This window comes from Danio aesculapii, chromosome 1 (genome assembly GCF_903798145.1).
Source record: "Danio aesculapii chromosome 1, fDanAes4.1, whole genome shotgun sequence".
NCBI lineage: Eukaryota > Metazoa > Chordata > Actinopteri > Cypriniformes > Danionidae > Danio > Danio aesculapii.
This window is the reverse complement of record NC_079435.1, coordinates 28,586,075-28,658,163: the sequence shown is the minus strand read 5'-3', so window position 1 is coordinate 28,658,163 and position 72,089 is coordinate 28,586,075. Positions and strand designations below refer to the sequence as shown.

General features: G+C 35.1%; 1 protein-coding gene across 1 annotated transcript; it reads left to right on the top strand.

Moving 5' to 3' along the window:
* Positions 1-37,826: 37,826 nt before the first annotated feature.
* On the top strand, positions 37,827-67,251 carry sts (steroid sulfatase (microsomal), isozyme S). The gene is made up of 10 exons (XM_056458314.1): positions 37,827-37,919; positions 39,043-39,199; positions 39,547-39,668; positions 42,827-42,949; positions 51,993-52,407; positions 56,508-56,644; positions 59,482-59,619; positions 61,948-62,107; positions 62,379-62,500; positions 66,706-67,251. Exons 2-10 carry the CDS (start codon positions 39,051-39,053, stop codon positions 67,092-67,094), a joined length of 1,755 nt encoding a protein of 584 aa, XP_056314289.1. The 5' UTR covers positions 37,827-37,919; positions 39,043-39,050; the 3' UTR covers positions 67,095-67,251.
* Positions 67,252-72,089: the final 4,838 nt, after the last annotated feature.

Below are 72,089 nucleotides of genomic sequence, written 5' to 3'. Positions count from 1 at the left end.
GGCTACGTTTTCAGAATGATTCTATGTTAGATTATTAAATTATCAAAATATCAGAAATAGCAAGACTTACATAAGATTTACATAATTCTTTTGATTTAGTGGTTTCCCAGAAAGACTTTTGTAGATATCCTTGCATTCTCGGAGACTGTTTTTATCCAAGGTTGACTGACTTATTTGGTGTTTTATTTAATCCAATCTCTTTATATCAATTTAAAAATCCCTCTTGATGTGTTTCATAACCAGTTTGTGCGAAATCTGTACTCAAGTCAATCCCCAAATTGCTCGGTGCAGAGGAAGAGCTTTTATATAGCTTTTTTTGTTTGAAAACAGCTGATTTGATTATTCATTATTTACTATATTTTATGCTTTAAATCTCTGGGACCCACAAAAAGAAGAAGAAAAAGAAGAAGAAGAAATGAACGACAGCTATTTCTCAGAGCAAAAGCTATTTTGCACACTGAACTGAAATTAAGGTTTATGGATTAATGGAGTGATTTCCCTCAAGGGTATTGAAAATGTGCCGTTCTTCAGCGTTTAAACCCCGAACATGTGAAAATGTTGCTGCACATCACCACAGATGAAACGGAATTGCATTCAGGTTTGAACGTTTGATGTTTTGTTTATTTGATTTCATTTTGGCTGCATTTCAAAATGCAATTTTTTTAAAAAGATACAAAGTGTTCTTCCAAATGTCACAATGTAGTCTTTGCTGCCTCGGAAGATTACAGGCCTGCAGGTGAGTGCTGTCAGAAGAAATCATTATTAAAATATAGGCTTCAAAGAATAATACTCCCTTGTATTCTCTGTATTTGAAATGAAAATGAGCCTTCTGCTTTCAGTATGCTTTTTTTGTAATGACAGGAACTTTAAATAGGACCTTTAAATAAGATTTCATACAAATTGCTTGAACGATAATGAATTCAAAGTAATGCGATTGTCCAGTCTAATCTAATAGGATGTGCTCTGGATTGTAAAATGGGTCTCGCTGTACTCTAGGGAGAGACCTTTTGGCTATTACTGCACAATGTTGTTGTTATCCTGCAGTTGGGAGCATTAAGCAATGGGACACAGACAAATGAGAAGACATCTTAGGAAGTGTGCGTATCCCCTACATGGATTTACTGTATTGTGTGCATATGTTTGCTATGGCAAGCCTCCATTTAGATGTGTGTGCTCACAAGTGCATGTGTTTTGCGTCCACAAGAATAGCGAGCAGATGTGCAGTTATTACTCTGAGTTTTATGGCACATGGCTGATGCAGTTTTCTCCCATCAGCACCCAGTACTGGGAGCCATTACTTTAGCACTGTACATCTGATACGATCCCATATCAGTCACAGAGGATTTTATTATGAAGAAATGTTCGCTCCATTAAATCAGATCCTACAAAGAAAAAAATAAAGGAGGGGGGGGGGGGGGGATGTGGCGACATTACAGGCGATGTTTAAGGGAAGCCTCCTGAGATAAAGAGATTAAAGTCCCATATGGACATCTGGAGGCCTTGATTTCTTCTTTTCCATGCGGATTAGTGTTTTGAAACTTTGTTTTTGTGGAGCACAACACTGCATTGCGGCTGCTTTTGTTTGTTAGGTTCCTTTGAGGCTATTTCCCCCCCCCCCCCCCCCCACCCACCCATCCAAATCCTGTTTAATATGGATTATGCATGTCGTCTGCACTGGGATTACTGGGGATGAGTTCCATAACAAAACAGAAACAAAACAGGATATTTTTGTCCCCTGCATTTCAGGCGCCGCATGAAGTCTGTCAGTTGAATAGCTGATTTGTGATATTAAAAATGTGTCTGACTGGACTAGTGCTAGTAGATCTGACAGCAAAACAGAGCGCTGTATAATTTTTTTAACAATGCACTTTCTACCCTTTTGAGGGCCTGCGGCAGAAATTCAGCTGACTGGGTGATTTTGTTCACTCATTTAAGAGATCTACTATGACAAAGTACCAGATTACCACTTGTGTTTTTCTACATCTCTTAGAGGATTATCTCATCACAGCAAATTAACTGGAATGTTTTCATTCAGGTTTTGAATTATTTATGTTCCCAAGACAGTTTCCATAGCAACATCTTGTTGTATTACACCAGTGAAACATTAATCACCAACCCGGGCTCATTGGAAAAACCATGCCTGTGGCGACGTTTCTCCAAAATGATAACACTTTGCTTTATATGCGCATCTCAAGACACTTTTAAATTTAAGTGTCCAGTAAATGGCTCTAAAAGTTTGTTCAGTTAATCGTAAACAGATGAACATGAATCTGCCAATGTTATATTATGTTAAGGGTGGCCCACACTATAAGATTTTAAAACATGAGAGACCATAAACATGATGATAAAGCGTCATAGATTTAATAGCATTGTTGCTATGGTGCATGAAGTGCTGTTACAGCACCCCATATACAGAATTTACACGCACACACACACACGCATGCACGCATGCACACACACACACACAAAAATTGTTGAATTGGGGATATTACTGGGGCCACCATTAGAAAATCGTGAAACAAACTATACATATTATATGTGTCTTTCATAACCACATTACAGCTCTGACTTCCATTGATTTTTCTGTCAGAGTTGTGCAACAGTCAGGCTCTGTTTGTGGAAGCCATACTCTCTATTGTACTTTAAATTGTACTTTTATCTATTTGGTCACACTTTATATTAAGGTATTATTCTTGCTGTTAATAAACCAGCAATTATCAACTCAACAAACTCCTAATTTGGTGCTTATCAATAGTTTTTAAGGGTGTAGTTGGATTAAGGTATTGAGCAGGATCAGGGATGCGAAGGTAATTCTTAAGCAAAACAAATATATATATTTTGTATGTTAACTGTTGTGTGTTTGTGTGTGCACTTGGATGGGTTAAATGTTGCCTCCTTACCTTATTGAATTATGATCAGTTTCTTGTACAAGTTGCTGGCTGCGATTTACCTAATGGCCACAGGTGCTGCTAATAATAAGAATTTCCAAATTCCACATAGTCATCTATTGTAAATTATCTGTACAGCATTTGACTAAAGCCAATGTGGTAAAAAGTCAGTGTAGTAAAATCAAATATTTCTATTATTTTATACAATATTTTGGAGACTTTATTGAGAATGCATAAGAGCGAGTAAAGCCATTGTTCCTGTATTGACCCAATACTTCCAGTCTTATTCACCCTCATTGACTTTTTAACAACAAAAACAGCCCATTGTGCTGTTTGATGCTGCAAATGACATTTTCTTATAATATTATTTCAGCATTTATATACTGTATGGTCATAAACCCACTTGGTTGTAGAGCAATTTATTGCTGTTTGATATTCTTAGACACTTCAACTACTGGCAAATTAATCAGATGTCCTACAACAATCACAGACTATTGCTCACCTCAACATTGCAGAATAAAGTTTACAAAAATGTACGCCATTTGTGTGAGTGCAGTGATGTAAGGGGAGGTTTCAAGTAACTTTACACTATCAGAATCACCATTTACAGTATATGGAACTGGTTACCCAACTAGTAAAGAATTCTGGCCCAGATTTGGCATAAAGCTGGCACAGGAGGCAATTATCCATCACTGGCATACAGCATGCGGGCCAAACATGACTCGAGTTTGGCAGAGGTGGCACCATCTTTAAGGCGTCACGCAAGATTTGGGCCAGATGTAAAATGTAGTATTTAGCCCAGAATTAAAAAATGATATGTGGGCCACGTAAGTTTGGCCTGTCTTGACATTTATAATATATTAAAATAATTTTTGAGAAAAAAAAAAATTCTACCAATCAGGTCGCTTTGAGAAAAAGCCCACCTATCGTGTGCTTAAAGTGCAATGCTTCATGGGATTACCAATTTCATTGCAATTGTGGCACACCAACCAATTTGGACCAGTTCAGGCACAGTTTTGAGTTATTAACTTTGAGACTTAGCCCAGATATGGTCCATGTTTGGCCCTTCTGAAGGCCAGACTAGGTCTAGTCATGTATCGTAATTCACTGCAGCATGTGGGCCAAGCAAAACCTGATTGTGTGGGCCAGAGCTGGTCAGAGAAATTTTTGCTATGTGGGGACTTAATGCATATGTCAAAATGCATCAGTTTACAACTAATGCACTATGATAAATGTGTCTTCATCAATTGCGCATAGAACATGCAAATAAATGTTTTTATAACCATCATTTGTGTATAGCATGCAGTGCATAGTTGTTTTAGTAAGTTTTTGGAGTTTTGCAAATTAGTTTTTTCCAGTGAGCTTTGCGACTCACAGCTGATGCTACTAACATGATTTGTGGTATTTTTGTTGACAGTATGACAGTAACCACAGAAGAATACAAGCGACCTCAGTGTTATATTATTGAGTCATTCGAACCAAGATGACAGCGTCATGTTCCTAGATGAGTCTCGGTTCTGTGCCAGACATCCATGTCGACAGCAATCAACTCTTTCGGTACGGCCTCGACTCTTTATCCAGACTTTTGCGAATGATTGCCGACCTCGCTCACGGCCAAGCTGGAGATATATTCCCTCTGTGGGCATATCAGTGTATGTGTGTGAGCTTGTTTGCGTGTGTGGGTGTTGCTGACAGCCGGAGAGATGGCTGTTCTGATAGTGCTGATGAGGCACACATCGGCGCTTAATCAAAAGCAGAGGCACTGGAATCACACTCCGGAGATGGGAGTCATAAATTTACAGTGAAATGTAGAGTGCAGCTTACAGAGCAACTCACGGCGCTGAAAGCACAGCCAAGGGCCCTTTATGACACCATTCGGAGTGCATTGTGCTCTTGAGTGAGGAGTGCACTTACCACTTAACTGATGAAATTAATAATCATCTCAAAATAATGCACTGTACATCAGCAGACACTAAAAGTCAAATTTTTTATACCTTGTTGGCAAGCAACTGTTTACAAATACAGAAGCTTAAAGCATGCCAAGTGCAATATTCAGAGCTTTGAAACCATGGTTCAAGATCTTCAACACCCCACATGGTATTTTACATAATAATGCAAATGATCCGCACACTGGTTTCATAAACAGACATCTGCACTCCGTGTGAGCAAGCGCCATCACATTCCTGAATTCCAAGGCTAAAAATGCATTTAAATCATACAAATAACGTTTAATGTGACCCAGATCCAGGATCATGTTGTCAAAGGCTGCTAAAGAGATTGAAGTAGGCTTTGAAGCGCTATTGATGGCCATGAACCACAACTGTGATTGACAATCGAGATGAGTCCCATTAAAAAGAGCTTGATGTCTGCTGAAAAAAAATAAAAAAATCAATATTTAATCAAGGATTCTTTCCACAGACTCATATCTGATGTGTCTTAAAAGAAGCTCAGTCAATCAGTCGTTTAATGTGTAATAATAAACAATTAACCTTTAATGGTTTTTAGCTGGTAAATATGCAGTGCCCTGTTTTTATTGCTCAGAGTTTTAATACTGCATTATAAAGGCACACTGATATGGGCTGTATGAATGAACGTGTGAAGTGTGAGAGTTATGTCAGCTGATGGAACGGGGAGTTTGGACTAACCTTGAAAGTATTGATCCATAGGGCAATTTATTTTACAACCAACAAACAAGGCTGCAAATCAATTTTCAAACCAAATGATATGAAGATGAGTATTGATCGGTGGAGGTGTTGGCAGACACAAAGAACTGTATGAGGCAGCACTATGTCTGTGTGTGTGTGTGTGTGTGTGTGTGTGTGTGTGTGTGTGTGTGTTTCCATAGAAATGGACAAGCTGATGGATATGAGGAGCTGGAGTAAGTTATTTTGCTCTGATCTTGAAAAATAAACCCAGGTGCCTGTTATCATTATGTCTTTGCCAGTGTCATGAACATATTTCAATGTTCTGAAATCATTTAGTCAAGTTTGATGTTTTAATGAAAAAAGTCAAGTGGAAGAAACAATTTCAAGATTATTTCATGTACAATATTTTATAGCTTTGGTTTTGTTTTCTTCTTTTCTTTTCATTTCAACATCTGTTCAACATTTCTTGACTAATTTACACCACACCATACAATTTTACACCAATAAAGGTTTTGAAGGAAATTCTAAATGAAATGCATATTTAAGCGAATCATATACAGTATGTCAGTCTTGGGTTTGTCATTGTATTGTTATGGTTACTTCTTGGCTAATTGTCTCCATCAGTATATTAAACCCTTGCGTTTCTGTCTGTGTCAGTTGTTATAGGTATTTTCATGGATGTGTATGTGTTTCTGACACATTTTTCATTTTTGTCATTGTGGGTTGTGGAATAAATATGTGGATTCTCTTTTTGCCTCTTGCCATGTAATAATTTCTGTGTAAACTGACTCTTGTCCATTTAATTAAAAAAGCGGTAACACTTTACCAGAGGCAGATTTAGTGATTTGGGGGCCCTAAACAATTCCAGCCAAGGGGCCCAAAAGTTCTAAATTGCACCTTTTGTACTTATTTGTACTATTTTGCGTTTTTTTATTTCATTCAATCTCATTTTCTACATTTTATCTTAATGCAAAATAATAATAAAGTGTAAAACACCTTGTAAAACTTTTAAAATGATTTGTTTTCTTAAGATGAATACACAACTAAACATAATAAATGAACTATTTAGTTTTAAAAAAATCTTTACTGATTTGACTGCTGGACCGGTCCATAATTAAAGGTAGGGGACACATTTACGCAGATTTAATAATTCCAATAAAAAAATTTTTAGACTTTCACTTTACAAAATATGATAAAAAAACACTGTTATATATAATTTATAGAATTATATATATTTCTAGAAATTTATTTGGGGGCCCTCAGATTTCCTGGGGCCCTAAGTGGCTGCTTACCTTCCTTATTGGTTAATCCACCCCTGTGCTTTACAATAACATTACATGAATAATGATGTGTTAATATGTAAACTAAACATTACTTTATTATGAACTAAAGATGAGTTTACACTGAATAACAATGGAAAATTGTTCTATAAACATGAACAGATTAAACGCAGGAGTTTATGAGTAGTTAAGCATGAGTTAATGGTGATGTGCCCCTTCAATTAAAGTCACGACATAATTATACATTAACAGCTCATGTTGGTTACATTAAGCTTAAACTTAAATGTTAATTAATACATTAATTAACAACATGTGCTAACAAGTAATTAAGGTAGCCCTTATTTACTCATGAACTCTTGTAAATCATGTTGTAGTTAAAGTTAGTTCATGGTTCACGCACACCTGAAGTCATCAGTAATAATAGTAATGTTTAGTTTCCATATTAATACATCATTAATCATGTACTGGTATTGCAAAGTGTTACCAAAAAAAGCATTTTGAGTGATGAGTAAAGTATTAAATATGAGCAATATATGAGTGACAACAGCTATACATGCTAACATAAACAAACCAAAAAAATAAGTGCTATATTTACATTAATAAGTGCCATTTTAAGTGCTAGATAGCACCTGTAGCTTTAAAGACGGTGCTATCTATCTTAACCCCCTCAAAGAACAACTAAAGAACCAATATTGACACGACAGCACTTAAATTTGTTCCCCTATGATTAGTAACTAAATAAACTATTGTAAAGAAACGCTAAGAACCTATTTGTGTGAGTGTGTGTAATTAACTTTTCCAGAAAACTATTTTCCAATAAAGGCGTCACGGTGGCGCAATGGGGAGAATGATCGCCTCACAGCAAGAAGGTTACTGGTTCGAGCCCCGGCTGGGTCAGTTGGCATTTCTGTGTGTAATTTGCATGTTCTCCTCATGTTGGCATGGGTTTCCTCCAGGTGCTCCGGTTTCGCCCCACAGTCCAAAGACATAAGCTATAGAATGTGAATTGAAAAACTAAATTGGCCATATGTACGTGTGTGAAAGAGAGTGTGCATGGGTGTTGAGAGCTGAAAATGCATTCCCTGCGTAAAACATATGCTAAATAAGTTGCCGGTTCATTCCGCTGTGGTGACCTGTGAAAAATAAAGAGATTAAGCCCAAAAGAAAATGAATGAATTAATGAATTTTCTAATAAAACAATTACAAGGGCAATCTGTGTCATTTATGTCAAATATTCATATTTTTGCATTTATTTATTTATAATTTAATCAGAACATCATATAGGTCACACTTTATTTTAAGGCAAAATGTATAGCTTTTGCCTCTATAAACTCCTAATTTAATGCTTATTAATAGATAATAAAGATTAGGTAATATGTAGCTTTAGGAATATGCAGAATATGTACCTTTTAAGAACTAATAAAGAGCCAATATCTTAAAAATAGGCAGGCAATCAATAAACCACAACCTAATAGTGAGAACTGACACTTAAATGTGTTATCAATAAACAGCAAAAACTGCATATAAATTGAACAAAAAAAAATTGCAGGGCTGTAATATTATATCAAAAATCTTTAATGTAAATTGTAATAATGATTGTTGTAATGTTTATTATGTTGATCAGTAGAATACAGTAGTATTGTAATTGCGGAAACTCCAAAATGTAAATCTTACTTATTTGTGTGTTGTTTGTGAATTTGCAAGATCACATACTGTTATAATTCTGTCACCCAATGACCCCTGTGATCATAAGCTTCATTTATGTGACCAGCTTGATTAATTTCAGTCCCAATACTATATAATCTGTTACTAACAAATCAACAAACTGTATTTAGAATGATTATTATATTTTTATTTATTTATTTTTTATTTTTTTTTTGAATATTCAAGAATGCAGAATTCATGTGATTGGTCTAATAAAGTCTAATAAACATTTAAACATAAAGATGTCTTGGCTAAAACAAGGCTAAATTTGTATACATCAAAGAATAGCCCAAAACTAGACTAGTCATCAAATACACATATTAGATGGCTATATAACATGTGCAATCATTCATTCTTGTGTATTTAGTCTAGTTTTGGGCTGTTCTTAGACGCCTATTAGATCGTCACTGACATCCTAATTTTAGCCTTGTCTATGTTTAGGCATCTATTAGATTAATTGCTTGGTGCTATAGGTTGTCATCGGCCAATAGTCATTTTCTATTGCAAGAACCTTTGCAATACACAATTGTTTGCAAGTTGTTTGTTCAAAAGGAGTGAAGAGAATGGTCCTATGAAGAAATGTTCTTAAGAGACAGCACACACCAATTTTCTGCTGATCTTTTGCAGCCCCCTAATGCTGTAACTCTACTCCCCCCTCCCCCCTCAACATACATCCCACTTTGAAAAACCACAATTTGATATAATTTTAGACTGTTATTCAGCTATACTCCAGGTACGGTGGTTTTCCACATGCACACAGAGATAGACCATCTGACACTCGATCCATCTCCCCCATGATGCTCTGGATTTTATCAGGAACACTACGGCAGATGGGCTGCGAACAAGAACTGAGCGATACGTGTTAAAGCGCATACGCACACATTTCATGAATATTGCGTGCTTTGACTCATCGGAGACCACTGGCTTCTTTGAAATAAGTCTCTAGCTTTGGCAGTGGTGTAGATAGTCATGCAGACTTCATGGCAAACCTAGTGAAAGCCTCCTCTGGGGAGCAGCAGCTCCAGACTCTAAAGGAGAAACTTTGCACTCAGATACTCCCATTGCACATCTGCCCCCAAAGCCCCGGAAAATCAACAGCGCTAAAGCTAGCTTATGAGCTCCATTTCACAACCGCAACTGACATTGACACAGTGTTGGAAGGCTGACATCATTATGTTTTACGTTTATTTTTAGCAAGCGTGGAAAGTGTGTTGCACTTTGCTTTAAAATATTCCAAAAATGACATTTCGCAAGGTTGACCGCATAATGAGAGATAAGATTTATTGGCAAATACCACCTGTGTGAGTTATTTCTCCACCAAAATATCTTACAAGGTTTTTAGTACTAAAACTTTAGGGGCATATAAAACTGTGAATGATTAAAACAAAAATAATAATTCCATTAATAGAAATTCAAGACATGTTCCCAAAACTGCAAGAAATATTGTAAGACAAAAAGTTTCAGTTGTTCCCATGTTGTTGCAAGGAGGGATACAGCTGCGGCTGGAAGTTAACAAGAATTATTTTTATTTTTATCTAATAATTGAATTTTATTAATGTCCCAATCCAACCCTAAACCCATTTAAATACATTTAATTTTATTAAAGGGCACCTATTTTACTCCTTTTACAAGATGTAAGATAAGCCTCTGGTCTGACCAGAATGTGTCTGCAAAGTTACAGTTCAAAACACCCATTAGATTGTTTATTATAGCCTCCAGAATATGCACATTTTGGTGTCTGAATACATTGTAGCTGTTTTTGTAGCCTGTGGCTTTAAATGCAAATGATCTGCTGAGCCCCACATACCGTTCCCACATGCGTGTCTGCTTCTCATCATGCATTAAGTCAGATAAACAACACAGTGACAGAGACAGACTCGAATGAAGCTGAAATATAGCTTATTGGTCAAAAATACCAAGTAAATTTATTTATTGTATTTGTGGTGCAGTCTATTCAAGCCTTTCTGAAATGATGAGTCTCACACAAATGCCATTTGCAGTACATATAGTGGTTAAGAATTACATAGCGATTATACTCTCTTTATTACAAACATGATCCGTTCTAGTTTATTTACAAAAAAAAAATGTTCTGTGGACATGTGTATACATGTTATTCAGGAGCGGACTGGGACAAAAAATCAGCCCTGGCACTGTAGCCACACCAGCCCGATTACCACACCGACACAGCCCCACCCACAGACAGGCACATTCACTACTTATATTGGTGTACAGATGGAGAAATAATATAAGCACTACCATATGTAATAGATATTTAAACATTTAATGTATGTGACTGGAACAAAAACAATCCATTTATAACAAATTTATACATATATATATTTCATTCATTCATTTTCTTTTCGACTTAGTCCCTTTATTAATATGGGGTCGCCACAGCCGAACGAACCACCAACTTATCCAGCATATGTTTTGCACAGCAGATGCCCTCCCAGCTGCAACCCATGCCTGGGAAACACCCATACACACACATACACTACGAACAATTTAGCTTACCCAATTCCCCTATAGTGCATGTATTTGGACTTTTGGGGGAAACCAGAGCACCCGGAGGAAACCCACGGCAACATGGGGAGAACATGAAAACTCCACACAGAAACACCAACTGACCCAGCTGAGGCTCGAACCAGTGACTTTCTTGCTGTGAGGTGACAGCGCTACCCACTGCGCCACCATGTTGCCCCCTTCCGAGACTATTTCAGTTAATTTTATGCATTTGGCAGCGTCTGATTTTAGAGCCCATTTGCTTTCTCTGAGCTTTTCGGCACTCTTTCCTTTCTTACAGTCTATCTCTGACAATTAGCTTGTGTTACACTTACTGTTTGTTTGACATTCTTGCCAGATTTTGATTACGTCCACGTAACCTCTGATTGGGTCTGCCCATCTCGAAACCAGCCAGCCATTGATGATGGGGCCAAATGCTTAATATTTATTATTATTATTACTTTTATCATCATTATCATCATCATCATATTCACATCTTGCAAGAGATAAAAGTTGCCTGCATGTAAAAACAATATATGAAGTTAATATTAAACTAATTTTGAGAGGAGCACGTGCTCATGATTGACCCAACTGGTCCACATTAGCTAATCACGATCCTCCAATCAAAGGATCCCAAGTCCCTATGTATATATATATATATATATATATATATATATATATATATATATATATATATGTGTGTGTGTGTGTGTGTGTGTGTGTGTGTATATATACACAGTTGAAGTCAGAATTATTAGCCCCACTGAATTATTAGAACCCCTGTTGTTTTTTCCCCATTTTCTGTTTAATGGAAAGAACATTTTTTCGAAACACAATTCTAAACATAATAGTTTTAATAACTCATCTCTAATAACTGATTATTTTATATTTGCCATGATGACAGTAAATAATATTTTACTAGGTAATTTTCAAGACTCTTCTATATAGCTTAAAGTGACATTTAAAGGCTAGTTTATATTAGGTTAACTAGGCAGGTTAGGGTAATTATACGATGGTTTGCTCTGTAGACTATCAAAAAAATATATAGCTTAAAGGAGCTAATAATATTGACCTTAAAATGGTTCATAAAAAAATAAAAACTCCTTTTATTCTTGCGGAAATAAAACAAATAAGATTTTCTCCTGAAGAAAAAATATTATCCGACATACTGTGAAAATTTCCTTGTTCTGTTAAAAATCATTTGGGAAATATAAAAAAAATTCAACGAGGGGCAAATAATTCTGACTTCAACTGTGTATATATATATATTCCACTTTTATCCAGAATGGGTGGCATGGTAGCCCAGTGACACAGCCTCACAGCAAGAATACCATTGGTGTTGAGTCCTCGCCGGGCCATCTGGTATTTCTGTGTGGAGTTTGCATGTTCTCCCCGTGTCCGCGTGGGGTTCCCCGGTTTCCTCCCACCGTCCAAATATGCTCTGTATTATAGATGAAAATAAGCCTAAATCTTTTTTTCTAATGTCTTACTCTCAGAAAGTTCACCTTAGCCTCAGCAGCGGGGGAGTTTTGAGATCGACCTGAGCTCAATCTCCCCTTGCCCTGCAAAAGGGTGGAAGCCCTGGGACTGAGGATCCCTTGAGCTCAGGGCTCTCTCCAGGGACAGCATGTCAAACAAGCTATGTATAAATCATGAGCTAAGTGTGAATTCCTGAAATATAAGAAAAAACTGACAGGCACAAATTTAAAAAATGGTCTGGCCCTTCTGGCATTTGCCAGTATTGCCAGATTGCCAATCCGCACCTGATGTATTTATAGAAACATAGTTCCTGTCAATCAATTTGGTGGGCAGGGAAAACCACACTCCTACATCACGTTGCAGTGGGCCTCTAAATCACTGGGATTTGGGTCCTATTTTAACATCAGGAAATTTTAAAAAAAGAGGGTTGGGTTTATATCACTCCAATATGACAGTGGACACAGTATACATGCACACAGTTGTCTCCAAACAGCTTACAAAAGTTAATTTTCATCATAGGTGCCCTTTAATGTCTACCCCAACCCAACATTATCATAAAAATAGTAATCAATGTTGTACAAGGTCACAAACATTATGCTATATTGGCATGTATATCCACAGCTGTATCCCTTCTAGACTTTTTAATGTGTCAAACCTTTAGCAGCATCACCAATTACGTTCACCTGACTTCTTATTACCATCACCTGTGCACTCCCCAATCAGCTTCACTACAAAAGACACTAACCTCCACAGTATCTGGTCTATCATATGACTTTAATTTACCTGACTCAATCCTCGCTCCTGTGTTGTATCCAAAATACCCCTATACCTAAAATAGCCCCATACCTTCCCTATGTTAGTCTACTAATATACTGGTAGTGAATGAAATCAAGTGAGTGAATTCTCTTCGCACGGGAAGGGAAGTCATTTTGTTTGTGTTTTACTAATTGATAAATCCCTCACAGATGAGATTTTCTTCACTTCTTGAACAGATGCTGTTATTTAAAATGTTGTGAGTTGTCTGAGACAAAGTATTTTGAATTCTATCATGTATACAATTTTTTATTTAATTTAAAAATATTTAATTTTGATACACTGATGCAATTCCTCAGTGGATGCTATCTTGTGGTCTTCTAGCTATTGAGTGTACATCAGTAGCACACTTGTTATCACTGTGCATTGTGGGATTCAATAAGTGCACTTCAGAACGTCCTCCATGGTTTTGTTCACCATTAGAAATGGCTGCCCCCTCCAATAGTGCATCATTTAAGTATACAGGATGCAATTTAGGATACAGCCCTGATTCCTGTTCTCAATGTTTTTTTCCATGCCTTTGCCTGATGTTCACAGTGACTGCAGTGTTTCATATCTCATTACAAAAACCTCCACTTCAGTTGTTGCAGTAATTTTTCAGAAACAAACTTTTGTCAGCAGTCATAGGAAGTAAAAACCTCAAGATAAGCAAAGATATTCAATACAATATCTCTAGCTGCACATCATATCCATTTTTGTCTATAAACATCCTGGTTTATAGTACTACCTGTCTCTATTGTCCCTTTTTAGTGACACTGTGGTAGGAACAAACAGGAAATAATAATGACAAAAAAATATTCTCAGTGTAACTCAGAATTCTTAGAGGTAAAAGTCAGAATTGAAGAAAGTAAACTCAGGACACTGGAAAACCATAAAAGAATGTGAATGTTCAAACACATATTAACACTTATCATTATCTAATCATTATCTGTTAAAATTACACAAAAGCATTTATTTATTCCCTCTACTGTATATCGTTGATTGAGTCTTGATTTTATTAGAGAGATGCCAAAATGGTGAGAAGAAATGCTGATGAAAACGTCAGAATTGAGAGACAATAAAAAAAGCCTCAACATTGGTAGAAAAAGTAAGAATTGAGTGATGTATCACTAGTAGAGTAAATTCCTTCAGCTTAATCTCTTATTTAACAGGCATCAACACAGCGGGTGCCTTTCCAGCCGCAACCCAGTACTGGGAAACACCCATACACTCTCACATTCACACACACACTCATACACTACGGCCAATTTAGTTCATCCAATTTACCTATAGTGCATGTCTTTGGATTGTGGTGGAAACCGGATCATCTGGAGGAAACCCATGTGAACATGAGGAAAACATGTAAACTCCACACAGAAATGCTATCCAGCACAGCCGGGACTGGAACCAGTGACCTTCTTGCTGGGAGGTGACTGAGCCACCATACCGCCTGAGTAGAGTACATTTGTAAATGTATGCATGTACTGTATATGAATCTTTTTAATGGCAACCAAGCTTCCATACAAAACACATTACTTACATTTAACCGTTTGTCAGTCCAGCCTAATTTAAATTTTTGCTTTGGTGACTGTAGCATCATCTATCTCCTCAGAGCCTGGAAGGCTGTCAAAATATTGACGTTGTGTAGCAAACAAATCATAGTTCACAAGTGTGACATATGCAGACGGTGATGAGAAAAGGGATCAAATTTATCTTGGCTCATCATCAATCATTCTAAACTGCTGCCGCCGTCAGACACTTTATGATTAATGATTCCTTGATTCTGCTCTTTATTTCTCTTTCCTGTATGTTAATGATGTGGTTTACTGTTCCCCTCCTATTCAAAGACTTTCTTTCTTGACATCCATCCAAGTTGACCTGATTTCTTTTATCCTGAACTCAAAACGCCGGTTAAACGGGTTAATGTTGGCACTCCAACCTAGTTGAAGATTTCTGCTTTTCCTTGGTTGACCTACATTGATCATGGCCAAATGATTTATTTTGTACTAGTCAACACACTCATTGCTCAAAAGAATATATTAACTTCTTCTTTTTAAATAAAAATATTCAAGCAAACAATGAATACTACATATGAGAGGCATGTTTTTAATTACTGGATTAAAATTATTTTAGGAATTTCTGGACAGGAAATAAATAAATAAATAAATAAATAAAGACAAACAACAACAAACAAAAAAAAAAATTACATACTCTATAAACTCTCCAGATATTATAATGCAGAAAAATCTCATTAAAGTAATGAAATACTATAAAAGACCTTATTATATTTTGAAAATGTCAACAAACTATTTATTCTTTTTTTTTTCACCAAATCAAAGCCATGGTGTACATGAAAACATAAAAAGAAAAGAAAATATTAAAAAACAATATAAAAAATTCCAGGAGACCCTCAAAAGTGCATGTTAAGGTCAACAAGTTTTCTAAAATATCAGATAATTGTAGATTTTATGACAAAGCTTTTAGTTGAAAAAAAAAAAAAAAAACTCCTCCGAAATATGACAATTATTGTTTTCTTACGATATGTTTTTAAAACATTTTAAGTAAATAGTCTTACTATAAAAAACTATTTAACCCTCTACTGCACACATTATGATAGGTCTATAAACAAAACTATTTGACTGTTTTTCTTTTCTTAGAATGGCTTAACTTGAAGTGCTGTACAAAAGGGGATTTTTAAGATACTTTATTTCAACAACATCCAATAGTGAAATAAGCTCAGAAATTTCTAATTTAGAATGTTCCTTATAATGAATGATTTTGTTGTTTGAATGTTGTTTGTTTTGATTTAATTGGTGTTGCAGTATTATTAGCTTTACCACAGAACTTATAAATGACACAAATAAGTATTATTATATGCAAGACTACCAGACTCATTAATAGCTTTTTTCCTCAAGCTATCAGACTGCTCAACTCACTCATGATAACTGGATTATAAAATCACAGCCCACAGCCCACACACACACAAATCTGTGAAACTGTGAGAAAGGCAAACTCAATGTTTTTATGTTAATATCCCTTGCACGTGTAACATGTTTACAAAATTCACGTACCTCTATGCTGCTACTTTGCACTTTTGCCATACTGCACCCAATTGCACTACAATAAATACCTCAACTTGGTCATATTCTGGAACAATAGGATATATGGTAATTGTTCATAGTTTATTATTGTCTATTTATTCAATTTATCTTGTACTATATTAGTTAAATGTTTAGTTTATGTCTAGTGTGTGTCATGTTTTGTTTTTAAATTGCACATTGGAGTATGGGAGAACGCAATTTCAGTCTGCTGTGTAATGTACTGTTGCATGGTTTGATTGACAATAAAGTTGACTTGACTTGATTATTTCCTGATAAATGGGCACCCCAGATATATAAAGAGTATGAATCTATACAACATACAGTAGGTATAAATACTTCCTCCATATATTGATATACATGTATATACAAATATTATAACCAATAAATACTAAGTCTAATATATCCAGATGCATCAGAATAATGTAGCTACTAGCTAACAATATTTATATATTTTACTATTTACTACGCCTGCCTTATCTGCCTCTGAGCTAACTTACCTGAACTAGCTCCATCACTGCTCTTATCAAATGTCCAATCTGCATCATTCTCATGGTCACGAAAACACATCTCATCCTCACTTTCATCTACAGGAAGAGCCAGTATTTCTTAAGAAGTTCTTCTTTCACTTACCATAGAACATGGTGGTCTTCACTAATACACTGTTCTACTGTATTTATTTCTAATAAAAAATATTGGCATTTGCATTCCGCATCTACTCAGAATAAATGCCAGTCTGTCAAGTTGCGCCAGAGAAAAACACTGCACGTCATGTGACCAAAACACATCATTGGCTAAACTAAAGGCTTCTCTTTTCAACAAAAAATGTTTAACATTGGTCTTAAAGAAACAATGGCAGAGAAATTAACATATATAGAGGATTAAATGTTTTGCAAGACTATATTTGTAAGCGTGAACATAAAGGTTACATTTACACTTAACCAACTTGTGCTTAAAATTATATTATGAATATATTTTTCCTTTGTGTGTGTGTGTGTGAACATTCTTTTTTGTCTGTGACCCCAAAATAATCCCCTAATGATGACGCATTATCACACTGTATAAAGGTTACTAAGAACAGACCTGATGAATGAGGATCTTACAAAACCTTGATTAATGTGTTTTTACTATGGGAAGAGGTCAGTAGCATATGTCAGTACTAACACTAAGTCAAAAGGTGTTTGCTAGTCCAATTTATGGAGAATTATATGAAGAGGACATATAAAAACAACGCTTGCCCTGAAACAGTCAAACTTTGAAGACTGTAAGATGTTAAGATGCTTCTCCAGGGTGTGGTTTCTATTTGAAATCCTCAGAAAACAGCAGTCTGACGGTGATGATAGTACTGGGATTACTCAGAATCAACATTAAAATGAAAACAAGTCAAAGCTGCTGCCAAAGCTAGCCTCACAACAAATAACAGAGCAGCTTCAACGGAGGAAGACATCAAAGCAAATACTGTACACCTGATAGAATTGATGACATCTGCAAGGTTTTTGGATGGCGAAGGGCACCTGGTCCTCGCCACACCTGTACGATTGTTTACAGAATCGCGAAACCTGCCAGACAGACATTTGAGGTGATGAAAACATAATGCTAGCACGTCAACATGTGCCAGTCATCCCTCAAAACTGGCATTTTCTGTATACTGTCCCAGTTAGCATTGCTGAAGGCAAAAATGTGGTTGAAATGAAAACCAAGAATTCACAACTACTTCTCAGGAGAGTATATATGCCACCTTTAGGGAATGAATCCAGCTAGGCTTAAACCTATCAAAGTAGAACGGCAGAGTCGAGATATAAATAAGACAATGTAGCGTCAACATTATGGCATCATTGCGGAAATGTATTCATTTCGCTTTACCCGTAAATTACAGTCTTCAAAGCTTTATGGTTTTGTGATGTAATTTGGAGTGAAATCATATTTGGCCTGTTAATCCCTCTAGACAGCATGTCACTACTTTTCTGAAATGAAGTTTTCTCTCTGCTTCAGAAAAAAAGATATATAAATAAATAAATAAAAATACACCTGACATTTTTCACACCTCGAGCAAAGCACACTGACAGTTAGAGAGCATTAATGTAAAACTAACAAAGAGTCCATTGAGTTTACTAGACCTTGATGGCAGTTTTCTTTGGATCAATTCACAAATCTTTTAAAGAAACTATTAAGTTGTCAGTACAAACTGTACAGTGCAGAGATCCTCTGATCACCTTTGGCTCTCTCACTACTACAGTAACTGCTCTGTTTCTCTTCAGAGAGATGGATGACTACCAGCATCCATATAATTAAAAAAATAAAAATCATTAAAGGTTTATTTTACTTCACACTATTAACAAACCATTAACTAAATAGTTTTGCTCAATAAACTACTAATTAGCTGCTTGTTAATAGTAAGGTAATAGTTGGGTTTAAATATTGGGTACACTGAAAGAAATTACTTTTTGGTGTGGAAAAAAACTAATAAATTTACTCTCATAATTTTTAAATTGTAATATTGTCAAGGATAACTACAATTTTCTAAGTACTGTAAATAGTTAATATTTACACATTTACTTTATGTAATAAATTAAACGAGTGGAAAGAGTTAAATATAAATATTCATTTACTTACTCATATTTAAATATTTTCTAATTGTTGCAAACTTAGTATTATTAAGTACATTTTAATAATTGATATTGGATAAGTTGGCGGTTCATTCCACTGTGGCAACCCCGGATTAATAAAGAGACTAAGCCGAAAAATTTTTTTATCAATGAATGAATAATAATTGATATGTCGTAATGGATGTGTAGTTCCCAGAATGCTTTGCATCGTACTGAATTAAGAGTACAATATTTTGAAAATAAAAGCTATCTTAGGTGTTCAAATTTAAGAGAAAGACTTGTTAGATTTTAACCATCATTAGTTCAATCATTATAAACAATGATTTAATCATCAAACATTAAGAAGAGTTTTGAGTAAGTGTTTTTAGTTTGGCGGTTACCGCCTTTCAGAAGAGTAGCACTCATGCTTTGAATCATGGCATTTTTTCAACATTAATGTTTGATGCTTCACTCAAAGTGCCATAGCTATTCTAATGTTAATTCTGAGATCAGTGAAGGTTTTTAAAGTAAATTTGCTCTTGGGCTCAATTTGCTTAAACTAAAGTGAAATAACAAATTCCAAGTCAGTGGAAATGTGTGTTTGAATTAAACATATGCCAGATGTGCTACATGGAAAGAACTTATATAAACATATATGTTTTAACATAGGTTTTGATATAGATTTTTGATGTATGTGACCTATATAAAATTGGCCGTTTTCCTGTATTATAAGTGGTGTAAAGTAACAAATAACAAATATTAAAACTACTGTAATTGAGTGGTTTTTATCAGGAATTGTAATTTACTAAGTAGTTTTAAAAATGTGTACTTTTTCTTTCCCTTGAGTACATTTTTAGTGCTGTATTGGTACTTTTACTCCACTACTTTCCTTCAACTTGCAGTCACAACTTAATTTTTTCTTGGGGATTAGAAGACATGGGCAATTTATAATTGCATTAAATATATAATGCTTCATGTTTGGAAGCATTAAAAATGTCCAAGAAGATTTCCAAAATCTTTACAAACATTGACCCAGAGACTGTTTAGATGTGTGTCACTGATGAAAAGATGACGGATGATGACCGAAATGGCCTTAAACACCCAGCAGGCACAAGACGTCCTCATAACGTCAGATTGACCCCAATATCAGGGAACATTGCATTTTGTTTGGAAATTAAATTAGGTTGATATCAGAACCCAATGTCAGGCCTATGTCAATGTCCAACGTCTAACCTAAAATCAACCAAATATCAACGTCTGATGATGCTACAGTTTGATGTTGTGTGGACGTTACCACTCTTACGTTTATCAGACATTGGACTTTGTTTGCCATACCTGACAAAAAAAGTCAGTATTTGATGTCAATGTGACGTTGGTTTAAGATGTTGGCATCACAATCTTAATCTAACCTAATATTATCTATCGCCTTATGACATTGTGTGCCTGCTGGGCAATAATAACTAAATGCACTACAGAATTTTACGTTTACACACATCCACAAATTACATGTAAACACATCAGCCTTTTACAGCATAAAACTCACTACTCTTGAGTACTTTTGAAAAAGTCTACTTTTTACTCATACTTTGAGTAATATTTACAACAGATAATTTTACTCTACTTGCACTACATTTTAAGGCAAGTAATGGTACTTTTACTTGAGTATGACTTTTCAATATCCTCCACTGATTATAACATAGGAAAACATATAATATAGAAAAACGGCCAATTTTATATATGTCACATTTATTAAAAACCTATATCAAAACCTATATTAAAACATTTATGTTTATATAGGTTCTTTCCTTGTGGGATAACTAATAAAATTTATTTAAATATTTTTTTTAAAAAGCAGTGTTCCTTTTGCTAAAACATGAACTTGACATTACTTGATAAATTTAAATAAATATAGACTCAAAATTAAAGATAATCCATTAGCTTTTACTTCGTTAATTTAGGAGTGTTCGATCAAACATTATGTACATTTTACATGATATCGACAAGTTCATTGTATCTAATTTAAGAATGTCAAATTTATTTAAAATTTGTTAGTGCGAGTTGTTTTTTTAAAGTAAACCTTAAGAGTTATTTTTTTCAGTGTAGGATCAGAATTGTAAAACAATATCATACTTTATAAGTGTTAATAAACAGTTGATATCTTAATAGTAGGTAAAAATAACACTGTAAAAAATATCTATAAATTAGCAGTTTTTTGTATTTTGAATTTTGTATTCATGTTATTATTATTTTTTTTATTTCCCCCATTTATTTATGCTTTTGAGTTGCTTTATGGCACATTGATCTTTCGTCAAGCAACGTTTAACCTTGAAAAATTAGAAAAAAAGTGACTTATTAACTTTTTTTGTTTAAAGTGATGTATTGTCTGGGTTGATGTTGTACGTATATTGCAAAGGACTTGTAATAAAGTGGCAGAACATTTCTGTCGATTTACAGACTTATTTTTCCTATATTAATTCTTACCGAGAAGAGATCAGGTTCCCATAATGCAATTCATGATTGTAAATGAATGGAAAATATACTATAGTCAATATTTTTACAGGCCAGTAGTAACAGGCCAGTATAAATAGCGTGAGATGTTACCTAAACTAAAGTGTTACCATATATTCTACCAAAGAGACTAGTAATCCTCAAAAGACAAATTCAGGCAGAATTCAGAGAATCTCAATGGGCAATTAGTTCATCAATGCAGCTGAATTTTTTCACCAGTTTAGCACTGAACAGAGTAAGCAGTGTCTCAGCTTACCGTGTCTTTAAGTTTAAGAGAATCTTTGACTCAAAGTTTGTGCAGTGACCAAACCCTCTCATCAGCAGACAGAGCATGTTATGAGGACAGAGAAACTGGTCCAAAGTTCACTTTAGGAGGCCTTATGTTCATCATCAAACCGGGGAACCACCAAAGCCAGTATGTAAAATGTCAGCAAAAGGTGGAGGTGAAGTGTCATGGTTTGTGGTTGTTTTCTGTTTTTAATTAAAAACACGTACATGTGTTGTTTACAACATGCATTTAGCATTAGAAATATTTTCAGGTCTGTGAAAAAATGTATAATTTTGCTGAACGAGGTGTTTCATTACTGCAGGCTAAACCCAAAGCCAGTCTGATGACAAAAAACAGATGCCACCATTTCAGTAGAGTGTGATTGCTTCCCTAGGCCACATTTTTCTCATAGTAAAAGAAATAATAGAGATTGTCACTGCCTGCTGTGTAAATGGCCGCCGTTTTCTCCAGACTGCAGTGCTGAGATTGTGGAGAGGGATCAAACCACTTGTTTTCAAAGGGATGTGAAGGAAATGACTCTTCAAGTTAAGTGGTTGGTTTTGGTTGATGCTGGACGCGTTCAGAACACGGGGCCACATCGACCTTCAGGCACGTGCTATGTTTCTAGAGTATTGGACTGTGGACTGTGGGGGAATGACAATCACAGGACACACACACACGCACGCACATACACACATAGCTCAAGGCCACGTCTTTTGTGTTGAGTCTAAACAATATTGTGGATTGAAGAGGGGAATGTGGATTTTGCTGTACACCACAATGATGTAATTCCTCAAGACCACACAAGAAGGTATAATTCAAAAACTAAATTCTATCTATCTATCTATCTATCTATCTATCTATCTATCTATCTATCTATCTATCTATCTATCTATCTATCTATCTATCTATCTATCTATCTATCTATCTATCTATCTATCTATCTATCTATCTATCTATCTATCTATCTGTTTGATTGGCCAACACAGCGTCTTTGTTGGTATTTGTTCCCAATTTTTTAAAAATGTTTTCATGCATGTAGGCTTGTTAATAGTGTCCCATATGAACATGTTTTGCATTTATTTTCTCCAAGTTTTTAATTGTTTTTTTCAAGAAAATCGTATTTGAATATGTGGCAACTATGGTTGCCAGTGGGCAAATATGTTGTAAGAACCCTTCAATGTAAAATTTAAATAAGAGGAGAACATTTGGCATTCTATCTCAAAACAACAGTGTGTTATTTTAACTCTGTAAGAGTGGGACTAGTGGGAAAAGTTAATTTGACCCTGAGGAGTTTGCTGTATATCAAATTGTGTATTAAAAAAAGTCTACTTTAAAGTAAAGATATCAGTTAAATGGTTATGTTTAGATGGGGTATTATAAAAGCAAAAATCATTAAACCAATAGCCTTGATTTATTAATTTATTAATGCATTATTCCCTAATTCCCCATGATTTATGTATTTACAAGGTATTTGCCCTACAAAGTGTACAAAAACTATGGATCTCTTAAAAGATTTGTTTTGTTCGAATCAAACTAGAGACCTTCATGATTATGTTGATATACATTTGTGAACAAAACATAATTTTAGTAACATAAAAATTGTCTTTATTTTGGGGGGCATCCATTTTGCATCCTGGACTTAGGGGTAGGCCTTATGTGACGGGAAGTAAATAAATTCCTTTTTTCTTTCTTGAATTCTTTTATTTGTTTGTTTGCTTGCATGTCATCGACAAATTAAACATAGATAACATGTAGAAAATGAATTATAAAAGAAAAATAGCAACTATAAACTATGGCAACTATAGTTGCCGGTGGGCTTAAATGTGTTAAGGACAGAAATTGAAAATGTGATTTGTATGAATCTATATAGTTGCTGATTTTTTAATTATAGAATCTAGATTATTTAATCATTCAATCTAGACACTCTGAATTTAGAAAAACACATACTTTTTGTAAACATTCCGTTCATGCATAAAAAAATGGTGCATTATTTCACCCAGACCACAATGTGAATTGCTTATTTTACAAAAACAAAAATTTATAAAGGGGGATTTATGCCATAACATCTTGCAATGTCCTAAACACACTGCAATCTGTAGGTAAAGTGAGTTGTTGGCCAGCACCATGTGAGCCACCAGTGAATAAAATACTTTACTTCATGTGTTAAATCGTCAGACTAGCGCTGAGTGATTAATCAAAGGTGATTTTCATGCACAGTTTGTCAGTAAAGCCAGTTTTGCATCGTTGTTTCAAAACAGGTGAAACAGAATTCAACTCAACCTGTTCTAGTAAATCTCCAGCATGTGCTTTAGATGGAGCAACATTTACTACACAGACAGTAGTTAACTGATAAGTTTTGCACAATCAGTAAAAAAAAAATAAAGTAAATTTAATAGTAATGACAGTATTGACGATAATGACAGCTGTTTGTGTAGCTTCTTGTGTTAACTAAATTTGTCCTTACATTTAAATAGCACTTTTCTGGACCTCAAAGCACTTTTACACAGTTTTGGGGAATCTCCTCATCCACCATTGTGCAGCATTCACCTGGATGATGCGGCGGCAGCCATATTGCACACCACACACCAGCTGATTGGTGAAGAGGAGACAGAGTGATGGAGCCAATTACTGTATGATATGGGGATGGTTAGGAGAATATGATAAACAGAGGCAAGTGGGCAAATTTGGCCAGGATGCCGGGGTTAAACCTCTACTCTTTTTCAAAGGATATCCTGGGATTTTTTTACAACCACAGATAGTCAGGATCTCAGTTTAACATCTCATCCGAAAGACAGCACTCACTGAGCAGTATAGAGTCCCCATCAATACTGACCCACACAGACCACAGGTTGAGCGCCCCCTGCTGGTCTCACTAACACCACTTCCAGCAGCAACCTAACTTTCCCATGTGGTCTCCCATCCAGGTACTAACCAGGCACAGCCCTACTTAGCTTCAGTGGGTGACCATGTGAGAGTTGCAGAGAGCTAGCTGGACATAGCTACATCTAAAAAAAATCTAAAATGGTTTTACTCAAACCTCACTTTATAACTTCAGTGAAGTGTTTGAAATAGATTCTTTTGTGAAATCCTTCCATAGTCATGTATTTATTAGTCAGCTTCAGTTTATTTAGCAAACGATAAGAGGATTTCCTGGGTTTCTTTATCATGGGTATTTGGAAGGATGTGCATCTTTGCTTTATATTGTCATCTTGTAGCATATAGTCATCGTAAAATATTAAGTATTTGTCGAACTCACACTCAAAAGGCTCTCAATGTTTGAAATGTCACCATATCAGACATTAAAAAACAAACAAACAAACAAACAAACAAACAAACGAAAAAAAAAACAACAACAACAACACCCATGTGGTCCAAATTAGTCTTGCTGGTTTATTTTATTCACTGCTCAAGTTGTCTAGAACATAACAAATGGCAGCTGAAACTCAAAGACCCAAAACTACATGCAGCCTAAACCAATTTTGAATGACAACTGTATATGCCTTCTTGAAATATTACAGTTTTCAATACATTTATACATATTCATTTCTCACAGGGATATGGTGGGGTAATAATATCCACAGCACAAGAAATGAAAAAACAACAAGAGATGAAGAGAAAGCAGGGGGGAGAGTTCAGTTCAAGCAGAATAAACAAGAAGCGACAAGTGATGACATGAAGTCTAATAGAGAGAGAAAGGCTGCTCTTGTCACAACCTTGTTTTTTTTATTTTAAACTACATATAGAAGAACAATTGACTATGCTTATTGAAATCTTTCCCTGTTGTGTTCCTAATTTACCTCAGACAAACTGTGACATTTGCTGACAGTTTCTCTCAAAATTCAGAACAATATGCAGAACATACAAGTGTATTTTGTTATACATAACCAGCCAAAGTGTTCTGTGGCCTGATTATGTTTCTTAAGTCAGATACACACCAAGCTGACATAGAAGAACTAGCGGTGATGAAAAAAACTGACTAGTACCGTCTGGACTGAAAAGCTGCACATGAACACATCAATGAAAGCCGACTGAAACAAGAATATATATTCTGCTCCTCTGTGCAGGTGGCAGTAGATTGTATTGTCGTTCAACAAAGGTAAACTGGAACTAGTGCTGCACATATACAAGCTGTAAACAATGCTGCATTGTTAGTACTATTTTCACCGAACTTCTCACTTACCATAAAGGGATTTGGTCTGATAATCTGATAATCCATTTAATTTGCAAATATTTTTTCAAAAGTGCAACAAAATGACAGCAGGCTTCTTCGTGTTCACTCTGATGTTCCTTTTGAATCATAGAAAATCAGAGCACTCTCTTACACTGACGACTCAAACTCCATCTTATTTCCCTGCAGGCACAGGACATCAACATGACATCATATTGATGTTGTACCCCAACGTTGTGGGGACGTTGGATTTTGTTTGAAAATGAAAATTGGGTTGATGTCAGAACCCAACCTCAGGCTGACGTCAATGTCAACGTAATTTGCCGTCGTTATTGGACATCAAAATAATGTTATCCTTAGACACTGGCTAGACATTGAATGTTGGTTATCTGACGTGGATGACCTAAATCTAACCTAATATTAACGTCTTGTGATGTTGTGTGCCTGGGTTGAGTCTGACAAGAGGCAACGTGGAAAAAACGAACTAACCTGACAGACACTCAAAGATGGCCCTATGCTGCTCAATGACAGACTTGTCTGTGTCCCTGTTGCTCCTTGGGACTATGGTAATCATTCACATTTTTTTTGTTTGTGTGCTGTAATTTTGAGTGGTTGCAACTCCACCAGATTCTACTTGGAATAAAACAAATGGTCATTTTACGTTGCCTTTAAGTCTGAGTAGAAAAGATTATTACATTTTGCTTTTACTTTGATGTTTGCAGGGACTATAAAAAGGCATTTGTTGTGGTTTTTGCACCACTGGAGATGGACAGACTGACTCAAAGCTCATCAAGTGAACTAGCCATTTTGATATTGTATTTGTTGTATAAATTAAAAAAAGAAAAGAAAAAAAGGTGCAAAACCACTTAAAGCAGAATGTTCCTGGTCAATGGGACACAAGCCAGTATTGTGTCTAGCAATGACAAAGCCCTATACACAACAAATGGCTCTGTTTCCCACGAGAATCCTTTCAAGCCAGAAAGCCATTGCTTGTGCAATTTATTTTAATAGAACGAAATGATCATGCCACAGAAATATGTCCAGTGATTATATAGAAAACATCAGCCAACATGCGCTTGCCAAAAAAATTACATCCAAAGCCTTTTTATTTATTCCAAAGTTGTCAAGCAGCATTTTGTTGGTACAAATTGTTTTACTGCTGTTTTTCCAGTTAACAGTTTGCTGTCTCAAATTATATTTCCCAAAAGTGACATCAGATGAAACAGAAAAATATGAGGAAATCTGGAAGTTATCTTCTCTTTAAACGCATTCTTCCCATAAAGCATTTCAGATTCCTTTAAAGAGAACCACCCCACCTAATAAAAAACTCTGTTTACATTCGAAATGGGATTTCTGGGACCATCTTCACTTATGAGAAGATACCAAAGTCATTTTGTAACAAGACAGAACTGAATCAAAGCAGAAGTAATGAGCTTTTCGCATAAAACACACATTTTTGCATTTAGCACAGCAGAATGGACAATAAAGCAGAGTCACTTAGCCTTTTTTAAAATTTGGTCTCATGTCTTCAAGTGCATCTGGGAAACACATCACACAGTTGGATATTCATTATTATGACACGCATTTAGATCAGAAAGCAAAACATAGCCTAAACAAAATGAAAAAAAATCCCAAATAAACATGAAAAAAATGAATGTCAATTCAAAATGGTGAACATTATCCAAACTAAAATGTCAGTGTCACATGAAGCAAACAGTGTAAGGTGAGTCATTTTTGGGAATTCAAACATAAAAAAAATGCTTAATCACTGCCCCATAAACATATGTCCGCAAGCACAGACAGTTTTGATTTCAATTAATTGTTCATTTAATGTGTGTTTATCAGCTAACAAACATTATAATGTTTGTACTAGAAATGCCATGTGGCATCCCATTCATTGACAACCATTTAAATAATAAACACTATGTTTAGATTAACATTTTTGGTGAAATGTGTGCTACACTGAAAAAAAAAGATTTCTGCAAAATTGTTGCAAACAATTAATATGGGTTGAATTTAAACACACAAATTAGATTTAGTAATGTTCAACTTAATTTGTTTGTTTAAATTCAGCCCAATTAAATTGCTTACAATTAGTTAACTTTGAAAAACATTCAAAGATGATTTCCTTGGATTTCCTTTTTTTTCAAGTTTCACTGTTAACAATAAATAAATATATATATTCTACACTTAAGTTAACTTAATCTTCTTTTATTTATTTTTTTACAAATTTAAGTTGGTTGAACATAAAACAATTAAGTTGTCACCCCAAAAAATCTTAAGAATTGTGTTGTTTCAACTCATTTTAAATAAGTAGTTCTTAAATAAGCAGGAAAAGCCATTTTTTGAATTTGTATAGTATTTTTCATAAATGTAAATATGCATAACTTTAATGACAAGACAATGCATTGTAGCCATTGTGGGGGAAAATAAGAATACAAGAATGCAGGATTTAACTATTCTCTCTAAAATATTTAATGTTTTAAAAATAAAAAAGCATATGTTTGACCACAATTTCAAATATCATAGTACATGGTATTATGTATTTTCTTTGAAAACAAGGTGCTTCGATGAACATTCTTCTAACAGATTGAAATGTAATACTGATGCATGAAATTATGCAGCATGTGGTGCAGCTTCCACATTCACAAGAAAAACAACTGAAAAGCACACATGTACTGTCCCTAGACGAAAATATCGAAAAGTTAAAAATTCAAGGACAAAAAAGTCCTGAATAATGTTGGATATAAAATCTCTGACTTGAGGAAAAAAATCAATTGGAAGGGCACTGAGCAAAACTTAGTTAAATTTAAGAGAATAATTAAACACATTCAGTTGGACAATCCAAATATACATAAATCTAACATGTCTATTGCTAATCCAATAAAATCTAAGAATACATATTATTATAGGATTAAATGGTGTAAATCTTACAAGTATATTGCTGAAATTGATATCATTGTACCCTGAGGTTCAATTGGACTATATTGCTTTAACAATAAGGACATGTTACTACAAGATTAGGGAGTATACCGTTCGACCACTTCTAAGAGGCCTTTTCCATGACACATTGTGAGGGCGCCTGTGAAGGAACTTTGTTAGATGCTTCTTTCTCTTTTATCTCCCTTAAGGCGTTCACTCATGTTTGACAAATTGTCTTTATTCAGTCATTACAAAAGTGTAGAATGTGGGCCTCAAGAAATGCATTAGGCTTTGTTCAGACAGAGTCAAATGGGGGAAGACAAACTAAGACTAAACAAAATGGGGGGGGGAAAGAACATAAAAAAACATGGCTAATTAACCACATTTAATTAAACATCACTTTAATTTCCTAAAATATAAATATTTATTCTTTGGATGTTTGCATTTATTCTGCTATCGCTTACAGGCAGGTGCAGGTGTGTGTTTCTCCGTGCCCCTTTATGATAAGATCGACCACCAAGCATGAAAAGGTGAGTTCAGGACCCTAACATGATATACAATGGTCTGTTCCTCCTGGGTGGGCTGTGTGTGCTGGAGCGCGCCAACACGAGCCAGAGGGGTCGACCTGCTGAGACAAGAGCCTCAGGCTTTTGCTGATAGGAGACCTCCATGTGTTGAATGACAGTGACATGACCCTGTTGGGGAACTGCGAATCATTATCTGCATATCTGCTTTTTTGAAAGAGAATAGGGTAGATCACATTACTGACTTGGGTGTTGTTAAATATCTGAAGAGAAAATTCATCACTATTTAGAGGATTACATCAGTGCGTCACTTTGTTCCTTTTAAAAGTTTTTGATACCGTACTGATGGTTACCTTTAGGTCATTTTTAGACCTGGCATTATGTTGCATTTTAGACAGTCTGATCACATTTGATTGGATTGCTTTCTCAAATGTGGTTGAATGAATTCGAACACCCACAAAAGAGCAACAACTTGTTCTCTGGTGACTTATCATGAGGTCATTACAGGATGTGTTGTGAGAATGTGCACCAAAACAAGAGACTCATACTTTACTGCTATCATGAGTATTGGCTGGAGTACCCTTCAGACTCACTAGAGGGCCCTCCATCTACACCTGACAAAAGTTGTCGCCTATCCAATTTTTAGGAACAACAAATAATATCTTGACTTCTAGTTGATCATTTAGTTTCAGAAGTGGCTTTATATGAAAAGTAAAGGCCTGTAGATTATGCTTATTTTACCTAAATAAAATATGATCATGCCTTGATTTTTAATTATTTAATTAGGACAGTAAGGTCTGACTTTGCTTATACAAAAGTCCTTTCACTTAACAGAAATAATGTACAGTATAGAATATAAAGTCATGGTGCAGTAAAAAAGGAATTAATATTGTGTATGAGCTTGAGCTTGGACGACTGCATTCATTCATCTCTGCAATGACTCAAATAATTTATTAATAAAGTCTTTTGGAATGGCAAAGAAAATGTTCTTGCAGGACTCCCAGAGTTCATCAAGATTCTTTGGATTCATCTTCAATGCTTCCTCCTTCATCTTATCCCAGACATGCTCAATAGTGTTCATATATGGTGACTGGGCTGGCCAATCCTGGAGCACCTTGACCTTCTTTGCTTTCAGGAACTTTAATGTGAAGGCTGTTGAAGTTGCCCTCCACACTGCAGATCTCTCACGCATACGGCATGTTAATCCAAACCATGATTTTTCCTTCACCAAACTTGACTAATTTTTGTGAGAATCTTCCAGGTTACAATAAGTCTTCTGCAGTATTTGTAATAGTTGAAATGCAGTTTAACAGATGATTCATTGGACAAATCTACCTTCTGCCACTTTTCCAAACACTAGAAGGCAAGTTATTATTTGTTGCTCTTACAACTGGGATCGATGACAAGACTTTTGTCAGACAGTGTATATGCAAACTCCACCAGCCTGTCACCCGGACTATGGCTGTTTCTCAATTCCAAGAACGCAGAGAACGGACTCATGTTTTTGTGGAGACCAGTCTTGCCAAGTGACCTCGGAAGAACAAACCCGGGAGACCGTGAGAACAGAGAACGCGTCCCCTGAGAAATGGGATGCTGCATTCTTCCCTTGTTCTTCCTGTTGGTCATATGACCTTCACGCATTTTTAATAGAAAATTATTTAAACATTACAGCATTCATACAACCATTTATTGTTTTCCCCCTTTAAATATATATATATATATATATATATATATATATATATATATATATATATATATATATATATATACACTATGCACAAAGACCTTACACATGCTGCATAATACAAATAAAACTAATTTTAATACAAACTTCAGCAAATAAACACTCTTAATGTGTTTATGCCTTTATTAAGATGGTTATGTTGATGTTTACTTTCACCGTTTCATTTATCCTGAGATAAATAAGTTTTACCTCTGAACTTTAATAAGAAGCCTGTAATGCTGCGCTTCCCACCTACTTTATTCAGCTGCAATGACTTCTAGGACTTCTAAACCTAGTTTTGTGCTCAAGTCTGTATCAAGTGTGCCACACGCCTGCTTTTGAGTGAAGGTCTCGGGCTTGGCCGTTATATTATTATGTGTTTTTTAAATATAAGTGCTTATATTTTCATTAGCGAGTCTTTGGTATAGTGCAGATACCGGCGGTCAAGTGAGAAGTGGTTGACTGACATACAAGCGTTTGGTTTGAAGCTTGATTCTGCAGCTCCTCCTCTGGCTCCATCAGACAGTCCTTCTGCGCATGCCCAGACTCCAATTTCAGCAGTCTTTTGCGACAGTTTGTACCCGGCACGAGGCGTTTTGCCTTCAAAATGTTCACTGGGAAAAGGCGATGTTGTGTTGTCCATATTTTATACAGTCATTGGTCTGTATCGATGCATCCTTGATATTAAGAACACATCCAGGAACTTACACGCATTCTCCATTCTTGCGGTGTTGAGTTTTGGAACTGAACTTTGGCAGTTGATGATGACGTTACATGAGAATGCAAGATCGCTGAAGAACGCATATTGAGAAACAGCCTACAACTACCATAATGTTTGCATCTCACAGCTGAAAACAGTTTACCAGTCTGAACACTGATTATACTGACACAGCTGCAGCACATTACACACAGTATTTAAGCACCACACTCACACACCTTCATTGTGGGAAATTACATTTTGTTTTGTGTCATTGATGGCATGTGGTTCTTGTTTTGATTGTCACACTTTTTTGTTTCTTTTATGATTGTTTGCTGCCTGTCCTGACCTCTGCATGTTTATTGTATTTACCCTTTTCGGATGAAACTTTATATGTTGTATGCACCTGTCTCGACCTCTGTCTGCCTGACCATTCTTTAAAATACAGCTGTTGCCACATCCTCATCATGAAATCTGCATTGAGGCAAAACACTTTTTCACTTTTTTTCCCCATCCTTTGCCATCTACAGTACATGCAAGCATATACGTGACCATGAGCAATTTCCTGCTTGTTCATTAGCATTGTTGGGTAAGTTGCTTTAAAAAGGTAGTTAATTACTACAAATGACATTAAAATAGTTTATAAATTACTTTTCTAACTACTGTGTGAAAAGCAATTTAATTATAATTTGTAATATCTTTAATTATAAGTTTTTGAATTACCTGACTAAATAAAATACCAATAAGTCTCAATGCACAGACTATGAAATGCATTGATTATGAAACTCTTAAGTTTAAATTTGAGTCAAACATGACATTTAGGTTAATTAAAAAAAACAAATACAAATTATCAGACATAAACTATTTCAAAGAAATTATACCATATTTCATTTCAAGTCATTGTTTCTTAGTCTTAGGCACATGCAATTGTCTAACAAATGTAACCTTCTGCAGTTGAAAATTATGATTACTCTGCAGAATATCTGAATAGAAAAAGAAAACACGAATTACTCTGCTTCACTGAATTCATTCAACATATTGTCATGAACTAATGTCTGACTGATTCATTGTTTAACCAATTATTCTGCAAAATATATTTGTACTCAGTCACTCACTTTCCTTCAGCTTTGTTCCTGCTTTATCAAGGGTCGCCAGAGTGGAATAAATCACCCAGAGTATATTTGTATAAAAAATGAGAAAAGAAAAAAGTGCATACAAACTCTACTTTTGTAAGATGACTTATACTGAACTGTTGAGTTTATTTACAACATTTAAGGCAAATACATTATATAGTTGTAATTAAATAAAAATAACAGTAATCCTTATTTTAGTTTGTTTTTCACAGCAAGCCATGATGCATTCAGTATTGCTGTTACAGAAAATTATGTAAAGTGTAAAATAAGAGGGAAGGGTCTTAACAAAATATGAACATAAGTGGTCACAAGAGAACATGCTAATATCAAGTGGAGACAGACCTTTAGACAATACTGACCTTAATCTTGAACATACATCTTAACTACAAGTCACCTGTTTATTATTAGCAGATGGTTTACTTAATATCTGCTTACACTTTATTTTGATTTCCCATCGACAGTCATTTATGCTGAACTTTGCAAATATGCAACTTATTCTACCTACATTCTAATCCACTAATGTGAGTTGAAGAAGTTGCAAGGTTACAGAGCGCCAACATGTCTAATGGGAAGCATCTTATAGCTTAATCCACTGTGATCCAGCCTTTACATGTTATTTTAAATATGCTTAGTTTTGATACATCGCATCAGTCGAGATTTGTTCAGTTTGATATTGTTCAGTGATTCATGCATTGGTGCTGGGTGCTAGAGTATTTTCATTTTAATGAGTCTCAGAAATGGCATACATATGAAATATGCTTATAGTATATACACTGTTGCTTATAAGCATAATACATTTGAGAAACTTTTGGAAATGGCCAGCATTTAGAGTACTAATGGCTAATAATAACGTTTTTGTGTATGTCAGAAAGCTGATACTGCCATCAACTGGTCAACCTGTTACATTGACTGTTTGATGACTTTCAGTTTTCATGTATAAAACATCAATAAACAGTTAAATGTTTTTTTTATGCTCTGAAAGTTAAATAAATGTCCAGTACATACATAGTCAATATAAATGTCCAAATGTAAAAACAAACTACATTTATCTACTTATCTACAAAACACATTTCCAGAACTATCGTTCGTGTTTTTGGGCTGCTTAATGTTATTTTTATTTTTATTCAAAGCATTCTTTTAAGCTCAACAAGGATGCATTTAGCTGATTAAAAAATATTATTATTATGAAAAACATTTTACACTTATTTATTTATTTATTTTACAATGCTAATATATGTTTTATTTATTTATTTTTGAGATGGCAAAGATTCATTTTAAAAGACTTTATATCAGTCTTTAATGTTACATGACCCTTGTTGGAACAGTGCTTTCAGTCTCTGTTACTTTTTATTAATGCATATTTAATCAATGTTTAATATTCAATAACCTAACTGCTTTATATATTACAACGTAGTAATGATATTGATTTGAAATACTAAAAATAAATACAGTGCCCAGCATATATGAGTTAATTAATATTTTCTAGATGGTTTACAATATTATATTTGTGCATATACATTAGTTTAGTCAGTACTAAAGCCAAATCTGGAACTAATCTAACAAAATAACTTACAATAATGGTTCAAAAACTAGTAGCCCAAATGTATATGTTTAGGAAAAATATTGAATAACATGTTTAAAATTAGCAAAAATCAAGAAAAACCAAAAATATTTACAATTTTGTTGAAATGTTGTAGATTGTAATTTTTTTGCAGTATTTTGCATAAATTTAAATGTATTATCTTTCCATTTCTAAAGATGTTCTGTGACTAAAATATTATTTTAATAAATAGATCTGTTTAATAAATCGGTTTTGTTCAAATGGACCAATATATTTTACCCATATTCACTGAAAAATGGATAAAAAATTTTCATTTTTAAAATGGGGTGTACTTATTTATGCTGAGCACTGTATATGAAAAATAACAAAATTACAATTTAAATGACATAAGTACAATTTTACTGTAAAAAAAACCACTTATGCATTCAGAATAAAGGTACAAGTATGTACAGGTGGACAATTCATTAACTACTGAGCAACCTACAAAACAAAGCATAATAGGGGGAAATGAAGACTAAAGAAACTAAAGCAAAACAGAATATAGCATATGTGACAGATACATAACAAAACATCAATTGATAGTAGGCCCACACAGAATCTGCGGGCGCAAAATTCTGCAGATTTTCCGCAGATTTCTGCAGAATTCCACAGAATTCCGCAGATTTTTAGCCCATCATCAATTCTGTTTATTTACTTGAGTAAATGTGTGTAAATCTATATTTATTCGCTTTTTAAATTAATTACAGTGATATTATTGACTAATATGAAAATGTTAATCTGATTTATGTACAATGCAGTGTGTAAAATAATATTTTCTGTCTTTTAGTAGATATAATATTTGAGACTTGCTTTGATTACCAAATAAAGTGAATCTAATTGGATTTGCATTTTAATTATTAAATACAAGTTAAAAAGATATTATTTTTTATTTCACATTTTAAGGTTTTAGTTATGATACTCCCAAAATAATTCTGCAGAAATCCGCAGATTTTTACCAAAATTCTCAGCAGAAATAGCAAAAAACGTCCGCAGATTCCATCTGGCCCTAATGATGAGTTATCAGTACATATCATGCACACTATATTCCTTTCATCTAATCAGAATAGGAGTGACTTGCTGTTGGAAGACATTAAAGTAAGACTATAAGGCATCAGCTTTTTTTCTATACCTATAATGTGTTGATCATTGTATTCTGTGCAGCTTTCCATACATTTTCTTGACTAAGAGTGTCCAATGATGCCTTTAGCCCTCTGTGCTGTTGTGTTGAATAGAGTATTTGACATTATTTTTTACCAAATGTTCCCCAGCGGTCATTGTCTGCGAGATGCATGATGCCCATGAAGGGAACACTTAACTTTAAGACGCAGTAATGTTGTAAAACAATGTAATGTATGGAGTCAACAAACTGCTTATGCACTTGTGTGAGGCAACACGCTGGGGGAATGGTGTTTTATAACTAGCATACACAATTAATCAGGGATTCATGTCAGCCGGTAAAGGCAGCTGGCACGTTTATGGCCATAAGCCAGATTTGCATACAATCAAAGCTGCGAAAATGGCCCTGGATGGGGTTTATGCTGTTTAGCATAGTTAGCGTTTCCATTTTGATGTACTATAGTGTGAAATGTGCTCCAATCCAACTGTTGGCGAGCAGCTCACAGTGCAGTCTGAGCGTTTGAGCATGAATATTAGCCAGCGACCCTCAGATGCCCCTGTGGCCTCCAAGTTTAACAGAAGAGTAATGCAGTTAATAAGACTGGATACTGCAGAATAAACACTAGTCTAAAAACAGTGTGGGTGGATCTAGTCAATTTAATGGAAGAATACTACAGAGATAATGTAGAAAGAGAATGAATGAGAACAAAAGAGCAGAACCGAATAATAGTAACTTAAAAGGTATTGAAATAATATTCTGGATTTATGGCATGGCATACTTCAACACAAAATAAGTAGTGTCAATTTATATTTTTCAATTTACTAGTTCAAAAGCTGCATAATTATTCTGTGGAAAACGAAAACATACTGGTTTTTGGTGTCTCTAAATATAATATTTTAAATAATAATTACTTACCTACATTACTAATTTAATATTATTATTATTTGTTGTTACTGCAATACTTTTGTCAAGGGAACTGCTATAACTACCAGTAGAATAACTCCATGATGCTTTTTGAATGAACTAGATCTAAATTTAAAAATCTAATAAAAATTGCACATGATGCTTGCACAATGAGACAAACCTCAAAAGAGCCATTTCGGAAGTTTAAGTTAAAATTGAAATGTTATGCTAATATGCAGCTGAATTATTGGTAGGCCCACACGGAATCTGATTTTGTGCAGATTTTCCGCAGATTTTTAGCCCATCATTAATTGATTAATTAAATTTACTTGAGTAAATGTGCGTAAATCTATATTTATTCAGTTTTTAAATTAATTACAGTAATATTATTGACTAATATGAAAATGTTCATCTGATTTATGTACAATGCTGTTTGTACAGTAATATTTTCTGTCTTTTAGTAGATATATTATATGAGAGACTTGCTTTGTTTACCAAATAAAGTGAATATATTTGAATTTGCATTTTAAACATTAAATAAAAGTTTAAAAATATATATTTTTTTATTTCATATATTAAGGTTTTAGTTATGATTCTCCCAAAATAAATCCGCAGAAATCCGCAGATTTTTAGCTAAATTCTCCGCAGAATTAGCAAAAAACGTCCGCAGATTCCGTCTGGCCCTATTTATTGGTTGCAAACGTTGTTTTGACGAGCCCATAGCATCACTTGTCTATAGCAGTGTTTCCTAACCCTGTTCCTGGAGGCACACCAACAGAACATATTTTGGATGTCTTTTTATCTCACCCATTCACTTCAGGTTTTGGAGTCTCTTTTAATGTTCTGGTGAGTTGATTCAGGTGTGTTGGATTAGGGAGAGCTTGAAAATGTGTACTGTTGGTGTGCCTTCAGGAACCGGGTTGGGAAACACTGGTCTATAGGAACTGGCTGTAGACAAAATATACACAGAGAACGACTTACTTGTGTTGGAATTAAGCAAGAGGTGGCGCTGTTTCCCTGAAAACCAACAATTATAAACTCACAGCGCGTGGGCTGCAGGCAAACTTACACAAAGGAGAAAGTCTCAAGTTAGCAGAGACCTCTTCATTGGAGAGAATATGTTTCGTGAAAATGCACTATTCTATTTTGAGCACACTCGTACAGTACATTTCCGGGTATTCTTGCGTCTAGAAAAAAGTATTTTGTCTGTTGACCAATCAATCTAACGTGCGTAAAGCACGTGGTTTTATCGCGCTCAACTTCCTTATACCATGAACCTGATGTTTGTTTACACTAGAGCATGTTGTGCATTAACTGACATCTGCGGATAGATTGATGTTTCTGGCAGGTCTAAGGTGATCTGTCCCGTCCCGTGTGCAGGTAGGCCACGACGATCGACGTACTTGTATTCATAGTTCAGCTTTTAAATATTTATATATTCAAAAACGATATGATACGGCATAAATTGCGTGGACGACTATTGCACTACAGTGCGCTATAGACACCAATACAGTACAAGGTTTTCAGAGCCCTCAGCAGTTATTATTTGGTTAAACTTACATAATATTTGATAATTTTCATAAACTTGTTTTGTAAATCAAATAAAACAAATTTAATTTAATTTAAAAAATGAAAATAAAGTTAAAGGATTAAAACCCACAGAAAATGGGGTGGGGGGAAATCAGGTAACTAACATTTTGGAATGTTAAATTTAAACATAATACAAAGTAAAGGTTCTAGTTGAAAATATATAATATGTGACCCTGGACCACGTAAGTTGTCATTTTTTTTTTTTTTTGGAAATTTTTATTTACGCATAACTAGAAGCATAATAAACAAGTTTCTCATTGATGTATCGATTATGGTATTATAACTATTTGAAAATCTGGATTCTGGGTTTTTTTGAGAAAACATTTTTTATGTAAGTTTTTATGTACAAAATGTCTTCACAGAATATTAAATTTATAAGATTGCTTTTGTGATCCAAGGTCACATATCAAATTAAAATTTAATACAAAATAATAGCAAACAAAACAAATGCAATTGTTGGCAAATTAAAATAAACTAAATAAAAGTTCAAATGTTATAATTACTCAAACTAAAATTGAAATAAATTATTTTTTGTGGGTGAAAAACAAAGATGGTAAAATCAAGTAACACAATTGTTACTTTAATTAAAGTAACACATTAAATTAATTAAACAAATTTAAATGTAAGATAAAAATGTGGAAAACAAATTTGAAAGCTAATGCAATACTATTTAATTAAAACCAGCATCCAGTTTTCACTAGTGATTAAATGACAACACACCTCTTTGGCCTCTGAGTGTATATATATATATATATATATATATATATATATATATATATATATATATATATATATATATATATATATAATATTACTTGTGGTTTTTATTTTTTTATTCAGTTTAAATGTTGAAGGACATCACATGTTCTTTGTCCATATATTTTTCATTTTTATTGAATTCTTTCACTTTTAGGCTGTACAATGAAATCCTTTCAATGGATTCCCTGCACTCTCAGCCTGCTGCTCTGTACTGCTGATGCAGGCATTGGTACAAGACCTAATTTTGTCTTTATGATGGTGGACGATTTAGGAATTGGAGACCTTGGATGCTATGGAAACACAACTCTCAGGTTTATTCATAAAAAAAATAAAAGAATCAATTAAAGTTTTTATTTCTTATTCTGAGGCCTGCCAGGTAATCCACATAGTTGCTTATAGCCAGCAGTATGTGTTCTTCATGTGAAATAATGTACAGTAAGGCCCGTCGTGTCAGTTAGATCCCAGAGCATTAAATGTTGCTGTGTAAGATTGATTTAAGATCAGTGGATTTGATATGGAAGGGATTTTCCTTTTGCATGGTTCATATAAAGCTATGTTTAAAAGATGAAAAAAGGTATACAACATAGAGGAATAGACATCTCTCTCACAGGCACAATGAGATTGTTTTGTTTTGTTTTGTTGTTGTCCTGACCTGCAGGACGCCCAACATTGACAGACTGGCTCTGGAAGGGGTGAAACTGACCCAACACATTGCTGCTGCGCCACTCTGCACTCCCAGCAGGGCAGCCTTTCTGACAGGCAGATATCCCATTCGATCAGGTCATTTGTAAAACACTGTTGAGATTTGTATTTCAAAACATTTTTTTTTTTTAAAGGAATAGATATAGTTGTAAAAGTTAGAGCTGTATTATCTCCATTTATACGTTAAACAAAATAGATAAAAGAACATTCAGGAGCTGGAAAGTGCCTCCACTACTCGGTACGAAATTTACTCATCGTGTAGAACAAGCGATTATTATTATTATTATTATTATTATTATCATTATTATTATTATTATTATTACAGCATACACAGGAACAAAGGTCAAATTCCTTACCAGCAGGTATTTGCACACTAGCTTATTGGCTGGCAGCAATGATGTTCCTATTTATTCAGGACCTTGTGGACCCGCTCCATTCGCATCATTGTTGTTATCATTGACAGCAGCGGGCTGTTGTCCATCCGCTTAATCACCTTAGGCATCCGCAAACTCTGGGTCGTCAACGTTCTCAAATTCCAGAGAAGGTGCTTGATCAGGGTGGCCGTCCATGTGAGCGAGCACACTAATGTTGGCAGAATATGCAGAAACTAATTCGAGCATAGCCACATGATGATCAATTTCCTCTTCAGTCATTGCTTGATCAAGATCAACTCCTCCTCGGCTGCAGGCTGTTGGATAAGCTTCCACAAGGCACCCCCAGGCCTCCACTCACAGGCGATCCTCCATAAACCCCTGGTAACGCTCAAGTGAGCTGTCCCCCATCGCTATTAGCAGCCTCCCACTGAAAGTGGCAAGGTGCTTAAATTGGGTGAAATGTACATCCGGTAAATCACGACAGTATTCGTAGTAGGGGTTATCGCTTACATGTCGCATGGCCTGGCCAGCATTGACCCATTCTTTTGGATACATGCGGGTGATAAGTGCCCACGGGAAGTGAGGGTGTTTATGTATGGCCCTGGCAATTACATCCAGTGAGGTAAGACCTCATCTGGCCACCTAGGCAAGTATGACGCACAATCATATGGCATGTGCCGAAATAAGACCTAGCCACCGTCACATAATTCTTGGCATTGACTTCTCATCGACAAAGTAGCTGTAATCTAACCAGGTTAGGCGCAGGTCATTCACACCAAGTGTATCACGTGTGCAAGCTTGGCTGTGGAGATAGTACCTCTCACTGCAAAAGATTGTGAGTATGATCGCCCCGATGGCTTTGTGTCTGCATTGGCTGTTCAGTAATAGGCCTGCAATGATACGAAGAAGTCGTACTTGCCCTGCCAGTGTTGCACCGGCAGCCCATCGATTATTATCAACATCCCACACATAAGCACCTTGTGGGGCATTAGCTCCTGCTCGATGAATCTGATCGATACATCTGTGAACCAGAAGGCATCACTTAAGACGTTGTTTAGGAGTAGCCCTAGTTCTCTCTATGCAGCCTCTTCTGCAAAAAGTCCGCGGGCAACTGGGGGATGAATACCTCCAAAATCAGCTGTTGCTTGCGAAGGCTGGTTTGCAAAAAGCGGATATGGCAGATAAAGCTTGCAGTAGTTAGCCCGTGGACATCCAATCCCTGGGTCTGCATGCCATCCAAGGTAAAGGGTTCAAGGTTGACTGCTCTGAGGATAGATCTCAACACCCTCTGAGTGCCCCCAAAGGACTCAAACACCCTTCTATTATCTGCAGGCCCAAACCCTAGGTGATTACGTCGCGGTGCAGTTAAATCATCTCGACCAACACCCATCCATGGTGTCAGCTATGTGTGCTTGGTCAAGTCAGACTTTGACCTCGTCAATTAGATGCACCATTCTGTTCGTGATGGCATTCCATCCATGCGCCACCACCAGCACCACCTCTGCCTTGTCCACCCGCATCATTATCGCGTTGTTGTTCTCTGCCGCGGCCTCTTGCAGCAAAAGCCATGTTGACCAACCAGCTCACTAAATATCACCAGTTGAAGCAAGGTTTGAAAACAATTGTTGTATGTAGTGTCTCACCAAAACATTATTGTTTGTATGAGCAATTCCTTTTAATTGGCAAAACAACAACAACATAATAGTAGTGGTAATAATAACTATAATTTACATTATTATATAAAGTTACACTCTAAAAATAATAGCAATTTTATCAGAGAAAGGCAATAGTGAATAGAATAAATTAAAAATATTTGAAAAGAAAATATTTAATAGAATTTTAAATATATAAATATATATAAATAGTGTTACGGAATTACTGAATATGCAATATTGTTATATATAGGTTGGCTTAACAATGAATTAATTACACTTGTGGGTGTAACTTTCTAATTATAACCTGTGCTTTTTTGGTGTCTGTCAGTGTTATATAAAGTTATAAAAATAAAATAAATTGTAGTACTTTAGTACGTTATTTTAACACACACTGAAAAAACATATTTTCTAAATTTATGTGAGCTAAATTTAAACAAACAAATTAAGTTACTAAATTTATTTTGATTGAATTCAGCCCATATAAATTGTTTGCAACCAGTTAACCTAAAAATAATGTGTAAATCCAATTAATCATTTTTTTTTCAATCTACAAACGTGTGAAAATGTTAGGACAACCTACAAAATTCCAGATTTTCCAAATCAGGGCATGCAAAAAAATATCTGATAATTAGCATGTCTCAGATGAACAACTACATGTAACAAAAATATATCAGGCACAACTAATCAAATACCATGTGCAACACAGATCAGAATGTCTGTTCATCAGCAGACGTAGCAGTTTGTTGGTCTGGAGCCAAGACCATCCCGCAGCTAAAACTTAGCCAAAAGTGCATCATGCAACAAGACAATGCCAAGCACACCAGCAAATCTACAACAAAACAGCTGGGGAGAAAATGGTGTTGTAATAGTTCGGTCAAAGTCCAGAACTCATCCTGACTGAAATACTATGGCAATAGTTGGGCAGAAAGCTCCAAACCTCTCCAGAATAAACTGAGAGACTGATGAGATTATACTGAAATTGATTAAGGTAAAATGGATGTACTACAGGCATCTGAATCAGAGGGTGTCCTAAGTTTGGCTTTTTTATCTTGGGTTCTGTTAATAAATACTGACATGGTGTAAGATATTGTGACGTTGTTCATCTGAGGATTTATTTTCTAAATTGTAAGATCAATACTTTATTTTAAGCAATAATTTTTTTATTCATGTGCAGCATAATTTATTTATTTATTTTTTAATGCCAAAGGTATGGCAGCACATGGCCAAATGGGAGTATTTCTCTTTTCTGCATCATCAGGAGGTCTTCCACAAGAGGAAATCACCTTTGCCAAGGCTGTCAAAGTGCAAGGTTATTCCACCGCTGTAATTGGTATGTTACTTGTTTAACCCTAGTTATCTGTTAACAGAGTCTGGTACAGTATGTCACTGTGGGAAATGCCTCAGGCGTGACCGACCTAGTAGCACCATTGATAGTATGTGTGGTGACTGACCGACAGGTTACAGCGGTGACAAGAGAGCCTCACCTGCTGTCCCTGCTGTCACCTGTCAGACCATGATCCTCAATATATCTCCTCTTCATTCTGACTACGGGAAGGGAAGTGTGCTGATAACTGTTATCCAAGAATTGGACACAGTTATCCTTAAAGGCATAGTTCACCCAAAAATGAGAACTAACTTACCATTTACTCAAGAGGTTCCAAACCTTTCTTTTTGTCTGTTTAAGACAAAAGAAGGTATTTTGGAAAATGTTGGGAACTGGTAGCCCATAACATCCATAAAAAAAAAAAACAAGATGGAAGTCAGTTGTCATAATTTTTAAGAATATATATAGTGCCTATAGATCATTTTGAAGGATGTAAACAAAATCAATGGTCCCAACGTATTTCCTGTTTTACATTTTTAAGTTCTACAGCTTCCGAGAATCCAAAAAGAGCCTCATATTGATAAATATTGTTATGATAGCTGTTTTAACATTAAGTTATGATTGAATTGCCTCTTGTTACAGTTATGAAATGGTTTGATAACAAGCAGGAAATGCTCATGGGCCAATGACAAGACCACATTGAAATGGTCTATAGAAAATCATCTTACCCCTGTGAAAATATTCCTCACATTAAACCCTGCTTTCAAAAGACCTTCTGGAAAAAAAGTTGTAGAAAGACACAGATTAGGAGAAGGCTAAAAAAAACATTTCAAAGGCTGGTAAAGTTATTTGGAATGTGATTTGATTTCAGGCTGTATGACAAATACAGTAATTATTTCAAAGGGCTATGATGATTTTTCTATAGGCACTGCATATAGTATGAAGAATGTTATGCAAATATTAAATTTGATTAAAAATCATGTTTTAAAACATTAGACTTACTCAGAATGGTTCAGTAATAAACAGGATCCTGACTGAATGCATTCATGTCCAAATTGACTTTACACAGAATCTTTCTAATTATACACAGTTAAAATAATAATTTTGTGATAATTTTGTGCAAGAAAAAAATAAGCAGTAGTGGTGAAATGTTTAACAAACTAATGTAAAATAACTTCATTTATTCATTTGTAGTTTGTATTGTCCAATTTTCTAGAAATTTGCTTATTTTTCATGACATACCACTGAATGAATAGTCTGCAGCTAAATAATTAGTGGCTTACCTCAGGGACAAATATTTGCACAAGCAGGATTGACTACTTTTAATTTGTAGAAAATCTGGTTCAAAAGGCGACAGGTACAGTGTGTTCTGTACCTCACGTAGATCCCAGAATTATTTTAGAGTTGTTGATGTTGTTTTTTGATTTTTTAAATGATGTATGTCCTTCATAAAATTACAGATCTGTATCTATCACACATTAGTTGCCAGATGATTATTGAACATAATGACTGTAAATGTGCACTCCTTCATTCACCTGCCAAACTGTACAGCTGTGGCGAGTGGGTGCCCACCTGCTAATTTAGGTCTATGTGTGCCACTGCTGTGGTGTTTCTGATCTGACCAGAACACTTTTTTTTTTTTTTTCAGAAAAAAGTCTCCAGTGATTCAAAAACAATTAGAATAATTTGTATGTGTCCACTGAAATTAGGGAGTACATAAGCCTTTTTCTGTAATGTTCTCAGCACAATTCTCAGATCTTCATTATCATTTCCATTATCATTTTCCTAACAAGAAGTGAATATTTTCAAAGTTTGCAAAAAATGCCAAATGTAAATTAACTGGATTTTCATCAGATTGTTAGAGATGCTGACTGTAGTATTTTAACCTAGCAACCAACAGTAAACAAGGCAAGCATAATGGAGACTGCTGATTAGTCATGTGGGTGTGATGTTCAGGATGTCAGAGTTTATTCAACAAATGTGTTTCCTACTGTGGCCGGGAAGTGCAAAACAACATTACAAAGTGGGAAACCCTTTTACGAAGCTCGAGACAAATTTACATTTTGAAAAACATTTTTTACCTATCATAAGACACAATTACATAGGAAAAACGATTTGACCAAGGACGAAACAAATTTACATTTTAGAAAAAAAATTTACAAGATGCAAAACACTTTTACCAGTCCAGAAACAAATATACAATGACAAATTCCTTATGGAAAGGGAATGTACCACACACCGGAAGTGACGCGGAATGTACTTGTGTGTGACTTTGTAGACACAGGTTAACACGAGTCTGAAGGCACAGGTTAAGATGAGTCTACAACTATAAAAATCATGGTTTGACCAACTGCGATAAAACATCCTTTTGTCATTTAAAGCTATTCTGAGAAAATATCAGCGTGACAGTATGTAGAAATATGTAAACGAGTACATGCAAACGAGTTAACACGAGTCCACAACCAAAGCACAGCATATGTTGACTGATAAAGATATCAAAACCGAGCTCAACATGTGTACTCCTGAATAGCTCAGTTAAGTAGGTTGATAGATACTTGTGCTGAACCTTTTGACTTGGGTTCGAATCCCGTTGATGACAGGTAAATTATAATTATTTCTTTACATTAATTTTGGTTATATATTGTTCTGCCACACAAATATTAAAATTAATAATGTTTACAATGACACTGACACCAAGTAATAACAATATTTATTTGGTAGGGCATGTTTTGTTGCTATGAAATAGTGTCTAGACGAATCTGCCAATCTGCAAACGTGAATAGTTTACATCTGGAAAGGGTCACCAGGTACACGGTTACCAGTTAAATCGTAACACCGGCTTCGTTCAGTTTACTTTTAAGAGTCCTCAAGCAGATGTTTACACCGTTTAGACTTGACATCATGTCCACGATTACAGCGTACGAGTGGCCCTCGTTAAAATATTGAACACATTGATGCAGTATGTCTGGTGTTTCCGTCTGCTCTGCGTCCTTTAGAAACTCCAAACACCGACCACACATAAAGCAAAACCGGAGTCCATGTTCGGTCACCATAAAATTTATTTACGCCATGAACTCCACAACATGAATTTACCGCGCTCACCAGCAACGACAACAACTCTTCTCCCCACGTCACTCCCGGTGTGTGGTACATTCCCTTTCCGTAAGGAATCTGTCATTGTAAATTTGTTTCGGGACTGGTAAAAGTGTTTTGCATCTTGTTAATATTTTTTCTAAACGGTAAATTCGTTTCATCTTTGGTCAAGTCGTATTTTATATGTATTTGTGTCTTATGATAAGTAAAAATGTTTTTCAAAATGTAAATTTGTATCGAGCTTCATAAAAGTGTTTCACACTTTGTAATGTTGTTTTGCACCTTCCGGCCACCGTAGTTTCCATCTTATTATTTGCATTAACCATTTTTCAAAAAAGTCCAAAAGCACCTCAAGTGAGCTTAATCCATACATTTTTTAAACTTTTTATTTTACATTTTTTTGTAAATTAACCATTGTGTATTGTTCAAATTTACTGTAAATGTACTTTGCAAAATTTGCAACAGCAAACCCTTTTGGTCTTCCCAACAGGGAAAACCACCAACAATCAAGAAAGCATAATTATATAGGGTCATCACTTTGCAATACAAAAAGAAAAAGAAAAGTGGTTATAAAGGATTAACAACATAACGAAAGTGTAGCCAATTTGTCCTGTTTTTGCTGAGTTTTTTTTTTTTTTTTTTAATTCCAAAGCATTTCCCAGAATATTTGTCAAAATAAGAATTGTCAAGGAAAATCTTTCTGCTAGCTGAAACACAGAGGAAGTTGTGTCCAAATTAAGACTTAAAATCACCCCAGAGTGGATGAAAACATCCCCAACAGCATCCCTTAAGGGTTAAGGATATTTATAAGATTTGTCATTTCCATCACTTGTTTCTCATGTGATACTTTAAAATCTGCATTAACATAAGCGGATGGAATCTCAGCTATAGATTTCACTCACTGAATTTGGCTTTAACTAGTTTCCAGATTTTGAGAGGTCTTGCATGCAAGCTGGGGATCTGATCGGTCAGTTGATGTGGAAGTGGGAACACAAATACTGTGTTGCTGTCTGGTGCAGAAACCCTGTCATTTGCAGTAACCACAAGAGAATAGCAACCCATGTCCAAGCCATTAGGCCCAACAGACTAGGGGCCATTCTGAAAGAATCTGCTTGTGCTTTCCTCGTACTGAGAGGGAGTGCAGAGAAACAGATTGCCTAAATAAGCAGACACTCTCAAACCAGCATTTCTCAAACCGCCTGTAACACCCAAGGGGTGAGAGAGAGCCTGAAAGTATGTTTGATGAGAGTTTGTTGTTTCAGACAAACCTGGGAAATTTGTAGTTTGCAAGTAAATGTTTATGAAAAAAATGTGTTTAGGAAAAAATGTTGGTGAGAAACAATATGTTATGATAAAACTTTGCAAGTGTGAAGGTTTATGTATTGTGTTATGCACTGAAATAAAGTGAAACTGATACACGTTCCTAAATGCATGTTCAGACTTGAAGACCACACAGTGTGCTACAACATCACAAGCTACACTTGTAAGAACAGCAAAAACAAAATAAGCATAGCAACAGACTTTGTTTTAATTGCAGATTTGTGTGATAATGTAAGCATACTAATGTGTAACGTCATATTTTTGTGTGTCAAAAATGTAAAAAAAAAAACTTTGGTTACCTACAGCATAGGTCTCAAACTCAGTTCCTAGAGAGCTGCAGCTCTGCACAGTTTTGCTCCAACTCTAATCAACAGCTGATCCAACTATCACGGTGTTCAAGACTAATCACTAGCAGCTAATCCAACTAATCAAGGTGTTCAAGACTACTCGCTAGTAGCAGTTCCAACTAATCAAGGTGTTCAGGACTACTCACTAGTAGCTAATCCAACTAATCAAGGTGTTCAAGACTACGCCTTCGTAACTGATCCAACTAATCAATGTGTTCAGGACTACTCACTAGTAGCTGATCCAGTTAATTAAGGTGTTCAAGACTACTCACTAGTAGCTGATCCAGTTAATCAAGGTGTTCAAGACTACCCACTAATGGCTGATCCAACTAATCAAGGTCTTCAAGACTACTCCCTAGTAGCTGATCCAACTAATCAAAGTGTTCAAGACTACTCACTAGTAGCTGATTCAACTAATCAAAGTGTTCAAGACTACTCACCAGTAGCTGATTCAACTAATCAAAGTGTTCAAGACTACTCACTAGTAGCTGATTCAACTAATCAAGTTGTTCAAGATTACTCCCATGTAGCTGATCCAACTAATCAAGGTGTTCAGGACTACTCGCTAGTAGCTCATCCAGCTAATCAAGGTTGTCAGGACTACTCACTAGTAGCTGATCCAACTAATCAAAGTGTTCAAGACTACTCCCTAGTAGCTGTTCCAACTAATCAAAGTGTTCAAGACTACCTCCTCGTAGCTGATCCTACTTAACAAAGTCTTTTAAGACTGTACTCTCTAGTAGCTGATCCAACTAATCTAAGTGTTCAAGACTACTCGCTAGTAGCTGATCCAATTAATCAAGTTGTTCAAGACTACTCACTAGTAGCTGATTCAACTAATCAAGTTGTTCAAGATTACTCCCATATAGCTGATCCAACTAATCAAGGTGTTCAGGACTACTCGCTAGTAGCTGATCCAACTAATCAAGGTGTTCAGGACTTCTTGTAGTAGCTAATTCAACTAATCAAGGTGTTCAGGACTACTCACTAGTAGCTGATCCAGCTAATCAAGGTTGTCAGGACTACTCACTAGTAGTTGATCCAACTAATCAAGGTGTTCAAGACTACTCCCTAGAAGCTGTTCAAACTAATCAAAGTGTTTAAGACTACTCGCTAGTAGCTGATCCAACTAATCAAGTTGTTCAAGACTACTCCCTTGTAGCTGATCCAACTAATTAAGGTGTTCAAGACTACTCCCTAGAAGCTGTTCAAACTAATCAAAGTGTTTAAGACTACTCCCTTGTAGCTGATCCAACTAATTAAGGTTTTCAGGACTACTCGCTAGTAGTTGATCCAACTAATCAAAGTGTTCAGGACTACTCGCTAGTAGCTGATCCAACTAATCAAAGTGCTCAGGACTACTTGTAGTAGCTGATCCAACTAATCAAAGTGTTCAAGACTACTCGCTAGTAGCTGATCCAACTAATAAAGGTGTTCAAGACTACTCCCTAGTAGCTGATCCAACTAATCAAGGTGTTCAAGACTACTCACTAGTAGCTGATCCAACTAATCAATGTGTTCAAGACTATTCACTAGTCTTAAAGAGCCCATATTATACATGAAATAGGGTCATATTTAGGTTGTAAGGGTCTCCAACAACAGTCTAATATGCATGCTAGGTCAAAAAACACTTTGATGGTCTTATAATCTGCATTTATTTTTACCTAATTATCCCAGCAAATCCCATATGAATCGTTCAGCGATTCATTTGTTCCCAAACCCCTCCTCAGCGCGAAGCTAATCTGCGCTGATTGGACCGATGACAGCCTGCTGCGATTGGTCTACACGGACAAGGCTTCAGCGCGAGAGTGAAATGCCCAGCTGCTAATCTACAATATAAAAGTAGTCACAGTACATACACGCTTCATAGTGGATTTTGGCTGCCAGTGGGTGAATGTAAACACAGACGATGGACTAGAAAATACTGACGACTAACTATTTTATTGAGCAAAAAGTCCAAGAACTGGCGAGGAGATCACAGTCTTCTTGCTCTTTTCACACACACACACACACACACGCACACACACACACACACACACACACACACAGGGCCTCCGCGTCCATAGAGGAGCGGCTGAATAGAGAGGGCGCGGCACTCAGTAATATCCGCGAATACCCGTGCGTTACACACACGAGGAGACACACACACACACAGAGGGCCGGCTGAATAGAGAGGGCGCGGCGCGGCGCGGCGCTCAGTTATATCAGCGAATACCCGTGCGTTACACACACGAGGAGACAGACACACACAGGGCCGGCGCGTCCATAGAGGAGCGGCGCTCAGTTATATCCGCGAATACCCGTGCGTTACACACACGAGGAGACACAGACACACACACACACAGGGCCGGCGCGTCCATAGAGGAGCGGCGCTCAGTTATATCCACGAACACCTGTGCGTTACACACACGAGGAGACAATAATATTGGGCTGAAATATTTTGAAACTTGTCCGTTGCATGTGTGTAAACAGCTGACGATCCGTAATCAAAGCGGCACGCGTCGCGTTTTCAACGTGGCTTTACACGCGATATGGGAATATAAAGAGTTAACCTGATACAGTACACGCAGTTACAAGTAACAAAACACAACTGAATACATAACTTGCAAGCTAGAGTAAACGAGGCAATAATTTTAATCGCACTTACTTACACTTGTGAAATGGGGGTAGAAAATGATCCATGATGCACTGATCCATGTTCTGACAGTCTATACTGATCCTTCCTTTAACAAACTGATGAAGTCTTCTTTGAAAGCATATAGTTTTCAGAAGCACTCAGAACTGCTCAAGGCTGGGCTATATTGCTGATGTTTCATCTTTGATTAGACTGTCCATAATATCCATCTGCACAGCGTGACTTCATTCGACCGGTGTGTCTCTCTGTGTGTGTCTCTGTGTGTGTGTGAGACTTTTTTTTCTGTTAGTGGGCGGGGCCACAGGTTTCAAATCTCCCGGGTTTGCGCGCCCAACTACTTGTGTTTCGTAGCTGCGTCATCGCGAAACACCTAATGACTCGTTATCAAGACGACTCGTTTGAAGCACTATGAGTCGACTCTTTTATAGATGAATCAATAGTTTTAAACACTGTACACTTACAGATTTAAGCCTTAGCTGGATATTTCACTTCACTTAGAGCTGTGTGACACACTACATGGAAGGGCATTTTCAAAAACCCATAATATGGGCTCTTTAAACACACTGATTACATTTAGACATTTACATTTAGTCATTTAGCAGACGCTTTTATCCAAAGCGACTTACAAATGAGGACAAGGAAGCAATTTATATTAGATGGATCAGCTTTGTTTGATTAGGATTGGAGCAAAACTGCGCAGAGCTGAGGCCCTCCAGGAATTGAGTTTGAGACCTATGTCCTAAAGTATGTCTTCCACACCAGATTAGGATATGCATTTACTACAAGCAATACAACACATCCCGCAGTAAACACAGACCCAGACCTGACGCAGAAGAATAGACACACACACAAGTTTTTTCCACACACAATTATTTTTGGAGCTTTGTATGATTATAGTTCAACCACTGAAGTCACATGGAATGTTTTGATGCTGTCTATAGGCAGTCGCACACCAGATGTGCCATGCTGCGCCACGCATATGACAGTTAGCATTAACGCACACCGGACATGCTATTGGATGCACGTTTGTAATTAATATAATGTTATTTGATATAAAGCTATGCAGATGGCACTGGGGTGTGTACCCTGATAGAAATCAAAATTTAAGATCTACAATAGAATTCTTAAATGCAGGGCACATCAGGGTGTATCCGTTGTGTGATCACCTTATGGAAGATGAGGGTGGTCTTGGATTTCATCTAATGTACCTTCACTTGTGTTTTGAAAATGAACAAAGGCGTGAGGGGTTTGGAATAAAATATGATTAAATACTTACTAACATGATTAACATTTTGGGGTGAACTAATCTTTTAAAAAATGAAAATTAAGAAAAAAATGTACAAACGTTAAAAAAAAAAAAAAAAAAAAAAAAAAAACTGATTTTCTATGTTGTTATGAGAAATTAAACAATAAATAAGTTTGAAAACTGGTGAGCTCCCAAAATCTATGCTATTTAGTTGTAAGCATTGGGTGTAACTGCAGAAGTCTCACTAATTCTACTTCTACAATAGTAATCTTCACAGGAAACACAAGAAGAATATGGTCGGTCTAAAGTGAGCCATTTCCCACATGATATCAAACTGCTTTTTGCTTACTTTAAAGTGATGTTATGCCAGCCATCAATTGCTGAATATTTTAAACACCTTTTTTTTAGGGAAGTGGCACCTGGGTCTTAACTGTGAAGACAGTTCTGATCACTGCCACCACCCAAACTCACATGGCTTCGACTACTTTTATGGCACCATTATGACGCACCTTCGAGACTGCCAGCCTGGACATGGCTCTGTCTTGTATAACGTTTATGGTCACATCCCATTCAAGCCCCTTAGTATCGGTTTAGTTTCCCTAGTAGTACTCCATATTAGAGGGATGTTAACTGTAAGCAGGAGGGTATTTTTCAGTTTTCTGATCTTGGTAGGGCTGGTGCTGAGTCTCTTTGGTATGTTGGTATACACATTCCCCAATCTAAATTGCTTTGTCATGAGAGGGACGGAAATAGTGGAACAACCATATATTTCAGAAAACCTCACACAAAGGATGACCAGTGAAGCCATAGAGTTTCTGGAAAGGTATGTGTACAGTTTTCTATATTATTGTAAAAATACAAAAAGCATTTTGCATGGACTCAGTATGAGCTTAACAAATTCAGAGGCTGAATTAATATCAAGGGAAATTATCAGTCCAATTCGAAAGGTCCGCATCGAAATTGAAGGTCTTACTCCAGCCTCTGCATGTTAATTTGATTAACCTTCTGACGGTAGAGTTCACCCAAAAAATACAATTCTGTCATTATGTACTCCTTTTCAGACCAAAACTGTATTGCTCTCTTTTCTCTGTGGTACCCACAAAGAGACATTATGAAGAATCGAATTGAATCGGGTTGCTTTATGAATTTCGCCTGGAAGACAACTTTTTTCAAATAGCAAAAAAATAACCATCTAAAATATGAGAAATAAATGAATGATTTAAGGAGATACAGACTAGAAAGAAGTCAAATTGTCTAACAGTGCAGTAAGATTTAAAACTTGGTAAGATTTCTTGAAATTCATTCATTTTCTTTTCGGCTTAGTCCCTTTATTAATCTGGGGTTGCCACAGCGGAATGAACCACCAACTTATCCAGCATATGTTTTACGCAGCGGATGCCCTCCCAGCTGCAACCCATCACTGGGAAACATCCATACACACTCATTCACACACATACACTATGGACAATTTAGCTTATTCAATTCACCTATAGCAGGTTTTTGGACTGTGGGGGAAACCGGAGCACCCGGAGGAAACCCACGGCAACACAGGGAGAACATGCAAACTTCCCACTGAAATGCCAACTGAACCAGCCGAGGCTCGAACCAGCGACCTTCTTGCTGTGAGGCGATTGTGCTACCCACTGCGCTGCCCCAAATTTATTGAAATAAGAAAAATTAAGTAAAATTAAATTGCTTTTTTTTTTGGTTAATTGCTTTTTAAATTGTTTGCTTTTCTTATTTTGTGTGAAAATATAATGAAACTAGAGGAACCAAACAGAAGAATTCCTCTTAATTTAAGAATTATTATATATTCTGTTTTAAAATAAGCCAAAGCATTTCAATTTTTAATTACTGCATGAATTTAATCAAAATCCCCTATACTGTATGCGTATTGGCCTTTTTTGGGTAAAATATCTTTCTTTACGCATTACTAACGAAGTAGGACAAAAAGATAAACAATCTTGAAACAATTAATAATCTTACACTTAATCTTACAATAATCTTAAATAGTTTTTTTGTTTTTACAGTGTGACATTAAAACATTAAAAATCATTAAAAAAGATTTTCACAGGATCACCTTTCCATCTAGTTTTAATAGTTAAAATTAATCAAACTTGACTTGCTGTCCTGGCTCCAGGCTTAATGTTATAACAAAGAGAAAGAATGGAGTAAGGCAGGATGGAGGGATTGTGGAGGGATGCTGGAAGAATTATGGTTGGTACGGCTTGATAACTGCTGCTTCTATGACTCTTGTAATGATGATTGACAGGACTGAGTGAGCAGGCTTCTCGCATACCTGTATTTGAAACATAATTCAAAACACTAGGCATCATATACTTGCCAACAGTAAAAATTGTTGTTGAGAAAAACTGGGCATTATGCACTACAAGACAGGATCACACACTGCCAGAATTTTAAGTTGTTTTGGCAGTGTGTGATAGTTTGTTGCTAGGAGACATGTGACAGAACAAAACAACGTTTTTCTAAAATGGTCATAAAATATCAAAACAATTTGAAATGCCAGGAATCACACTATTTCCATCATTCTATTGACAGGTTTCAGTGAAAACTGCCTCTTATACAGACTTTTGCTAATGTTGACTAATCCAGACTGCAAATCAGAGCAAAAGAAAGCACTGTTGTCTATTCTAGGCTCAAGGCTTTTAAACCTTGACAAGGACACAAAGGAACTATATAAGTGTGAATAATGACCACACTTCATTGCATGGCTCCTGTAGATTTTAAATAGATTTTAAAATCAAATGGACCACACTATAATGGTGCTTTTGTGTCAATTTTGAAGTTTGAAAGGGTCAGTTCAGATTTATTGTGTGGAAAAATATGACAAGTACAATTCTTTGAAATTTGTCATTTTGTGCTTCTACAAGGTATATGGAGTACTTAAATAATAGTGAGAAAATAGTGACAGAATTTTCATTTCTTAGGTGAATTATTCTTTAATCATCCTTAAACAGATAGTTCACTCTAAAATGGAAAATCATGTCATCTGGAAACTGGTAATTGACTGCTATAATATTAGTTTTTCCTACTATGGAATCAATGGTTACAGCATTCCAACATACTTCAATTACATTCTTTTGTGTTAAACAAAACAAATGAACTGGGGTGCGTTTCTCAAACAATGACATAACTCGCGGCTTAACTATCATAGTACGATGCATCGTATGTGAAAAGAACGATGTAGCGACCTGTAGTTTCTCTGTCGCAGATCCATCGTTTCAACTACGTTATTATAACATAAAACACCCATAATGATGCTCTAAACGGGGTGGTAACAACTTCTTTAGAGAAGACCCCATCATTTTTTTGTGCAAATTATTATTTACACGCACACGCATTTAAAAAATAAATAAATCCAATATTAGTTTTGGTATAACATGCACTCGTTTTTCATATTAATTAAAATTTATGTGAAAGGGATATATACTGTAGGGCCCGTGTTTCCTTTACAAATATTATTGAGAACATTACATATTCTATTCTAAAACATAAAATTACAAAAAGCTAACACGTATTCTAATCTCATGTATAAATAAATAATGAGGGTATTTATTAAGAAATTAAATTTAATATGTATTATTCATTAGGAAATGAAAAAATCCTACTTTAATAATAATAATGATGATGATGATTATTATTATAATTAAGTAGGATATTGTTTATTTCTTTATTTTTCTTTAGTCTACTTTTAAAATTTGACATGCAAATTACTGCAGAAATGTTCAGACCCATGTCATATGCAGTACAGATACTTAATAAATGGTCACCATAGAATTATAACGGACATTTTTGTCAAAATTGAGTTATTGACATACTCTTATTAAACTTAACTTAAACTTAAACTTAAACTTATTTACATTATAGGATGTTTTTTTTAATAAGTTATTTAAATTTTAAGACTTTAAAAAAAATGTTACACACATACTGTTTTCTATATGGAAAGCAAAAACTTTGAAGCTCAATATCTCAAAATCATTGAGAACGCAGACAGAACCTTATAATTCCAAGGTGGCGGAATAACCTACTATAAATTAAAACCATAAACGTATGCTATATATTTTGTTTTCACAAGCTTTGGAGACTTAACATAAATTCAGCTTTTAAATAATAGATCACCTATAGCTTTCGTCATGAGCCACTGCTGTGTTGAAAATGACATCAATGTTTTCAAAGTGCACAGCTAAGGGAGCGCACTTGTAAACATGAAGATCGCTAAAACTGATCTGCAAAAATACCTTGAAAGCAAATTGCTGTACACCTAAGAGTGATGACTTTAATGCCTTTTTAAAGATTTTTCCAAGTTTAAATGTCAAAATGTTCTAAACGAATACTGTAGGGGGTGGGGGGGACACAGCCAGGAACTATGTTTCTAACTACAGCTCCAGAGGGGTGGTTGCAAGCATGCAAGTTTGCAGCGCAGTTTGAGAATGTTGGTTGGAATGATGGATTTGGGAAACCCAAATCAGCAAACTATGTTTGTAATGACGGAACTTGCGACCTTAGTTGGCTAACAATGGTTTTCGGAAACGCACCCCTGGTATGGAACAAGTAAGGGTGCGTAAATAATGACAGAATTTACATTTTTGGGTGCACTATCCTTTCTCCCAAAATTTATATTTATCACAATGTATACAACTGCTGAAAATTCTAGAGTTAAAATGCTGAAATTAAAATGCTTTAAATGAGAAATCTCTCATTGCAGTGTTGTATGTATTATAAGGGACTGTAAAGATGTCATCAATAAAGCCTTATGAAAACTCACATTAAAGCAAATCCCTCTCAGCCAGACTCTAAATCCAGATCTGATGGGATAATACAATCCTTAGACTGCGTGCATTGTGTTTGTCCAATGGTGTTGTGAAGATTAAACATTTCTGGGGGTTTTTTCCTCTCACACAGGAATTCAAAGACCCCATTCTTGCTCTTCTTCTCATTTATTCAAGTCCACACAGGAGTTTTTGCCTCTCCTCTCTTCAGGGGAAGGAGCCAACATGGCCTCTACGGTGATGCTGTCATGGAAGTAGACTGGAGTGTAGGTACTGAAGGACTTTTTTTGACCGCATTTTCACAAAAATAATCTAAATTGATTGATGGCACATAGAGATTTGTCTTCATTTAGAGCCTACCCAAACCAGTTTACAAATATTAATGTTATGGCTATCCCTCTACCTCAAAAAGAAGAAAATCCCTCTACCCCAGAAAGAAAAAAACAAACAAAATAAATGTGTTTCATGAATCTGTTTGAAAAAAATATAAATAAATAAATAAATAATGCTGACTACCAGTTTTGCTGACCATTGACTTCCATTGTTTGGAAAAAAAACTAAGTATTGTTTTAATGGGAATTATTTATTTAAGGATGCAACTCTATAGTTTAATCATTCTCCACCCAGAATTAAATAGCATCATCATTTATTTACCCCATGCTATCTTATAATGCAGGTGTATGGATCTCCAAACTTGATGCATCAAAAACCACAAAAAGTGAACATGCAAAAAAATGGAATATTTTAAACCTTCAGTTCTAATTAGCCATCTTACGATTCATAAGTAAAATAAGTAAAAATTTATAGCTTCAGTAAGTGTGATGTGATCTTAGAGCGTAGCCTACATCATGATTTTATAAATGGTTGTCAACCGGAACTGCTCCTTTAAGCTGTTTTTGCCTATAATTAAGATATTCTTTTATATTTCGATTTGCTAAATTCATCCTTTAGGAAGCTGAGTCGAGAAAAGATTTATCACAAACCAATGAGCATGCCACTTAAAAGAGCAGAATGAATGGTTTCTAAAAATGTCTGTGAAGCATTTTTTACCTTATAAGTGCAGTAGGGACATTGTTTATAGCTCAGAATGGATACTGTCATCACTGTTACAAAAGAGTGATCATTTGAAAGCGAAGGACGGTTCTCTTAGTCATGTTAAAGTGTTTGGGGAAATAAGCAAAAGGAATGAATAGATTTTTCTGCCTGTTGCAAACAATATGCTGGTATATAACCATATAATTAGATGTGTATATTAAATCCTTGGGTCCTAGATAATTTATGTACCCTGTATATATGTGTTTTTTAGAAGTACAAGCGTAGGCATGATTTATATTTGTCATTTTTCTAGCATCGGCTTTGAAATATAATGCTGTTGTTTTTTAAGATCAAGAGTTATATGCAGTGAGTAAAATAAGTATTGAACACGTCATGATTCTAAATATGGTGAATATATTTCTAAAGGAGCTTTTGACAGATTTATATATATATATATATATATATATATATATATATATATATATATATATATATATATATATATATATATATAAATCCCATTGTAAAAAGCCCATTCCACTAGACTTTTCTGACAGGGTATTCGAGTGTCATCGAGTGACAGAAAGTTGTGGGACTGCTATACGGGAGTTATTATTATGGATTATAGATAGCGAAATATGCTTGTTTGTCGTAAAAATTCGTAATAATGATGAAAAATAGTAATTTGTGGATCTCCTTACTTCCGGAGATCCACAAATTTTCTTACATTTTCTTAGCCCTCCGAACAAAGATTTTTCAGGACCACACTCGAAACCAAGGGCTATCTACCCCTTCCCCTTAGCCTATACGCCTTCAAGCTAAAGAGAATTGGGATTGGGCCTTAATCTTCTGTCTGGGCTTTCCATGCATTGTTACACCTCCCTTTCTTCATGTGTTCAAAACTGTTTCTCTCTGTCCTTTCATTTTATTACACACAACTTCATTTCTAAATTAATTAATATTGTATTCTTTGTAGGTATGGATTAATTTGGTTGTTACTAACATCTGTAGGAAATCTCAGCACCTTTAGAAATATGTTTTCTAAGAAAAATTGTATAAAATACTGCAAATAGTATTATAGTATTATAAAATACTCATGCTGCACTTCTTTGTAAATTGATTTCTTCATCAGAAGTCACCATTTGCTCACCCTAGTGCCATTCCATGCTACAAGGGTAATAATCACTTAGTTTGTCAGAAACTCATTTAAAAACTATATTAAATAATAAAAAGCTCCAAAGAGCACATGATTGCAAAAAAATATAATTTCACAACTCCATATGCTACAATAACAGTGATCTATAGAGAATGTACTCTTAGGTTTCTATTATAGTATAAACAATGTGGACAATGGGGTTATCTACAACCAAAGTCTGACTAGAATTTATAGTGCACATTAAGTACCTTGAAAAGAACTGCTGTGGTAGAATAAGCTTCCATCATCACTAGATCTGGCTAGACAACAACAACCTTAAAGAGACAACTAAAGACACACTCCATCACTTAAGCCAAGAGTAATCAGAACACTTCTAGAAACGTAAAAAGTAGAAACCCTATCCACCTTATTTTGCTATGTAAAAGTAAGCTCTTTTACAATGAAATTGCTTGTTCTACAAATCAGTGTCTTTATGATAATACATTAAAATAATATGGTTAGAAATACCAGTTTGCAACATCAAGCTGCATAACAAGCTGTTTGGTAATGTTTAAAACCCACACATTCAACAATGACTAACACATTTAAGCTAAATTAACAGGGCCCGTCTGTATGCAAATATAAATAAAATAATAATAATGATCTTCATTTCTGCTGGTTTGGCTTGTTGGTAAAATTATTTTTCTTTTTCTCAACTGTAAGCTGTTCATATTAGAGTGTGATGTAAATGGTCTGCAAGTTTATACCATTAGAAATACCACAAGGCACAAATACCGTGAGAGAAATCAATACAGCTTTGCACTGGGATCTATTGTTTTTTCGCTAGTTATAGCTAAATGTTGCACCTGAATGTTTTTAGTATTTTAATATTGATCTAACTGTCAGTCTGTCTTCTCACTGTTGTTGCTGTTTTCAGGTCAGATCATGCAGACTCTGGAGCGCTTAAACTTGAAGGACAACACTCTAGTGTACATGACCTCAGATCAGGGGCCTCACCTGGAAGAGATTTCCGTCCACGGAGAGATGCATGGGGGATATAGTGGCATATACAAAGGTATTCTATCTAAGTTCTTTTCCCAGGCTTATGCCTTTTTCCACAAAACTCCATTAACTTACTTAAAAAGACAATCCACTACAGTTTTCAACAGAAATGAACACTAGAGGCAGTGCAACATAACATTATTAGTTACAGTACTGTATAAAGTTGTAGGCAGTTGTTTAAAAATGCTGTCAAGTGAGGATGCTTTTAAAAATATGCCACAAATATATTTAATTTATCAATCAGCATTTCGTCATTTATGGTTGCAACTGCTTTTGTCCTTGGTATATTTGTGCATAGTCTTTTAAGTATTTTTGTAGTCATGATTCTTGAAGTGGTTGGGAGAATTTGCCACAGTTTTTCTGTATTAAGTCTGTCTGCCTTTTCTGTTTCTTCATGTGCTGCTGCCAGACTCTTTGTGCATACAAAAAGCTCACTGTATTATTACAATTAACAGCATAAATTATGTTAGCAAATGTACATGGGTAATCCCCGTTGACACATTACACCAACAGATAGAAATAATCATCTTAAAACCATTTTTGTTTGTCAAAATACCATTGGCCTTAGACATGTGCACAGTACATTCTAACATATCTATTTTTAGACATGGCTTTTCCAATAAAATGTCCTTGCTTGATAGATCACCAGGTATAACATTTCGCTTTACATTACATGTATCCATTTAGCAGATGCCTTTATCCAAAGCAACTTATAAATAATAAAAGGAACATTTCAAATGACAAGAGAGCATCAATATATAAATGCCATGACAAGTCTACAAGTACATGACAAGTTAGTATAACACACACCCACACATGCCCACTCACCTGCTTGAAGGATAGGATACTCACAATTGTACAATGTTGTCCCAGAAACTGGGAGAGTGTTTATAAGAAAGTGTCTGGTGCATATGGAGGGGTGGTTTGTCAAGCCCACTCACCCATGTAAAGTACAATCAGAATTACAGTGTTTTCCAGAAAAAAAAAAAAAACAATGTTTATATGGAAATTCACTTATGATGTAGAACATGTAGGTTGTAACTCTTGTATAATATAGTTGAAAATGTATATAGTAAAAATGTAGTTGAAATATAGTTAAATAAAAACAAATTATATTTGAAGAAGTTCAAATACATAAAATACTTTTTTTGTCACACATATTTTATAGCATCACTCAAGTAGGGTTTTTTTCTTTTATTTAAATATTCATCTTTGTCCAAATTAAACAAATTCAACAGCATCTGTGCATGTTAACGCTTATTATTTTTGCTGTTTTTAGCTCGCACCTGCGCAGACATGCACCATCACAATCTAATTTGAATACTGAATCTCTTCTCTAAAGTTCAGAATCACTAAAGAAAGAATCACGATGCATCTATGAATCAGTTTTCTCCACACCACTACACATTTCGCATGAGCCTTGGTTACAGTTTTTCTCAGTCGCTTTGGTACATTTCTCAGATCAGAATTGAAATTTGCAAAACAGTGAGTGCATTTCTCAAAACAGCACATACAAATAGCAAAATTAAGTTTCTTTGTCAATGAATGTCTCAGTGTTGTCAGAATGACAAGTCCTGCTGTCATTGTGTATGGATATTCGTCATGTTGTCAATATTTTGTAACAGTGTACTCTGAAGGGGTCTTCTGATGTAAACTATGGCTAATTTTATGGCTTTGTATTGTAATTTGTTGACAGGTCATGTCATTGCGATACGGAAAAGAAAAGATAGCACCGCATAGCACAAAGAAAAAACAAAACAACAGTAGAAATGTGAACATAGGACAATCTCCTTTCAGATACACCTTTGTTAGAAAAAGCCAATTCACCTCTGAGAAATTCACCAATTCTAGACAAATTTAGAACAAAAATTCTAATGGAAATGCATAGAAAAATGCATTATGACAAAATATTATGACAATTTGTTCAGCTGGTCTGCATGTAAAGACTTATGCCTTGAACAAAGGATTAAAATTTGTGGGGGGTAAGACTATTCAGCAGAGACCGAAATAATTAATTTTGATCAACTTGACATAAGCAACTGATAATGTAGGAAATATCAGAGAACTGCACATAATCATTTGCATGGATGTACAAAAGCATTTGCAACTGCTTTTCTGATGTGCACAACTGACACAATGATGTGAAGATTGAACAAGTAGTTTTGAGAATTTCAATTGCAATCTGAGAAATGGACCAAAGCGACTGAGGAAAACTGTAATATAGTCCTGAGGACCAGTTCACCAACTCGTGAACAAAGCATTTTTGTTTTTTAAATATGAAATGAGCAATGACAATGTGTAAATTCACTCCCTCTGCTTCTCTGTGCCCTGTCTTGTGCAGCTGGCAAGTCAACTAACTGGGAAGGAGGAATCCGAATTCCGGGCATTTTTCGTTGGCCAGGTGTCTTACCCGCCGGGAAGGTCATCGATGAGCCCACTAGTAACATGGATATTTTCCCTACGGTCTTGAATTTAGCTGGTGCTTCCATACCCGATGACAGGTGAGAATGTGTCGCCTAGCAACAAGATCTGCCAGTCAAAGGTCTGGTTACTGAGGCAGCAGATGCAGATACAATAGATGCTTCTTACTCAGAGGCAGATTGAAATGTTTGGATGAGCAAAAGTCAATAGCTTGGAATGTGCTTTTGGTGGCTTATTAAGATGAACATTCCTAGCAGGTCATTAGTACAGAATAATGGCGTTTCGTGTTATGGCCACACAAACATAACTGGGCTAGTAATTGCAGTGCAACCCCATTTGTTTCTATTTCAGAGTCATCGATGGTCGTGATCTTTTGCCACTTCTGCAAGGGCAAGTGGAGCGTTCTGAACATGAATTCTTGTTTCATTACTGCAATGCTGAACTGAATGCTGTCAGATGGCACCCACCCAACAGTGAGTCCTAATTTCACCACACGCACCTATCTCCACTTTTGACATGTGGGTTAAGATTATGAAAGGAATGTGTTATTCATAAAGTATATTTTTTATATAAATTGTCTATGTTCTGTAACAGCCAAAAGTTTAAATTACTTGATAGATGAAATGCAGATGAAAAATACTAATTAAATTGACTTATAAGTCAACAGTAATTTGTGCTCTACTCTGTAAGAATTGAATTATGCTTAACTTGATTTTTCTATAAATAGAAAGCACGTTAAACACAAATCAAATGTCTAATTTAATGTTTCAAATAACTTTTTTTATTAAAATTTGAGTAAAAAAAATTTCCATCATCAGTCAGCGTAACAGATATACTTTTAATAAAAAAATACATAAAAAATAATTAGGGATCATGCAAAATTTGATTCTATTTTGAATAATAATTAAAAAAAATGCTTGTGTGTGCTTTGTGGTCAAATTTAAAAATTGCTCAAAATTCTGCTTTGTGGATATTCTGATCATGTACACATACTCACTCAAATAACAGGACTATATCTATGTAGAATAGTTGTTCTTGCTTCTTGCAATACTCCAATACTACATCCTAGCACCCCAAATGTAATACCTGAAAGTGTCCAAAATTTAGATGATATTACATATTTAAATAAAAAAATATATTTACAAAAAAATATATTTTATAATTAATTTAAACCATTGAATTTAGCAACTAAGCCGAAGGAAAGGGAAGGTGAAAGCGATAAACTCTTATTAGCGATGTATGATTTATTTATTTTTTTTCAGGGTGGAATGTTTAAGTATATTAGGCTACTCAATTCAACTGGACTTAATATTTTTACAGTTGGAATTGTTGATTGATTTTAGTTATCACGTTGGAATAAAGAGTCGACTAAATTACAGGAGAAGTTATATTCTGTGGACATAAGAGAACTAACCGAGTTAGTGGCGCCATCTAGAGGGTGTGTGTGATTCTGTCCCGACGGTGAAGTACAAAGTATAAACCTATTAAATATTACTTAGGTGACTATTGAACTGGCAAACATTTAAACTGATTAAACAAAAAAATTAAGCTTAAATTGTGTGGCCAATATCAAATATTTATATAAAGAATCTTATAATTACTTTTTAGAATTATTATTTCTATAATTTATAAAGACACACGCAAAAAAAAAAAAATAAAATAATAATAATAATAATAATATATATATATATATATATATATATATATATATATATATATATATATATATATATATATATATATATATATATATATATATATACACGGGAGTGGGGTCTCATTTTCCTTTTTGTCCTCGGCTGGTCAAATGCCTGATGATTTTATGACAGATATAACAGTGCTAATGCAACAAACAAGGCAATGCCCCATGAAAGTTAGCAATGTTTGTTTATTTCATTTGACTTTTATTCCATTCCATTTCTATTTTGCCTGTCATTAATCAATAAATGATCAAATTAGAATTTTTAGAATGAAAATATATGAAATGGCAGCATTCAAAACCAAGATGAACCATACACTTTGACTTTCTCTGTTAATTGAGATATAAAATAACAGAGAATAATATACTCTTAAGTTTGTATAGAAAGTTTGGTTCATTTGTATTGTTTTTTTGGAGAGTAGGATATACACAAATATAATAAACCACTACAGTTTTAAATCTTGAATGTATCTGTACAACAAAAATAGATGTTTCATTTAGCCTATAATGACAGTAATTGCAGAGACCGCCTTGTGTGATTATGATATTTGGAACAAGAATAAAGTACAAAAACCTCCTGCAGCTTACATATAAAATAATTTGTATGCCGAATAAGATATATAGCTCACGTTTCTGTAAAAACTAATGTTTAAATAAAATATGATGTATCTGTTGCTTTAATTGACATAATCTAGTTAAATTTGCTTACAGCTGAGGATTTGAAGATCAGAATCACACATTGAGCTGAGATGCATCTTTGTCACCAAATATAAATAAAATCATTTTTGTTAAGATTTGAAAAGTGCTTAGATTTTTAGATGAAGTGCTTGAAAATCTAATTGTACAATGTGTTGCTTTAATAACTTATCTTACGAATGAGGTAATAATATTTATATATTTAAAAAAACAGAGTAAATGAGTGGAATTCAACTTTGGGCTTGGGACCAAAAATGGTCATTAGAATAGAACAAATAGCATCTGATATAGTGTGATGAAGTGTGTGTATATATGTAAAGACAATTTGCCAAAATTGGAAAGTGGTGGAAATGTTTAAAAATGCACCTGGAAAGTACTTAAATTTGATTTTAGAAAAGGTGTAAATATTGCAACAGAAACCAAACTGTACTTATATGCTTGTGGAATGCCTTATTTTTAATGTTACCAGACAAAGTTTTTTTTTTATCTGTGGAGACTTGAAATGAAAGTTTTTTTAAATGTGAAAAAGTAAAAGTAAACCTTAAAAAACTATTTAGATTTTGATCTAATATCAGGGTGTCCGCGGAGTCTTAAGAATTATTAAAAGTTGATAAATCAATTATAAGAAAATTAAGACTATTAAAAGGTATTTAAAAGTCTTTTTAAAGCGTTTTTACAAGGTCTTAAATTTTGTTCAAGCGTTTTCCAAAGTATTTGATTCCAAAAAAGCATAAATATTTTTATTTTCTTCTTAATATTAACAATGGCATGCTCTAACCACGCGATTGGTTTGGGCCGGGGCGTGTCTGGCCAAGCTCCTTCATCCAGGTGATGTCACGTAATTTGTGACAAACGTGGAAAGGTGATGTGGCGCTCTCCACATGTAGCGAAACCATAGAGTAAAATGGGACAGGCAAAATAGGAAAATGTAAGTTTGTGTACTCCTGGCTGGAGAAAGATGAGTAGTGGCTGAAGCCTGTCGCTGAAAACAACCACGTAATTTATTCTTTCAAGCTTTGTTTCTACCGAGTTTATCTGAGTTCTGTCGCATGGTTGTGCTATGTTGATTTATTTAATTACAACTGTTTATTAACATCTGTTTATTAAGTTAAAGGTTTGATACTGATTAGAACTTGAAATGGGGCTGAGGTCTTAAAATATTCTGAGAAGGTCTTTAAAAAGTCTTAAAAAGATATTGAAATTGCCTTTAGGATTCCTGCATATACCCTGTAAATATTATTATTATTATTATTATTATTATTATTATTATTTATGTATTTTATCTGGTGTATTATTTATTGCTGACTATGACTTTTAACAGTTTTTTTTTTTGTTTGTTTTCTCTTTTTTTTTGCCATGACAGCCAGAGAAGCTGATATGGCAATGAACTCAAAATTCTCTCTCTCTATAGAAAAGGTGTGAGAACCATGCAGATAGCTATCTGATCAGACAAAACGCATGAAGTGACCAGGTGTAAACAAGCCCATAGCCAAAGTCAACTAAGATATATTATGATAATAATGGAACAATCATAGCCAATCTTATTTTCTCTAAATATTCTAGATTGAAGGGTTTTTTAGATGTTAGTATTAGTAGTCCAACACAATCTCACGGCAATTCGTAACCTTTTGGATTTAGTGGCTATTTCGTATGAATTCGTACGATCTAATTCGAACAATTTAGTACGATTTGCTCATCACCCAATGACAGTTGGGTTTAGGGGCGGGGTTGAGTTGGGTGCCACGCCTCCTTTTTAAAACATCTCAGACTCAACTCATACGAATTCGTATGAATTAGCCCCTAAACTGACAAAACGTAAAATAATTACGTTTTCTCGTGAGATCAGGCTGGTTAGTCTTGAGGATATCTACGTATAAGCTTGTGTCCTCCAACAAAATTTGCATTTAGATATACTGTAAACAGCCAAAGCGTTTTACCTCACTTCAGTTTCTCATCAAATCTTTTGTCCAATCAAATGCTCTCTAGTATCTGACATGTCCCGTCCCCTTTAAAACACTTTTTATTTGTTATTATTTGATGCGCTTGTTATTAATCACTTTCGCTGGCAGAGCTCTAATTAAAATGCTATTGGCTGTTTTTAAAAAAAGGGGAGGAGCTACTTTATACCCTGCCCTATCTTCATGTTTCAGATGAGATTACGTCAAACATTGAATGGGGAAAAAAATGCACTTTTCAAAGCACTTCACATGACCTTCAAAGAGTTTTTGCAGTTAAGGATTGAAAAAATGAATAGATGAACTCTAGCTTTCCTCTTTTTCCCAGGTAGCACAATTTGGAAGGCCTTTTTCTTTACTCCTGACTTCCACCCAGAGAACAGCTCAGCATGTTTTCACACTCATGTCTGCTTCTGCATCAAGCCATTCGTCACGTTTCATGATCCTCCGCTGCTTTATGACCTATCCAAAGACCCAACAGAAAGCACCCCCCTGAGTCCCAACACAGAGCCTCTGTTCCACTCAGTTCTAGAGGTCATAAGAGCAGCAGTAAGCCGTCATACACAGAGCCTGAAACCTGTCCCAGTGCAAGTCTCTCCTCTGCAAATAGTGTGGAAGCCCTGGCTCCAGCCCTGCTGTTCTTCACTCAGTCAGCTGTGCAGGTGTGAACGAGATCATCAGATAGAGAAGGTACAGGATGGGCTTCAAAAAGAATAGTCTGCTGCTCAGAATCATAAGGGCATGTAATGCGTAAAGGAATAGTTCCCCCAAAGCTGAAAAATTCTTTCATCATTTTCAAAGCTTCTAATGTTGTAAAACTTTTTTTTCCTGTGGAATGCAAAAGAATTCTACCATTCAATATAAATATAAGGATTATATATAAGAATAATATATAATATATATAGAATTATAAATAAGAATAATATAAATATAAGAATTTTATTACAAAAAATAATTATATTATGAAGTTATATTATGACGTTGATAATAATCTGATGGGTTTGGTGATGATTGACTTCATTTATGTTTCATGAAGTAAAACAAAGCAAACAGACAAGAATGAAACCATATTGTAGACATGTAATGCATTGTAGGGCTGCACAATTCTGGCTAAAATGAGAATCACAATTTTTGTTTTTTTTTGTTTTGCTTAAAATCAATATCACGCTTTTCTCACTATTCTGTAAATGTAAAATAAAGGCTAATGTGAGTAGGCTATTATTATTGTTCTCAAACATATGGTAAAACAACAACAATAATATTAGGCCTATTTTGGTTAAAATGCTAAATTTTGTATAGACTTTGAATGGAGGACTTGAACAGACTTTATAATTATAAATAGTTGTATTCTGATGACATCGCTTTACTGTGCATGAACAACCAGGACAAATTTAAAGTTGAATTATTGTGTTTGAGACATATGCTTGCAATCTGTCGTTAATAACATTATTTTATTCACTGGTAAAATCAGACATTTGTCATTATCAGATTCCCTCGTGCATTATATTCAGCATTATATAGGCCAGAGTAGTCATACTCACACTGTGTTCGCTATGAAAGAAAAAAAAACATATCAAATGCTTCATTTTTAAATGATGTGCGTGTTTTTGTTTTCACTTTCACTGAAGAGTGCGCTCATGTCACGGCTGCCGTCACTTTGAGGAAAAAACCTACATGGAAATTATACTTTCCTTGCGGCTCTCAAACGATTGCTCTGTACAACACACTGAATTTTATTTACAACTTTATTACCTGCTATTCACAGCCTATGCAGGTCCTGTTCACTAATGTAGACTTCATTTGCAGGCACGCATGCATCCTCACAGTAGTAAACAAACAGTGCGTCAGCTCATGTGTCATTTCACAGCTGCGAATACATGATTACATTAAGTCAGAAATAACATTTTTGGGTGAATTATATATTATGAATACAGTATATATTGAAAGAGTGTTTCAACGCCATTTGGAGGAACTTGAAAATATAATTGGCTGAATCGTAGAGATGCTGGATTAAGATTGTGTGGGGGGTTGATTTGAGATTCGAGATCGATATTAATCGTGCAGCCCTACTGCATTGTAAAACTTTTTTCTTCAATTTTAATGTGAAAATCATGAAGGTGTGGAAAGTGGCGCCCTCTGAAAACAGCTGATTCTCATGCTCTGTGTATTATTATTCTGCCATGGTACGGCAACTGGGTTTCTTGACTATTGCACCAGAATGAGAATATAGTTCCTTAGTCATTTTATTATTTCTTTACATTTCCATCAGTTTTATTACATGATGTAACTACTAAAGCCTTTTTTTTTTTTTTAACAAAATGCTAAAGGTCGAATCCTATTCAGTTCATTAAGCTAAGCAAAAAGTGACCCCGCCAGAACAAGAAATTGGCTGAATGGATTAAAAAAATGGGTGAAGTCAACTGTTTAACTTTAGGAGACTTGTAAAATGAGCCTTTTTCATAAAGAGGTGGAATGTTCTTTAAATATATATATATATATATATATATATATATATATATATATATATATATATATATATATATATATATATATATATATATATATTTAAAGAACATATATATGTATACAGTTGCTGTCACCTCACAGCAAGAAGGTCGTTGGTTCGAGCCTCAGCTGGGTCAGTTGGCATTTCTGTGTGAAGTTTGCATGTTCTCCCTGCGTTCGAGTGGGTTTCCTCCGGGTGCTCCAGTTTCCCCCACAGTCCAAAGACAAGCAGTACAGGTGAATTTCATGGGCTAAATTGTCCATAGTGTATGAGTGTGAATGAGTGTGTATGGATGTTTCCCAGTGATGGGTTGCAGCTGGAAGGTCATCCGCTGCGTAAAAAACATATGATGGATAAGTTGGTGGTTCATTCCGCTGTGGCGACCAGATTAATAAAGGGACTAAGCTGAAAAGAAAATGAATGAATGAATGATACACAGTTGAAGTCAGAATTATTAGCCCCCCTGTTTATTTTTTTCCCCAATTTATGTTTAACTGAGAAAGATTTTTTCAACACATTTCTATACATAATAGTTTTAATAGCTCATTTCTAATAACTGATTTATTTTATCTTTGCCATGATGACAGTAAAGAATATTTGACTACATGTTTTTTAAGACACTTCTTTACACCTTAAAATGACATTTAAAGGCTTAACTAGGTTAATTAGGTTAACTAGGCAGGTTAGGGTAATTAGGCAAGTTATTGTATAACGATGGTTTGTTCTGTAGACCATTGAAAAAATATATAGCTTGAAGGGGCTAATAATTTTGACCTTAAAATGATTTTTGTTCTTGCTGAAATAAAATAAATAAGACTTTCTCCAGAAGAAAAATATTATCAGACATACTGTGAAAATGTCCTTGCTCTGTTAAACAGCATTTGGGAAATATTTAAAAAGGAAAAGAAAATTCAAAGGGGGGCTAATAATTCTTACTTCAACTGGTTTTGAAACAAATTTAGTTTTTTAATATACTTTTTTATCTTAAATTTGATGCATTTTTTGTTAGTAAATAATTTGTTTAATTAACAAGAGGCTCGAATGAAAGCGAGTGGAGTGAAGTGCATTTGAAAACAAAGCCCACTACCATCCTTCTGCAGCCTCAATCAAAATGCCAGAACAAACCATAATAAAAAAATAATAAATGACATCAAACTGTTCAGCTTTGTGGGAACTATACTTTTAAAAAGATGTGTTCATGACTTGTTGTAATTATGGTAATTATGAGATTTCAAGATGTAAAAAGTGTTTATGTCCTTTCAGAACTCATAATTACATCTCGCAAATGTGGAATAATCTGAGGGAGATGGTACAGCAGTCACAGTAAATTGATTTAGGCACTATATTCAGACATGTTATATATATACTGTATATATATATATATATGTATATATGTGTGTGTGTTTAAATTGTAAATTGGATGCCATCTCAAAATTATGCCATTGTTTGGCTAATTTTCCACAAACAAAATGCTGTTAATTTTCAAGTTGACCAACCAGAAATAGCTCTGAGCCTATTTTTTCAAAGATTGGCTGAAATTTTTTTATTATATGACCTCTCTTAAATGGGATAAATGCACCTTTTTACTATAAGCAATACAAAGAGCCATGCTATACAGAGGTTTGAAAGTAATAGAACAACAAAAGGGGGAGACATACTGCTCACTTTTTTGTGCTGCCAAATTTGTATCACAAGATCTAAGGTCATCTGTGGCAACAGTGTTTTTGCGTACACAGCCAGGTTGTCTGTCCAGAGGTCTGTATTCCTCCTAGTCTGGAGATGCATCATCCTACAGTATTACAACAGTGTAAGGTCAGGGATTTTGTGAAGCAGTAATTACTACCTTTTTGCTCGTAAGCTTTGATCTAGCCTGCAAACGGTAACGACTCAATACCCATAATGCCTCTTACAGGCTTTGGAACACTGAGGGTTTTTTTGTGGTATTTTTGGTATCCAATCTGTTTTGCTTATTTTTGTGACTAATCAGGCTTTGCTGAATGGTTTGCCAGACTTAAGAGGCTCTCCATGCTCTCAACATCATGTTCATTACACTAATCTCATCACATTTAAAACTGGTCTGTGTCAGGAAATTAAAAAAAAAGATGCTTTGCTTATATTTCAAGAGCCAGATGTGATATTCATTGGCATTATGCGATACTTTATGGCTTGATGTATTAATCACATTTTCTGAAATATTTAGTGTTTTGCGAATCAGATATTGACAAATTAGCTACATTTCATAAGTGTCAGCTTTTGATCCTTAACTAATGTTTACCTTTCGCTGCATAATTTTCCGAAGCTCTCTTGATCATCCACAGTCCTGAAAAATCAGTGCAGTTTTTAAAAACGATTTCAAGTTGGTGTTATTTGGAATTATGATTAAAAAAAAAAATCTTACTATCATCTCTTTGAATCAGATTTGAAAACATTTTGACCACTTCTTACAGCATATCTACTAAACTGCATCACATATATTTGAACAGATATACTGACTTTTAAAGATCTAGTTAAAAGAGCAGATGGCGGTACCCAGGGGAGCCTTGAAAGCGATTGAGCATGGGGCTTCTCAAACCGAAGGAGATCTAGGCTTATGTCAAAATAGACACGTTCAATCATTCTGATTTTCCGGGCACTTTTGCAGAGGGGAGAGATCAATCAGTTGCATTATGGGAGGCCTGCTTGACTTAAAATGATCAAAGGTAACAGAAGGGATGGATAGAAGAGAAGAGATAGATTTCTCAAATTTGTAGAAACTTTATTTGTAATGAGTTTTTGGAAGTTGGAAAATGTAAGGTTGAATTTGCAGAGTGTTCTTTTTCAGTAATGAAGTCCTCAATGATAATAACAATAACAACAACAACAATATTCATAATAATATTAATAATAATAATAATAAAACTATTTGTTTGAGCAGTTCAGTCATTATAGTACGGTTTTGCTGTTTTTGTTGATTTGAATAAAAAAATATTGTGAGAGAGTTACAGTGAAGCATGGCAATATAATTGCATGTACACTTGAAAATAATATTAGTACTGTAAATAAAACTAAAATTAATAATGTATTAGTTCATTAACTAATATCAATTCTTATTTAGGGGGCAGCACGGTGGCTCAATGATTAGCACTGTCGCCTCACAGCAAAAAGGTCGCTGGTTCGAGCCTCAACTGGGCCAGTTGTCATTTCTGTGTGGAGTTTGCATGTTCTGC

What these genes read in the sequence shown, in the direction of transcription:
- sts (XM_056458314.1), top strand. Translation starts at nt 39,051, where the DNA reads ATGAAATCCTTTCAATGGATTCCCTGCACTCTCAGCCTGCTGCTCTGT. An exon ending in TATGGAAACACAACTCTCAG is followed by an intron (nt 39,200 to 39,546) that starts GTTTATTCATAA and finishes CCTGACCTGCAG; the next exon opens with GACGCCCAACATTGACAGAC. An exon ending in CAGATGGCACCCACCCAACA is followed by an intron (nt 62,501 to 66,705) that starts GTGAGTCCTAAT and finishes TCTTTTTCCCAG; the next exon opens with GTAGCACAATTTGGAAGGCC.